Below are 72,089 nucleotides of genomic sequence, written 5' to 3' on the forward strand. Positions count from 1 at the left end.
TCAGGAAAAACAAATAGAAAGACTCCAATTTTTTTGTGTTTTTTTATCTTTTTTTTATAAGTTTTTTTTGGATCAGCGTTTTTTTTCTCTTTTGAGATGATGACTAGAAGTAATGTTGCGGAATAACGACGATCTCTTGCGATCGATCCTGTTTTGCTTAGATATTGGTTTAAGAGGAAAATAACGCGGAAGAAATTACCGAATAAACGGGTTTAACCCCAAAACTAGGGTTTCCCCCTCTTTGTCTTGGCTCAGTATGTTCCGAGATGAACCTTTCATAAAAAAAAAGTGTTTTTTCGAATTATTTGGGGGCGGAAAACGCTGATTATTTAAGTAATGATTTTTTTTATTGGAACTTCGGTCTGTTTCGCACAGTAGAACTTAAGTTCATGGTGGAAATCTGGTCAAACAAATTAAAAATCCACCTTTATAATCTGCAAATCTTTTTCTTAAAGATAAAATTCTAGATATTGATGAACAGTAAATTGTTGATTAAGTTTCGCTATTGCAACCAAGGATGGGGGATAGATTTCTACATATTCATGAACAGTAAGTTATTGTTTAAGTTTTGTTGTTATTTGTTTAATGGATGATGACTCAAGGTTTATAAAAGTACCTCTCGAAGGTTTTTTTTGCTTGTGGAATAATAGACAGTATTGCATTTCTTTAAAACAATCCATCAAAAAATGAGACAACTTTGCATCTAGACGTTTCGATTTCCAAATCTGATGGACTGTACCTACTACCTTTCTCTTGCTCAAACAGTGAGCTCTGTTTAAGCAGTAGCCATAGCGGCGGTTGCAATAAAAAAAGGAGACAGAAGTACTCTGATTAGCGTGACAAATCAACCTTGATTCTTAAAAGATGGGGGATCGACGGTCTGGATCGCATGTGCAATCCCGATGGCGTCGATCTCATTCCACATTAATGATCAGTTAGCTAATTCATTTCTTGGAATGGGGTTTTTGTTTTGTCACCTCATAAAATAATGGTCTTTCTGAATTGGTAGTACAAGACTGGCCCTGCCATTCCTTTTATATAGTACGCCCATTAATTAATTATTATTAGTTTCTTTTTACTGGGACTTTTTTCCTTTTCTTTATTTGGAAAATCAGGTCCACATATTTGCCATTTTTTTCCTTTTAGCTCTGTGGATACATTGGTGCCACGTAGCCCTCTGAACCAAACCGGAATAAAAAAAGTAAACAAAGAAGAGGGCAGGGTTTAGTAGAGTGAAATAGTATACGTTGGTCCTGTTTATTCACATATTTTATTATTACCTATTATGATGGGCGGGCTTGATATCTAAGCTGGTGCTTCTGTGAAAATAGAGCATGCCACTGTATTTTTATGGTCGAGAAATTTTGTGACAAAGAAAAAAGAAAGAAATAAAAGCCAATAAACAGGAGAAGAGGGAGTTTGAAGTTGGGTTGAACAGCTTCGCAGATCATCAATGATCTCACTGAACTAGCGTTGGAACTTGGAAGGACTTATGGAGTTGATTTTTGCATACAATGGCTCCTTGAGGCGTTGAGGAACCGGGATCCAACCTATGTGGCTTGAGGTGGTGTTGATGTCTCATTTTGACACTACTTTTCCTCTTCGCATGTTTCGTTTGCTTGACAGTATTTAGTTATCCTTCCGTGTTTCTTGTTTTTCTTTTCTAAATTCCTGCATCATCTTCTGTTTCGGCGTGGTGGAGATCTAACATGATCGTTTTTGCCTTTTTATAGTAATAATTCTATTGTTAGCTCTACAGTCTGGTACACTGTTTTGCTGTTTTGATGTTAGAGAAGATAACGCAGTTGGTTTTGAATTTTTGATAATTACTTGTCCTTGCTGCTGTTGATATTTCAAAGTCCGGAAGCATATATATGCATGTAAGTTTGATTTTAGGAGTTTTTATTTTGTTCGTTTCAGTGGTTCTTTGCCTGTAGTCTTAATTGCTCACACTTATGTTATACTACTTATTTTATGAATTTCTTCGTCACTTATAAAAATGGCAGTTTTCGGCCTTAGTGGGTTTGTGGAAGTCTCCGTCTCGCAGTTCATTTCGCCATTTTAATAGTGGAGGAGAAATGGAGTTGGGTGTAGCAAGTGACTGCTCTTTGTGGTAGGGAATGCAAATTTTGAAAAACAAGCATCCTCGCATTTTAGATGGTGGTATTTTTCTTCTCGTGTTTTCTTCCTTTTTTTTTCTTTTCAGCTATAGTGGCGAGTGGGTTGTTCTCATATATCTATGATAGGATTGTCTTCAAGTTGTTTTGGATCGTTTGTTGTTTACATATTGTAATTTGCATACGTTGCGTGCAGAAACGGATGATGGAGAAGTAGGTTATCATTGGATTGGTGACTATAGTCGAATGGAGATGGATTTCGATGGATATTGGAGATTATGGCCTTTTCTTTTTGGGTTTTCACAGCCTTGGTGTAGTGAAGAAGAATATGTTGGCATAGATATCTGAATGAAGAGTTCTTGGGAGAAATCTGGCTCTAGAGAATTAGAATTGCACCCTTCTGCTGTTTCAAGCAGTAGCCATGGTGTTCGTGGTGGCATCCCAAGAGATGCTTCACAATCGGGCCGAAGGCTGCATATGCAGTTTAAGGGAAAAGGTTTGGGGTCTTCTCAGACAGGCAATCTAGATAACCAGCTTGGGTCATCGTGTATCTCTGGAAATGAGGACATGGGTGTTTTGGAACCCGGTAATATCAGCTTGCGCCAATGGTTAGACAACCCGAATCGATCAGTTGATCTTTTGGAGTGTCTGCACATATTCAGGCAGATTGTAGAGATTGTGAATGCTTCTCATTCACAAGGAGTTGTTGTTCATAACATTAGGCCTTCCTGCTTTGTCGTGTCTTCATTTAATCGTGTTTCTTTCATCAAGTCTGCATCTTGTTCGAGTTTGGGGTCTGATTCGAACGAGGAGGCACTGAAGTTGGTGGATCATTGTAGGGTTGGTGAACATAGCGCCTCATCTCCTGTTTCTTGTGGATTGTCTCGGCAGAGAAGCTTGTCTGCCTGTGAAGATTCAAAATTGGCGATCTCTCCAACGGTCACATCGCCTGAAGTTTCAGAAAGAAATGACCACAGTGGCGTCTGTCGGTCTGATGCAGAAACTGCAAGTTGCTTGAGGTCAACATCTGCGCAAGTCACACCCTTGTCTTCAATAGAAGAGACCAAAGAAACACATCCTCTTGGAAGCAGCAAAGGTGATGGGCAGGAGCGATGGAAGAAAATGCCATTGAAGCAGATTTTCTTTATGGAGATTAGTTGGTACACCAGTCCGGAAGAGGATTCTGGTGGTCCAAGCACATTTTCTTCAGATATTTACCGCCTTGGTATTCTTTTATTTGAGGTATGATTCTTTTTTCCTCTTTCCATCTCGAAAAGGGTTAACTTTCATTTTTCAGAATGTTATCAAAATTGAAGTGCAATACCTGGTGGATGTGTTCAATGGTTTCCAGTTAACAGTTGTAAATTCTTCATATATGTTGGATATTTTGAGTTTAAAGTTAATTACATAAAGTAACAATTTGAAATTCTTCAAATCTGTTTGATATTTCTTGTTTAAAGTTAATTACACACTTCTTTTTTTCTGTGTATACTAGCTATTCTCCACATTTAGTTCGGAGGAGGAAAAACTCAGAACGATGTCCAACCTTCGCCACCGTGTTTTGCCTCCTCAGCTGTTGCTCAAATGGCCTAAAGAAGCCTCATTTTGTTTGTGGCTATTGCACCCCCAACCTAATATGCGACCCAAAATGAGGTGAGCCTATTTGAGTTGAATATGACATGTTATCTTGAAGAAAGTGAATGTGCTAGTTCTTTTTTTCTAGACAAATTAAGGATGTATATCCGCAGATACATGATGGAATTTGATAATCTTATGCAATATTAACACATTTCAAAGCCTACAAGGGTACTAGCATGTATCTTCCTTTGAATGAGAGTCTGATCAATGTTTTCCATGTATAAGACATGTCCCTTTGGCCTTAGTTTCAAAAAGGTAAAAGATGAAAAAGTTTGTCTTCTTGTGGACCACCTGATGACCATGTCATTGCATGAGGATCTTGCTATTTTATTTTCCCACTAGACTTATCTTAATATTGGTAAATAAAGTGTTTTTCTAGCTTATGTCACAAGATGGAATGAGGAAGATCATATTAATATCCCACACTCATAATGATTGTATCCTAAAAGTGGACATTTTCAACATTGTCATGAATCAGAATATTATGTTGTGGCGAATGACTTTACCTGCACACAGTAGTGGTCTTGGCCTGTATTACCTGATCAGTGCAAATAAATCTTTAGAGTTGTTTCTAGGATTTCAAAAATAGAACAGTGGGCCAGGAAAAACTTGGTGGTGTTGTGGACGGGTGGTTTCTTCTCAACCAATATCTGCCCTTTTGGATGCTGCCCACAATACAGGTGGTTTCTTTGATTTCTGCTCAGTTCCGACTTATGTCACACGGATGCTCCATTTTGTTCCCTGTACCATGTCTCCTATTATACTAATCATTATTGAAGACTTCATAATAATGCCTGTATGCCTGTATCAGCAGCCATATCCATGTGACATAGGTTTTGGCCACTCAATATCTCTTGTTCGATGGCACCATTCTGATTCTGGCAACAGTTTTCTCCCAAAAGAGTGTTGGATGATGCTCTCTCTCTCTATATATATATACTCTCTCTCTCTCTCTTCCATTATGCAGTATTCTAATTTTTTAAGCTTTGTAGGTGTTTTTGTAGATAGGAAGAATGTAAAGGATGGAGGCAGCTTACCTTGTTACTTGGAAAATTTTGACAACTATGCCATTAAATTCCAAGATGCTAGAAGCAGTGGAAAAAAGAGTGGCTTTCCTTTTTCTTCTGTTTTTTTAATTTTTTGGAGAATAAAAAAAACTTTATTTGGCATTATTAGTTTATGTGAGACCTAATCCATCCTAACCATTTTATAGGATCTTTTGGATTGTCAGAGTTTTGGCCTTTGATGAATAAGGACCTTTGAGTGCCTTAAAATGTTCTAGATTACGATTATGTATTATGTGCATTACAATGATTTCACCATTGAATTTCTTGTCCACTGATCATCCTTGTTCTTGGTTTGCCAGTCAGATGACAGCCTTATATTTTAGGAAATGTTTAAACCCTCATGTTTTTAAGCATGTTTGCACCAAGAGGGATGTTCAAAGTTGGTTAGTGGCCTTATGCTGTATAAATTAGAAAGTTTAGGTGGACTGTTAATTAGAAGATACCAAAATTGTTGCTCTGATTTTCATTTTTAACAAGATATAGTATGTCTGCAACTTTGATATTTTGAAAGCAAAAAACTTGTTTAATTTCCATTCCTGTGGTGTTCTATGCTGTAATGAAACAAGAACAAGAAGAAGAAAGTGCCTCTTATGGGCTTACAAGAACACAATATTCAAAAGCACAAAGGACCACTTATGGGTCAATCACATAAACACATACACATAGGGCACTTATGGGTCAATCACATAAACACATACACATAGGCCACTTATGGGCTAAGAGCTTAATAAAAAATATAAGAATTGTATTGCTAAAATGCTTGAGAAAACATTAGGTTTACATGAGGGGGAATCCCCTATTTATACACAACAAAGAGCCTTGAGGGCCATTGGGACACTCCCCAACAGCTAGAAATAGAGCCGTTGGGGAGGTCCCCAACGACTCTATGGGTTTGTTACATAAATGCCCTCAACATTTAATCAAAAACCTATTCTATAAAAATAAAATAAAAAGGACTCTTGTGGGCACAACCTATTACATGACTGTGAAAGATGAAAATACCCTTGATATGTCTATTTGCCTATTCCAATGAATAAAACACATATAATATATATGTGTTATACATATAAGTGGATGGTGTATTTTCCTATTATAATAGTTGTCAGGGAAATTCGGATTCCTGATAACTTGTTTTTACAAAATCTGTCAGAAATAATAGATCGTATACAAAATCACCATATTTTTACTGTGGCTGCGTGTACCTGTCAAGAATACAACCCAACAAACCGATCATTAAAAATAATGAGTAGAAAAATAATTAAAAATCTTTTATTTCAATCCAAAATATGTAAATTGTAAGATTTTTATCAAATTAATGTTTTTCTTGGAATTTATATAAAACGTTTTTGACAAAACCCTTTTTACATAGTCTCTTTTCTACGTAAACGGATGGTGTTAAGTTGAACATGTATATATATATATATATCTAGTTTCATACATGTATATATTTTTGGTTCATATATATATATTATTTATAATGATGTAATTGCTAAATACCCATTAGGGGTATTTTTGTCATTTTAGTCCTTATAATAGGTTGTGCCCTTGATTCTTTTCTTTTGTCCTTTTCTGTTTGTATAGGGACTATTTGGTCAAATACAAATAAAGTTGTTGGATTTTTTTTTACTAGTCACTTAGAGTTGACTAGTCAATAGAGCTATTGAACAATACAACAACTATATTTATAGCTGTTGGAATAATCCAACATCTCTATTGAGATCTCTCTCTCTCTCTTATATGTGTATAAATAGGGGCTTTTATTCCCTTTCATTTCCTAATGCTTCTCTTGAGTATTCATGCTCAATAAAATGTATATTTTTTATATTCTTGTGTTCTTTTAATTTCTTTATGTCTTGTAATCCCTTATTGCTTGTGTAGTGCCTTAGTGCTCTTGGATTGTCCCTTAGTTGGATTTTTGTATGTGCATGTTCACTTTGTGTATATTGTAAGCCCTTGGAGGCCTTTGTTTTGTATTTTCGCATATTTCATTACATTGTATCAGAGCCAAGAAATCTTTTTGGTATTTTTGCTTTTTTTTTGGGTCTTGGGATTCTTTGGTTCGAGTTCGTGTTTTGTGAAGGATTTGTGATCATTGTGTGGTTTGGATTCAAGTAAAATCTTGACCTGGTATGTATATTAAACCTTTAATATTATTTGAGTTATCTATCTCATGCATTATGCATGAAAAAACACTCATTTTTTCTTCTCTTTGAAAAGTTATTTGTTAATTTTGTTAAAAACTAAAATGTCTAAATGCTTTTCAAATTATTGTTGTTTTTATTTTTATTAAATGTTTTATAAGGTTTATAATATTTGTTTGATCTTGTGAAATGTTGTATGTGTATGTTTCTATGAGATCTAGTTTGAATCTTGGATTTTTTTAAACTCGCTTTATTTAAAATGTATGTATATTAAACCTTTAGTGTTATTTGAGTTATCTATCTCATGCATTATGCAGGAGAAAACACTCATTTTTTCTTCTCTTTGAAAAGTTATTTGTTAATTTTGTTAAAAACTAAAATCTCTAAATGCTTTTCAAATCATTGATGGTTTTATTTTTATTAAATGTTTTATAAGGTTTATAATATTTGTTTGATCTTGTGAAATGATGTATGTGTATGTTTCTATGATATCTAGTTTGAATCTTGGATTTTTTTTTGAACTCGCTTTATTTAAAATGTATGTATATGATCTAGTATTGTTGAAATTTAGATACTTTATTCGAACATTTCATGGAGACAAATGTCAAATCATATTCGTACTTTGTTTTGGTTTGTTTTGAAAAATTGCCAAATATTTTGAAAATAATTTGAAATATTTATTTTAAAATGGTTTTGTGTGTCATTCACAAGTATGATTTTATGAGATTTTTCTTTACTTATGTTTGAAATTTTCTTTTTTCTTTTCTCTTTGATATATTTTTATGTGAAACATAAAATATTTTATAAAGTATTAAAAATTATATGTGGTTAGGATCTTAGCGATCATGGATACCTTGCTATTTTTGAATTTTGAATAAATAATTTTTATATGATCCTTATTCACTTGTGATTGTCTTACATGATGAATGAGATTATCTATTCGTGCATAAGGTATTGAGCATGATTTCTTACGAGAACCATTCACGTTTATAAATGCCTTTTAAATATGTTCGTTTTAAAAAAATTATATTATGTTATTGGGTGTTTTTCTTGTTGGCCCTTTTGTGTTCCTTGTGATTGTGTTATTTTATTATTCTCATGGCTCTTTAATGAATATTATCTTACATGTTTTGCATGCGATTTAAATATTATGCTTTTTTGCATACTTAGTTTTAATAAAATATTAATTTGAGAATTATGAGAACCTTCTTTGTGTTTGCCCTTTGTGGGTGTTATAAGTGTTTCCCTCATGGTTCACTTTAGTAATTGTCCATTATTGATGAACATGCTTCTTTGTAATTGAAGACTCTCATTGGTGGACATTTTATCTTGTCGTATGATTTCATGTTTTTATTAAAAACTTATTTGCATCATGATACTTTACATGAGTTTTAAGTGTTATGTTTCTATAAAATATCATTTTTTATATTGTGAGGCTTCGTGTGTAGCCCTTTGTGGCTTTTATGAGAATGTTCCTTAGAGAACATTTTTTTTGTTTATCCACTTAACATTGGTGAACATTTCAGTTCGTGACTGAAGGCTTTATAATTACATTATTTGAGGATTTCCTTGACTTGAAAATTTTTGTCTTATCAGTTCTTGTTCTTTGGAATGTGTCTTTCAAGGTTTTTATTATTTGGCTTTGGAAGTTCATTACTCTTCTTTCGATATATCCATTATTATTTGTATGTGTGCACTTTTGTCTTCTTGTTAGTATAGATTGTCAAATGATTTGGTTCTGATTGACCGTTTATTGACCTCTGGTTCTGTGAGTGTTTTGTATCACTTATTTGTTTCTTGTGCACCTCGATGTTGTGGAGTTAGGGTTAGCCGTTGAGGTGAGTTATGTGTGCACCTCATGTCATTTTATCAGTCTAGATTTCCAAGGGTTATGAGTGACATGTTATTTGCCTTGGGTTTGATTGATGGTTGATCGATCTTTGAACTCATTGTTGTTGAAAATCTGAGTTAGTTTTTGGGGTGAGTTGTATGTGCATCTCATGTCATCTTGTCAATATATGTATGTATCTAACTGTCTGGTGATTGACCTCGATTTCTATGAGTGTTTTTTACTACTTATTTGTTTGTGTGTAATATCGCGTATTTTGGTACTTAGTCATTTTATCAGATTTTCGAAAAAATTGGCTAAGTCTGGAAGAAAAATTGTTTGAGGCTCAATTTTTAGACTGATGTCTTTGAGTTCGGGCTTGGCCCAGGTCTCTCATCGATAAGGTCGAGGAGAGCCAATCATAACGTGAGAAAGAGTTTTAATTAGAATCTTAGATATTCGATTTTGGGGGACCACGATAATACAAAAACTCTGTGTGCACTAATGTTTACCCCTGAACCCGATATTGAGGTTTTTTCTCCTAGTCACGGTTTTAGGGTGAGTCCGCCACTTTACCTGGGGGTGGTGTGTTCGACATAGCTGTTTTGGTATACCAAGAAAGACACTATTGGATGTTGAGGTCCTTAGTGTCTCGACATTATATGTGGAGGTCTAATGTTTTGAAGGTGATTCGGTCGAGGGCTAAGTTTAGAACACAGTAATAAAATACAACTTGTCTGCTAAATTATCCTGGGAATCCTACTTAACCTCAAATTTTTTACCCGTTTGGTGTATCCGCGGGCAACAGTAATTAAAAAGATGAAACTTAAATTATGTGCATTTAATAGGGTCATGCATATGAAAAGAGAAATCTAGTGAAAGATAGTAAAGTGTTCATGCATTTCACATAAATCATGCATTTTCCTGTTATGCATTACATCGTGCATATTTACCTGTTCTGTTAACTGCTAAATGTTGATGGATGCATAAATATTGTTCCCTAAAGCATGTTAAATGGGTATATTGCTAAATTTGTGATTCTTCTTATTTAACAGTTGTTTTCTATTGCATGAATGCTTAATTGAATTATGAATTTGTGATAAATGCATACCTCCAAGTTAGTGCATGAACTCTTATATGTATTCTTTATGCTCATTTATTTTATTAGAGGGATTCATATGCAGAATTCCTCAGATTTCTGATACCCTTGTTTTTGTGGTTTTCGCAGCCGCTGAGGATCAGTGAAGCGACTAGCTTCTGGGAGAGCTACGAGTGTCACACTTTTGCTAGACAGTTCACAGAAGGACATCATGACTCAGTTTTTTCTTATTTACTTTTATGTCATTTAAATAACTCTAATATATTTTTTTGCAAGTATTGTTTAAACACTCTTTCAAATAAATAAATAATGAGTTGTTTTGGTTTGAGGTGATAAATGTAAGATTTCCTTGTGGTGTGTATGATTATCCAATTGGGAGTGAAACTGTAAAGGCCCTGGGTCTCTGAGAAGATTTTCGCAATGGTTCTTTGAAAAAAAAAATTCTGCATTTTTATGGAGTATGAGTTGGGGTCGTTACAGTGTGGCCATTGTTATAGTATTGGATGCTTGATATATTGGTTTTCCTACGATGGTAGTTATGTTTTTGAAACCATATAGTTTTGAATGATTGTTAAAATCGTTATTTTTATTCTTCTAGATGGCATTAGTTTGTTTTCATTATAAGATCTCTTACCTCTTGTGTTTTCAAATGTGTATGTACACCAATTGGTTATTCATACTTTTGTGTGTTTGTTTTGCCTATATGTGGCATTGTGATTATGCTCTTGTTCTAGTAGCTGCTACACTTGTTTAAGTGTCATTTTATGTAGACAAGAGATATTGTTGGTTATTTACTTTTTGTGTGTTTTTTAGCCCCTTAGTGACATTGTGATTATGCTCTTGTACTAGTAGCTGATACACTTGTGTAAGTGTCATTTTATGTATGCAAAAGTTGTTGGTTATTCACACTTTTTGTATGTTTTTTAGCCCATTAGTGGCATTGTGATTATGCTCTTGTTCTAGTAGCTGATAAACTTGATTTTTGAGGTTTGGAGGTCTAGCGAGATGATTGCTTGTGGTGGTCGAACTATTGTTGAGATTTGCAAATGTCATTCCTTTTGTTGTGTAGGATTTTTAAAATCTCTCACATAAAATTTCTAAACTTTTTCTACTTGTATGAAAAAATTGTTTATTGATAAAATTTTATGCATTTTACGTGCATTTCATTATATATATATTAAGATTGATGTTTGGTCCTTTGTGCTTAAGCCCATTCTAGGTTGTGTGAATGAATCCTAATGAGTTGTGATTTGTGAGATTGCTCTCGTTCATTGTTATGTGCATTAAATATGCTTTAATTGCATGTTGGATAATACGTGTTTCATATTAATTATCTTGTTCACGTTGTTGTACACATGAATTTAATTATCTCCTATTTTCTTGAGGGCTCTTTTGAATTGTTATATTTTATGTGCATGTTGTCAGTGATGATTTGTTATTTCATTTGAAATGCTTTTCTAAAAATCCTCGGGATATTACTTATGCATAATTGTTTATCTCTTCTTTATGATTTATGTCCTTTAGTGATCAAATTCTCTTACAATCAATATTTATGTTTTTCTTAAAAAAATGTTGATTTTGTGTTTATGAATTGAATTTATAAAAATTTATCCTTGAGGTATGCTCCTCTTATCTTTCTTAATGATTATTTAATGTTTCTCTTGCTCAAAAATATATTTGTTTTAAAAACTTTTTAACTATTGGGTTAGGATATTTTCCTTTATGTAGTTGGAACCTTTTTTTTTTTTTTCTTTGCAGGTTTTTAAAGATGCGATAGATTGAGAAATGAATATCTTTGATGCATCATATCATGAAGATGAATATAACTGATGAAGGCATTTAGGGACGATCACCAATAAAGACATTCAAAGACTTCTATTTACAAAATTCTCTAAGGCAACATAAAGATGGAGACTTCCAATGAAGACACTTGAAGACTTTGATTCTTCCTATTGATTCTTTTTGTATTTTCAAATTTTTGGTATATCACACCGTAAGTTTGAGGATGAGTGTTAAGTTGTACATTAATATTCTTATATATATGTATTTTCATGCATATATATATATATTATTTATAATGATGTAATAGGTAAATAAACTCCGCCTTTGTATAACTGTTTAGTTATACACTGCCGGTCCCAAGCCCGGATAAAGGAGGAGGGTTGCGGTAGGCCTGTGACAGCCAACATAAAAACTTAGTCATACCCTATGAATATGAACCAATATGAGAATTTCGTTGGGGCGTTCCCTACTGAGCGACGCGTTGTACTCTATAGGCCCGGAGGCAGTGATAAATGGGCAAGGGTTGCTAGGTCGTCGCTCGGAAGCGACGCGTCACACCGGCGCCCGGGTGTGGTGTCAAATAGGCAAAGAGTTCCCTCACTTTGTTGGACGGGTGGGGGTAAAGAAGTTAGTCCAAGACCATAAAATTAGGTTAGCCACTTGGAACATAGGATCTTTAACTGGTAAGTTGGTAGAGTTAGTAGATGTTATGTGTAGGAGAAAAATTGATATTTTATGTCTACAAGAGACCAAATGGGTAGGTGAGAAAGCAAAAGTGACAGAACCTTGGGGATATAAGATTTGGTATACAAGAATAAATAGGAATAGGAATAGGAATGGAGTAGGGATTGTTATGAGTCGTGAGTTTATAGATAATGTAGTTGAGGTCCGTAGGAAGGGTGATAGGATTTTACTTATTAAATTAGTATTAGGTACGAATATTATTAATATTATTAGTGTTTATGCACCTCAAGTAGGTTTAGATGATTCCATTAAGCATCAATTTTGGGAAGATTTAGATGGAGTAGTACAAGGGATATCTTATGGAGAAAGGCTTTTCATCGGCGGTGACCTTAATGGGCATGTAGGCATTAGTAGGGATGGATTTGAGAGTATCCATGGGGGCTATGGTATAGGAGAAAGGATTTTAGATTTTGGTTTGTCTTATGATATGATCTTAGCAAACACTTGGTTTAGGAAGAGGGAGTCTCACCTAGTAACATTTAAAAGTGGGGTTAATACGATAGATTTTTTCCTACTTAGAAAGAGAGATAGGGGTTGTTGCATCGATTGTAAGGTTATACCGGGAGATAGTGTAGCTACACAACATAGAGTCTTAATTTTAGATCTTAAAATTAGACAATACCGCAAAAGAGATAGACATATGATAGATCCTAGAATTAAGTGGTGGGTACTGAAAGAAGCTAAACAAGGAATGTTTGTAGAGTGGGTAGTTAAGGAAGTTGATTGGTGTCTTGAGGAGGATTCAGAATCTATGTGGAATAAGATAGCGGGTGGCATGAGAAAGGTGGCTAAGGAGGTATTGGGTGAGTCTAAAGGCGGTGCACCGCTAGGTAAGGATGCATCGTGGTGGAACGAGGATGTCAAATTAGCTATTAAGGTTAAAAGAGAGTGTTATAGAAATCTAAGTAAAAATCGTGATAATGAAAATTTGGAGAAGTATATGATAGCAAAGAAGGAAGCTAAAAAAATAGTTCGGAACGCGAGGGATAAGGTATATAAGGAGGTTTATGACAAGTTGGATACCAAAGAGCCAAAGAGGGTGGGAAGGATATTTATAGGCTTGCAAAGATGAGAGATAGGAAATCGAGGGATCTGGGTATGGTTAGATGTATCAAAGATGAAACCCATAGGGTTTTAGTCAAAGATGAGGAGATTAAAGAGAGATGGAAAAATTATTTTGATAAGCTATTTAATGAAAGTCATGCTCAGGATCTTGGAGATTTTTCAATTCCTTTTCATGAGATGAATTGTGACTTCATGCGCAAGATTCAAAAGAAAGAATTTGAAGAGGCTTTGAAGAAAATGAAATCAAGAAGGGCAGTTGGCCCAGATGGTATACCTATCGAAGCTTGGAAATGCTTGGGAGAGAAAGGTTTAGAATGGTTGACAAATCTTTTTAACAAGATTTGGCGGACAAATAAGATGCCTAATGAGTGGAGGAAGAGTACTTTGGTGCCTCTATATAAGAATAAGGGTGATATACAAGATTGTACAAACTATCGTGGTATAAAACTCATGAGTCATACTATGAAACTTTGGGAGAGGGTGATTGAGTCTAGGTTGAGGAAGATTGTCATGATATCGGAGAATCAGTTTGGTTTTATGCCTTGAAGATCAACTATGAAAGCTATACATCTTCTTAGACAACTTATCGAGAGAAATAGAGAGAGGAACAAAGATTTGCATATGGTTTTTATTGATTTGGAGAAGGCTTACGATAGAGTACCTAGGGACGTTCTCTGGTGGACAATGATGAAGAAAGGTGTTTCTCTCAAGTACATTTGTATAATTAAAGATATGTATGAAGTAGTAACCAATGTCCGCACTTGTGGAGGGGTGACAACCAATTTTCCTATAACGGTTGGGTTACATCAATGATCTGTTTTAAGCCCTTTCCTATTTGCTATAGTGATGGATGAGCTTACGAGATCAATTCAAGAAAATGTGCCGTGGTGTATGTTGTTTGCTGATGATATTGTTTTGATTGATGAGTCTAGAGCTGGGGTTAATGCTAAGTTAGAATTATGGAGACAAACATTGGAAGCAAGAGGTTTTAAGTTGAGTAAGAGTAAGACAGAATACATGGAATGTCGATTTAGTAAGCAACGAAGTAGTGATGGGAGTGTAGTGAAGCTTGGTGAGCACGAAATACCGGTGGATGATTCTTTCAAATATTTGGGATCTATCATTCAAAAGTATGGAGAAATTGATGGAGATGTAAATTATAGGATAAAGGTTGGGTGGATGAAATGGAAGAGTGCAACTGGAGTGTTGTTCGATCGTAGAATGCCATTGCGGTTGAAGGGAAAGTTTTATAGGACGACTATTAGGCCCGCTTTACTATATAGTACGGAATGTTGGGCTGCCAAGAGACATCATATTCAAAAAATGAGTGTAGCTGAGATGCGTATGCTGAGATGGATGTGTGGAAATACAATAAAAGATAAGATTCAGAACGAGGAGATACGTAAGAAGGTAGGTGTTGCACCCATTGAAAATAAGATGAGAGAGAATCATTTACGGTGGTTTGGACATATTCGACGAAGGATGGAGAAATGGGAAAATATATTAGTTAAAAGAGGTCGGGGTAGGCCTAGGAAGACATGGATGGAGGTGATAAGAAAGGATATGAATGCTTTGAACCTCACCGAGGACATGGCATTGGATAGAAATGAATGGAGGAGAAGGATTCATGTGGAAGACCCATAATGATTTTCTTTGTTGGTTCATATCGCCGACTCCAATTGTTTTGGGATGAAGGCGTAGTTGTTGTTATTGTAATAGGTAAATACCATTAAGGGTATTTTGGTCATTTCAGTCCTCACAATAGGATGTGCCCGTTAGGAGCACATTAGTACTTTTGTTATATTATTTTTTTGGTCCTTTTTTGTTTTTATAGGGATTATTTGGTCAAATACCAAATAGAGTTGTTGGGTTCTTTTTTGACTAGTAACGTAGAGTTGACTAGTCAATCAATAGAGCTGTTGGAACAACAACTATATTTATAGTTGTTGGAACAATCTCACAACTCTATTGAGGTCTCCCTCTGTCTTGTATGTGTATAAATAGGGGTTTTTATCTTCTTTCGTTTCCTCGTACTTTTCTTTAGCATTCATGATCAATAAAATGTATATTTTTTATATTCTTGTGTTCTTTTAATTCCTTTATGTCTTGTACGCATTTAGTGCTTGTGTAGTGCCTTGTGATTTTGGATTATCCTTCTCTTGGACTTGTATATGTGCATGTGCACTTTGTGTTTTTTCATCATGTAAGTCCTTAGAGACTTTTATTTTGTATTTTCACATATTTCATTACAGATGGCCATTAGTCTTGCTCTATATTTGGGTTCAAAGTAATCATATGATACAAATCTATTAGGAACTTTGAAAATCTTTATGGATTTTCTAATACTGGAGGAATATATATCTTGATTTTGAGAATATCTTTTTAGAGCACATGAAGGATCTTCGGTATGTCGATTATAAGTTTGAACTTTATTATGAGATTGGTCTATATCATCGAGACATTTATTCCCATTCTTATATGCATCATGAGTGTCCTCATTGTGACTGCTATGCACATCATGAATGCCATTATTATCATAATTAACAACTTTATCATGCTCATTAGCAAGATAAAAAAGAAAAGAATAATCATAATTCTTTTGGATTTTATCTTTATCAAATCCATTTTCGTTTTCAAGAAAAGTGACATTTCTTAAAACATATAGCTTGTCCTTTTTAATTTCATAACATCTATATCCTTTTTTATTTTCTGCATATCCTAAGAAAATTCAAGGAAAAGCTTTAGTAGGAAGTTTGTCATTTTTGTTGGTAAGTACAAAACATATAAAAAAAACTCAATCTTTTATAATCGGGAGAAGTTTTAAATAATTTTTCAACAGGAGAAAGGTTTTCAATAGTTTTTGAAGGTATTCTATTTGTCAAATAAACCTCTCTAAGAGTAGTTTTTGCCCAAAAAATTTTAGGAACATTTATTGATATAAGAAGTGTTTTAGTTGTTTTAACAATATGTCTAGGCTTTCTTTAACTAGTCCATTTCGTTGAGAGTATAAGGACAAGATTTTTGATGAATAATTTATGTAAATCAAGATAATTTTTGAAGTCTTGATAAATTTTTTTTCCTGAATCGGATATAAAATTTTTAATGTTGACTTTAAATTGAGTTTTTGTATAATGATGAAAATTTTGAAAACAATCAAATATTTTGGATTTGTGCTTAAGAAAATATATCGAAGAGTGTCTACTAAAATCATTCGCAAAAATAACATAACATGATACTCCTCCTTTAGATACAACTGAAGCCGGTCCTAATACATCTGAATGCATTAACTCAAATGATTTTTTAGATATGAAATGACTAGGTCTAAAAGGTAAAGATTTTATTTTACCAAGAATGCAATATTTACAAACTAAATCTTTTTCTTTATAATTTGCGAGAAATAGAAACAAATGCAATTTTGACACATTAGGATATTCTAGTCTTTTGTGGCAATTTCTCATATTTTTTTTTTCAAAAAATTACAAAAAATATATATTGATAATTCAAGATTGTCCATAACATAGAGATCTCTTCTTCTATGGTTCTCGGATTGGATTGGATTAAACAATCATTAGACAAGAAAAAGATTTACACCCATGATCTGAAATTTGAAAAACAGACAGTAGATTTAAATTTAATTTTGGTACTATTATAACATTAGGTACATGAAAGGTTTGATGTTTTTGCAAAGTTTCAAAACTTTTGATTTTTAAATAAGTTCCATCGATGGTGAAACATAAGAATCGTTTGGGTTGATAGACATTCAGAAAGTGCAAACTCATTTGGAGTCATGCGAAAGCGTCAGAATCAAGAATCCAATAAGTCTTACTGGGATCAATAAATGTGGATACGGCTGCGCTGGAGAAAGAAGAAGCTTGATTCTTAAACATTGGTTGTAGTGCCTCCGTGAGTTGTGAGAAAGACAATGAGCCCACGCTTTTGGAGTTTTCATCTACACCATTTCTTTTAAAAGATGGTCTCACGGAAGCCACCTTGTTTTCATCTCTTCGATATTCTATCCTTTTTAGGCAAAAAGGCTTGATGTGACCCGACTTATAACAAAAATGACATTAATTTGTGAGTCTTCTTGTATTCATAGTCACTCCTTCCATGATCATTTGAGCTCCTTCCAGAACTGCAAGGTTTGTATGTACCGACTCTCAACCCCTCCTTAACAACCAACTCAAGCATCAATTAATAAAAAAGAACGAGGTATTTCTTGATGTGGATAAGTCATAATCATTTACAGATCCATGGAGTTCAGACTATGCTAACACCCACAATTCTTACATAGCACTCATTCTTCACCAAATATGGATGCACACATCACATAGTTTGTATCGTTAAGTCTCACGGTAATGAAGATAACTTCTCTTTCATCTTCCATTTTTACAAATAAAGAGTATAGAGAAACAGAAATAAAAAGAGGAAAGAAGGGAGGTAGAATGAAAGTAGAGCACTCTTTGGACACCACGAGCTTACGATCATACGATCCACGCTCTCACGTCGACACGAACAGGATCTTCAATCGATGGATCTGATACCATGTAACGAAACAAGAACAAGAAATTGCCTCTTATGGGGCTTACAGGAACACAATATTCAAAATCCCAAAGGACCACTTATGGGTAAATCACATAATCACATACATATAGGCCACTTATGTGGCAAGAGTACTATAAAAAATATAAGAATTGTATTTGCTAAAATGCTTGAGAAAGAATTAGGTTTACATGAGGGAGAATCCCCTATTTATACACAACAAAGAGACTTGAGGGCCATTGGGACACTCCCCAACGACTAGAAATAGAGCCGATGGGGAGATCCCAACGACTCTATGGGCTTGTCACGTAAATAACCTCAACATTTAATCAAAAACCTATTCTATAAAAATAAAATAAAAAGGCTATTACATGACTGAAAAGACAAAAATTACCCCTAATGGGTATTTGCTTATTACAATGAATAAGGCATATATATATATATATATATATATATATATATATATATATATATATATATATATATGTGTGTGTGTGTGTGTGTGTGTGTGTGTGTGTGTGTGTACAACTATATTTATGCATATCTTAACATATACTTCCATGACATGAGAAATTGGGAGATTTGACTTGCAATTGCTTTTTGGGCACGTGATATTTGTAGTGAGGTGCTGCAGAATGAGTTCCTTGATGAAACCACAGATAATATGGAGCGAGAAGCCGCAATAAAGATTAAAGAAGAAACAGAGGAACAGGAAATACTACTGGAGTTTCTTTTGCAGATGCACCAGAGAAAGCAAGAAGCTGCAGATAGATTGCATGAGATCGTCCATTGCTTATCCTCTGATATTGAGGAAGTTCTAAGTCAGCAATCTGACCTGAAGAAAAATGGAACTTCCTTCATGGAATCGGACAATAACCAAAATTTGGTGTTGGAAAAGCTAGACCATGTGCAATTTTCCAGTGACAATCAAGATTCAATGAGATTGTGCTCTCATAAGCGTTCTAAACCTAGTGAAGATGAGTTTAAATCCGATGTAGGTCCAAGCAATATTGTGATTAAGAGTTCCAGAGTTATGAAGAACTTCCAAAAATTAGAAACAGCTTATTTTTCTACAAGGTGCAAGCAGATCAAGCCACCACTGAAAGTACAGAACAGAAGTTCACCTCCCAGCAGCATTGGTCGAGAATCAAATATGAGAACAGAGGGAAGTAGTTTCAGTTCCATTGACAACTTGGCAATCAAAGAATCCCCCAATGATGCAAGAAGAAATGGATGGATAGGTCCATTTCTTGAGGGCTTGTGCAAATACCTGTCATTTAGTAGGTTAAAACTGCGGGCAGACTTAAAGCAAAGGGACTTATTAAATTCTTCCAATTTGGTTTGCTCTCTGAGTTTTGATCGGGACAAAGATTTTTTTGCCACAGCTGGTGTAAATAGGAAAATTAAAGTCTTTGACTGTAATATGATACTTGATGGGAATCTTGACATGCAGTACCCTGTGATTGAAATGGCTACTAGATCCAATCTTAGCAGCATTTGCTGGAATAGTTACATAAAAAATCAAATAGCTTCAAGTGACTTTGAAGGAGTTGTGCAGGTGTGCTTTGTTTTTCTTCACTTTAATTAAATGGTTTCCTTGTGTATCAAGTAATTTCTTTTTTATCCTGATTTAGGTATGGGATGTTACGAGGGGCCAGGCTTTTATGGACTTAAGGGAGCATGAGAGACTTGTTTGGTCCGTTGACTTTTCACAAGCAGATCCAACACGGTTGGCTAGTGGAAGTGATGATGGTGCTGTTAAGCTATGGAATATCAATCAGGCAATTCTATTCTTACCCTTGGTGGATATCAGCTTTGAAACTAAACATACTGCAATCATGTAATTTACTATTACAGTATCATTGTCATCATAGATGTATAATTAGTTATTTCTCTTACATGGGGGGGTTGCTGCAGGGTGGAAGCATTTGTACTATTAGAACTAAGGCTAATGTATGCTGTGTTCAATTTCCTCCTGATTCTGCTCGTACAATTGCGATTGGATCAGCAGACCACAAGATCTACTTCTACGATCTTCGAAATACGAAAGTACCATGGTGCACATTGATGAGCCACACCAAGACCGTGAGCCACATCAAGTTCATAGACTCAACGACCCTTGTTTCTGCATCAACAGATAACACAATGAAGCTTTGGGATTTATCTGTGAGCTCGTCAAAGTTGCTAGATAGTCCCACACAGACATTTACGGGCCACAAAAATATGAAGGTTAGATATCCAATTTAGAGCAAAATTCTTGTATGTATCATTCATTTTTAATAGGTATGCTCTAAACTTGGCATTCTATAGGGACAGAGACTAGAAAGCTTAGGTTTTGAAGTTCCCTATTTAATTCTTCTCCATGAAAAGGTCATATCCGTGGTGTACTTTTGAAAACAGAATTGGGATTGAATGATTGACCAAGTTATAAAGGTCCAAAAAAATTCTTTAAAAGTCATTTTCTAGTTTTACCTTGAGAAAAATATTTATTTGCCATGCTATCAAAACACCACTTTAAGAAATTTCACTACATTGATGAAATATATTGGTTGATTCCACTTGGTCTACTGTTGGTTCAGGGTTGGAATCTTGAGTCAATTTTCTGTCTTGTGCACTAGCAGTAACCTGTTGGCTTTTAAATTTTAGTTATTTCCTTGTCAGGAAATATAGATAAATACAGAAAATGGAGATTGCAGCATAGCCCAAGACTTTTCTTAGTGTGGAGCTGCATTAAACATATCTAAAGCCTTCAAATAATTATTATTTTGTGAATTTTGATCTAAAAAGCATATCTTACGAGAAAACTTTGAAGTAAAATGTTTTTATACTCAATGTTTAGAGCTACATTTATATTTTGAAAGGTTGGAACTTGGGTGTGACAAAGAATTAGGTCTCTTCTCAAGGTTTTGATAAGATGGTGAGATGCATGAATACATATGATTCAAGACAATTTTTTGTAAGAAGCTTCATATAATTTCATTATTTGGATGATATATCTTATTACATTGTTCATCCTTTGTAAGAAGTAACACCTAATGCAGTTCCATTTTTTGCCGTATTTTCATTTGGGTTTTAGCTAAATCACTTTTTATCTGTTCTCCAGAATTTTGTTGGATTATCTGTTTCTGATGGATACATTGCCACTGGATCAGAGACAAATGAGGTATAGACCTTCTTTGAGCGTCCACTAGCTGTCTTTCTGATAATGTGTCTGTTTCATGCATTTTATGTGCTTCCGTAAGTTATGATATTGTATGGGAACAATGATTCTCTTTTTGTCCATTTAGGTTTTTATTAACTTTGAGCAGAGCACATTGAATGCTAAAATTATGACATCTTAGCTTAAGAGGTTCTAATTCTCGGATACTACCAGGGAGATGAATAAACCTTCTTTTGTTCATGTTCTTTCCCCAAATTGTTGTGTTTCACTTGCTACATTTGATTTGTTTGCTGGAAATATCACTGTTACCCTCTGTGTGTTGGGTGGGGAGGTGGGTGGACAATGGATCAGGTGATCTGCCAAATCACCGGTCATCTGTACTTTGGCATCTTCACCATCTACCAGTTCCGTCATGCAAGATGCGGGCCCCAGCATAAAGGTATGTCTTATGTCAGCTTCACAGCCCAGCTCCCGGTGGTAGCTGTTGATCACCGTGATGGATTGTGATGATGCCAAATTATCCATGGGCGGTAATTTGGCAGATCATCTTATCTTTTCTGATCAATGTGATTGCACACTTCTAGCGTTCTGCTGCAGTTGATCGCCCTCCATCATTTCTTGGGCCCCCACAATTGACAGACCCTATCCCCAAGATGGAGGGTGATCAGGTGCAGCAGCTTGCACCTGAACTTTTATAGTGCGGTTGGGAGTTTTGGCGGGAAGGGGTTGTGGAAGGTATTTTCCCCTCGTTTTCTAATCATAAACTACAAACAGGGACCCAACATATCATTTATTTAAAACAAGCTGCAAACATTCCTTTTATTACGTTTAACTTTCTGGTTTCATCTTTGTTTCACGGACATGCTTGGTCTTCAATTCACCTGGTTGACCGTTGTTTTGCCAAAAGAAGGAAAAGATTAAAGTGTCCCAGCAAAAGAGCATAGGGAGTTATTTTTTCTGGAAGCAAATGGGTTGTTTTTACGCTTTAGTTGGGTGTTTGAAATACATTAAGAAAATGCAAGTGGTTAAACATAATAAATGAAAAGTTGTGCAGATTTTTTTAAATATAGGACAAATTGGGCCTTCTTGTGATCTACTTTTTTATTTAAATTTATCTCTTTGGCTGGTGAGCTCACAACGTGAATTGGAGCATAAAAGGTTTTTGTTCTATGCGCATATTTACCTGTTAACGACTTCATAGTAAATAAGGGATTAATGGTGGCATACTCTGCTGAATGGCTCTCTCTCTCTCTCATATGATAGTGTACGAGTATGCATGCATGTGTTCATTTACACATGCCTTGGCTTTCTGCCTTTTAGTCTGGCATCTTTATAGTTACGATTACCTGTCAATTTTATCATCCGTGCAGGTTTTCATCTACTACAAGGCCTTCCCAATGCCAGTATTATCTTACAAATTCAGCACGAGAGACCCGCTAACGGGTTCGGAAGTTGATGATGCTTCTCAGTTCGTATCTTGTGTATGTTGGAGAGGGCAGTCTTCAACGTTGGTAGCTGCAAATTCCGCGGGCAACATTAAAATTCTTGAGATGGTTTGATTCTTTACATAAAGAGCCCTGAGGGTATGCTGCTTATACATTGTTGTGAAAACCTTCTTTTGTGTGATTTCTTGCATTGGGCAGTTGCCAGCAGATTTTAGAGTATTGATCAAATGGAGCAGCTGCAGGTGGATGATCATACCCTGCCTTGCCGGCAAATAGGTGCAAATGTAGGTCTAAGAAGTTCCTGCGAATTTCAGCGGTCGGAATCTGGTGTATTAAGATAGGCATTTGAAGTTGTTTAGGTGCTTAAGAGGTTAATCCTCAAGCAAAAATACAGAGAAATTGTCCATAGTTGCATTAACATATGTAAAGAGTGAGCAATTTGATAGTGAGCGTGATTAATAGAATAGTGATATTTCAATTAAGGTGATTCTCTTCTTTGGGCCTGCATGATAAAAAAATCTGCTTTGGATTTAGACGTGGAGGGTCGAGCCAGTTCTTCGCATGGATTTAATAGGGTAGATGTTGTAGATATGCTGTCAACTGGTCAATCAGGGTGTACCTGAACCTGCCCAAATAACAAATTGTTCCGTCCAAATAACAAATTGTTGAGTGGGGGAATGGGTTTTGCCGAGTCACAAAAATCAAATCTCATGCCGATACGGTTCGATATGACTTAGATCCAAAATTCATTCGATCCATAGTAGCTGGCTGGTGGGGCCTACACATGGAGGAGCGTAGTCCTCTATTTCTGGACTTGCTAAATGTGGAGAACCTTATTTGTGGATTAGGTTATTTTTGGAGAACCGATTTTTGACCTGAAGAACTTAAAAGAAAGAACCTTATTTAGTTTCGGTTTATTTTTTGTGATCCTAAAAGTAGAGCATCCTATTTCTAGAGGCTCTAAAAATAGGTGTGCTAAGAATAGGAAAGGAGCTTGGTGAGACCCACCCTAGGGGGCGTTCTTTTTATTTTTGGAGCTTACTTCAAGTTGGGTTTACGAAGGTTCTAAAAATGAAGAATGAAGACCTATGGTTGGTCTGTTTTTAGGTTGTCTAAAAATAGACTAGTCAAATGAGGCTTAACTAGAATTAACTTTAGTCTATTTAGGTTTAAATTTAAAGTTTGTTTTGTGAATTGTGTAAGGCTTTATGAAGTCCTTAGCTTATATATAGGCTTTGCATTTTCCTTTAGCAAGATATAAAAGAAATTGATTCTAAATTTGTCTTTCTCTCTCTAAATAACGTGTTCCTATCTCTCTTTCTTCTGTCTCATGTTCTTCTCTCTTTCTAAGGACGTCTCTTTCTCAAAGGCTTGATCCTCTCGTGATATGGCCTCTAGTAGGCTGACTCCATTAAACTGGAGCTTAGGCTGCTACCCAAGGTCCAAGCAATCTAAACACGTGCCAACTCGAGTTTCAGCTATTCACTTTCAAGCTGAATCCTGATGGATCCGACCTCAATGAGCCAATCCCAACCTCTGTAGACGACCCCCACTGAGTAAGCCTAAACCAATTTAGTCAGCCAAGCCATTCTCTTGACCTAAACAAGCTTTTCAAACCTAAGTCAGTTCACCTAATTTTTGTAAAACCCAAAAAAGTTGTCAGACTTTTAAAATTCACCTAGCCCAAACCGTGAATAATCTGAGTCAGAATTTTGGATCCAATATTCTATAGGATGTCCTTAACCAACCCTCTGAGTTTCATGATTTATTGAGCTCTCTATATGGACAACTCAATTTTACTATCTGCTTTTTTTCATGTCGCCTTATTTTGAAATTTTAACCAAACCTAGTTTAAGGTGTTTAGAAATATCCTTCAAAACTTAGAATTTTTCTGTGGCACCGTTTGAAAGTTCTGAATTTTCTCCCTGAACCTATCGAAAACTCAAACTCTATCTACCCCAGTTAGCATACTTGACCTTGTCTTAACCTAACCGATTCTACCCCTACCCAAATTTTTGACCCTAGGCCCAACCATACATCACAAGCTCAAATCTGATTAATCTCAAAACTTATTTTTACTAAAGTGCATATAAAACACTTGGGCTGGGTCAGATAGGTTGCAAAAAGGTCAGGCTAAGTCTGGTACATAGCAAAAATCATAACCCAAACCTGGTTTTCATATTGCTCGAGTCGGATTCAGGTCGACCTGAATATTATTTAGATCGGCACTTTTTACGTCCATACTCGAAAAGTTGGGTTCAGGTTGGGTCGAATACCCGATACAAACCCAACCTATTAACAGCCCTAGGTAGATGATGGTTCAGTAGGGTCTCATTCTCTCAGTGAAGTAATTTATATCCAAAGAAAAAGCAAGCAGTAGTCTTCATTATTGAGGATTCTGAGCGGATATTTGAGAACTTAGATGGCATTTGTGGAGGGCCCTCTGGTTTTATGTCGGCCAGAATCTTCGTTACTACTAGAAACCTGTCGACTTGGTAGAAGGGGTTCCCTTTGGAAAGGCCAAGAGTGAAAGGATTTAAGTAATGAGATTGATTATGGCAGCAGGAATTCCGATTGAAAAGGTTAGAAAAATGGTTGTCGACTGTATGTTTGAACCTTGACTGCTACTACTTGCACTGTAATAACTTTTTGGAAATTCTCAAAACTGCACCTAATAAATTGACAATAATAAAAAAAACACCTAACATTTCCATTTTGTTAAAAACCTACTAAACTTTGAATCTTTAATTAAAAATGCAGTTCCTGTTCAATTAACTGGGGTTTTCATTAACCCAACTTGATGTTTGCATTTTAATCTCCTTTTTTAGTTCATTACACAGAGAAAAGTCGTTGTCTCAATGACAGTAAGATCATAGATCGACTCTCTAAGGGTAAAAATTCCGGGCTAGGACCCTTGCTCCCCAGTGCCCGTGATAAGCATTAGCTTACACAAGGGAACATGGAGCCCACAAGATTCGAACCTCAGTTGCCAGTTTGATGGTCTCGGTTCAACCCCACTACACCAACCCCCTTGGGGCTTGCAATTTTAACCCTTAACATATTAGCAATCTCTCTCTCTCTCTCTCTCTCTCTTATAGTTGTGCAGTGTAGTTAAACGGCACCTCTAAAGACACGTGAAAGCGAGAAAATGGTAAGAAAAATACTAGGAAAAAAAATGATGACTTTTCCAACCATTACAAACAAGAGAATTTTTTAAAGGTAATTTTAAAAAAAAGTGTGTTTTTTTTGATAAAAAAAATATTCTGCCTTGAGGGTGATGGTTTTCTTCCTATAAAAATTCTTTTTAATTAGGGCAACCATTCACCTACAACACATCTAGGGATGGTAGTGGACCAGGAGGAAATGGGACCCTACCCTGCCTTGCCCCGTTTGGACCGGGGATGGAGGACATGAAACGGGGATGAAGGTTAAAATCAAAACCTATGCGGGGATGAAGGTAGGGCTGGACTTACGCTTTCTCCCACCCCGCTCCGTCCACGTCCTCGATCCCTGCCTTGTCCCACCCAGCCTGGTCCCTGATCTTTCTTTAGAGATGGCAGTGGACCGAAGAGAAACAGGGCCCTAGCCCGCCTCACCCCATTTAAACCGGAGATGGAGGACATGAAACAAGGATGAAGGTTAAAATCAAAACCCATGCGAAGATGGAGGATAGGATTTTGAGACAGGGCGGGAGTGGAGACCTTGTCCTCCGCCCCGGTCCACTGCCGTCCCTAAACACATCTCATCCCATGAGCTGCCACAAGGCGAGCTTCCTCCATCTCTTTTTTTTTTCTTGTAGCTACCACCCACTCATGACTAGAAAACCATGGAAAAGCAATTTAATGAGCGAGTGGAAGCCATGTTTCCCATTCCATGCTAACCATGCTTCTTACTAATGAAATGCATGTTTACTCATGCTTTGCATGGTGCTTCTTGCTTAGGGATTGCTCTTATTAGTCTAAGGAAGTGCTTCTGGTATCCATTGTGCAAACTCAAGGCTCTTCTATAGACAAGGTTCCAACATTTATTATCCAAAGTAGTCTGGCTCCAATCCTCCATAAAATGTCATTTCTCCAAAATACCCTCTCAAAAAGTGCCTTATTCAGCCAAACCGATAACATACAAAAAGGTATATGACTTCATTGCAGAGTCAACCCAGTTCTTTTGATAAATCAAAACTAGAAAAATATGCCACTGCTTGGTACTAAATTGTATGATGCAATATGACTTTGAGTTTCATATAATTGGAAAATGCTAATTCCATGTTAAAGATGTAATAGGCTTCCCCAAAAATATCCTTATTCCTTCTTTTAAGTCCAAACTAGTCTTGATGTAGCATTAAACAGTGGACTTCGTCTTAGGCTTTACTCTTGCTCACCCTATGTATCTGCCTACCCCTTATTTGGCCTATCCACCGTATGACGGTCTTAGTGCATTATACACTTAAAAAATGGCCCTTGGCCACCAAAGGGAGCTCATCTTGTCTGGTAGGAACAGCTAGTGCACGTCAACTTGTGTTGAGAAGTTGCAGGTTCAAAACCCAATGATATAGTTGTATTAATTGTCAGCTTGTGCTTGTGCTTGGCTTTTAAAAAATAATGGCCCAAAGCAGTCGTTGGGACCGGCTGTGTATCATTGACCAACGATTCAAGTGAATCAGCCAATACCGATGCTAAAGTGAATCGTTTCGAATTGGCCAAAAAAATATTATGTCAATAACGTGACACAAGTTAAAGCTATTAAAAAACTATTTTTTAAGTATTTTTTTATATTTATTAAAAATTAGCCGATTTAGGGGTGAAGCATATCGATTTTATGCCATACTATACGTATCGACTGATACCCACTGATAAGATGCACACGAGCTGAGGTTGACATGTATAAGCTCGGCTTGCCCTAACAAGTACGTGTATGGACTAGGCTCGAGCTTGGCCTGAGCCTAAACCACTGGTGTTCAGGCGGCTCAGCTTGTTAAGCTCATCGTCGTGAGCGCAACATACCGAGCTGGCCCTGAAGAATCAGGGTTCAATTTATCAATTCCTCCAAAATAAGAGTCTAAAAATCAGTCGAGTGGGTCGAACTTATAGAGCAAGTTCAACTTATCAATTATGCCCAAATCGGCCGTTTAGATCACAAAAATTTCATCTGATTCCTCTGAAGATGCACGCCTAAACTTGCAAACAAGCAAGTGTCATCGCTTCTAAGATCTATAACTACCACACCAAGTCCCACCAACATTGCCACTTTCGCTGCCAGATACACGCAAATCAACACCCACATCAAAATCTTCAAAAGAATCAGCTTCAAAGACTAATGAGATTCACCATACCGCAATACCCACAAACAAAAAAAGCCCTTTACTTCGCCAAAATTGGCAAAGGTTTTCACCAAATTTTATGGTACATTCTCAAGACATATACCTCATTGTCGTGGCCGCAAGCCTTAAAGACGTGGGGGAAATGGTGGAGAATGTAACCGAGACCGTCGTCGGAACAAAGGAGCTAAGGCGTTAGCTTTCGCCTCTCCCTAGGGAGCTTCTTCGGTGGCTGGCCGGCCGGAAATCAGATTTCTGGGCAGGGTTAGGAAGGGGCTGTGGGGCGACGGTGTCAGAACTTAGAAGAACGAAGTCGGCGAGGGGCGTCGGTTGTCAGAGCGAGCCAAGGGAGATCCAGCGAGGGGTGTCGGCCATCGCTGCAAGGCGAGGAGGAGCAAGAGGGGTGAGAAGAGGGCGCATAACAGAAGATAGCAAACCCTAGCCAAGTTTGTGTTTTCAATAAAAAAAAATTGATATTTAGAACCTCAAAAATTTAACCCATGTGTCAGAAACCTTACACTTCAAGAGTTGATCCCTTTGAAAAAACCATGAAACACTTATCACAAGTACCTATTGTTCAAGCACCCATGCTCTTCTCTCTTTATATATACATAGCAATAGTATTATCACGGGCCTATTTCCTTCGATGGACAAGCACGGGGTGACAATCTCTTCTCACCAGCTCACTTGCCGGTCACGAAAGCTTGTAATCAAAGTGCAAGAGAGCAAAAAAGAATATAGGAAGAGAAATTGCAATCACAACGAAGGTGAACAAAATAAAGCTCAATGCATTTACTTCATTTATAATTTTGCCTGCAGGCTATTACAGTTCAAGTATACGGGCTGCCCTTTTTGAGGTATTGATTCAACCGAGCAGACTAAAAAAAAACAAAATAAACTCTAAGCACAACTGTACAATGTAAGTCACAAGGGAACAGGAATAACCCATAGATTATATAGTTTACAAAAAAAGATTTCTTTTGTTCATTGACCATATATGTATGATTCATAATCCAAATGAAATTGTTTTAGATATGCTGTTGATCAACAATGAAAAGGTATCAATTGCAATATCTGTGGTTATTCTCCATTTCATCAATAAACAATCAAAGTTAATTACAATATAATGTCGTTTTTAGATAATGTCTGATACCACTGTGGTTACTTGGATCTCTAATACATATTATATCAAAATTTCTGAATGATTACACCCAGTTGATAAGGTTAACATCTCTATCAGCAAGCAGTAAAAAAAATAATAATAATTTTTGCTTAAGATACAATAGTTTCTTCATCGTTCATGATACTTCTCCCTTCTTTTGTAAACAACTTGTATCATTCCATGTGAAAGGATAAGGCAACCCAGATTGGGGGGCCTCAGGTAGAGATTCCAAGCAAGAAAAAGTGCAATTATTTTATTGTTCCAATAATGTAGAAAATGTAAAAAATTATTATTTTAAACTTGACACAAAGAACAATTGAAGAAGACTTGATATTAATCTTTCTTATAATTGAAACCTTTTGCTTTTGTAGTAGTAGGTGTGGGAGGGATCCACAAGGAACATTTTGTGGGTGTTGTGGATAAGTTTGCACCATTATGATGATGTGTGATGGTTGTCCTCATGGGCTCTCGTGGTTGGATAGTGTGGCCTGTTTTGCTTTTCCTATTGACTCCAAGTGGGGGTAGGGTCCACTTATATTTAACTTCTCAAAATCCCTCGTGGAAAACAATATGATCATTGTTATGTCTGTGTTAGGCGATCATTTTTTTTTAATGAAAGGGAAGCTGGGGGTTAGGCAGATACAATTATACCATTGGGTTTTGAACCTGCAACGCACCAACGCAAGGTGACGTGCACTAGCTGCTCTTACCAGACAAGTGGAGCACCCCCTCCCCCCATTGGTATGTGAACACAGCAGCAATCATGTAATCGTTAAACCAACATAAAAGTATGGGTGCAAACGTTTGGGATATCGAGCTGGATTCTGCCAGATCTGAATTTGAATCCAAAATGCAAACAGTAAATCCAAATTCAGATCTGGATCAGAATAAGATCTAAAGATGTGAAATTGAAACCGAATCCAAAATGCATGCGGTAATACTGGATCTGAAAAAAAAAAATAGCCAAAGATGCTATTTACATGTAAAACATGCATTCAGGTTGGATTTTGGTTCGGACCAACTCTAGATCTGACTTAAAATGCTGATCCGAATCTGACCCAAATCCAAAAGTGATCTGATTGAACATTTCCAAATCTGGATCTGGCCCATTTTCTCAATGTGTTTGATCAACTGAGTTGGACATTGTTGAATCACACCGGGACTAAACCTAGTTGGATCTGATTAAGATCTGGTCCCATTTGTATCTTCAGCTTAACTCTATGTAGAACCACTTATACATTACAATTTCTTTAACGCGTAGAAGATGTAAAATGTTGATGGAAATCTGGTCCTGTGGATCAGATCCGAACCCAATGAATTCTATTATAAATTGAACCGCTTCTTGATCCGAAAACAAAAGAAGAGGGCTTGGCTTAGGGATGGCAGTGGACCAGGGTGGGGGCGGGGGACAAGGTCTCCACTCCTGCTCCGTCTCAAAATTCTGCCCTCGATACCCATATGAGTTTTGATTTTAACCTCCATCCGCGCTTCCATCCTTGTTTCATGTCCTCTACCGCCGGTCCAAATGGAGCGAGGCAGGGCGAGAACTCGTTTCTCCTCGGTCCACTGCCATCCCCGTACGGGTTTTGATTTTAACCTCCATTCCCGCCTTCATCTCTGTTTTATGTCTTCCATCCCTGGCCCAAATGGGGCGAGGCAGGGCGGGACCCGTTTCCCCCTTATCCACTGTCATCCCCTGCTATACTAAGATCAACCATGCTAAGGCACCAGATCAGTGATCTGTCAAATAACTTTAAGAAAGTGCATCCATTGCTTCAAACACAAGGACCCAATGGCCGTCTACACTGTGGATCATGAGGATGCTAAATCACTCTTCTAAAAGTAATTTTGCCGATCTTGAGGGTTCATGAAAAGTTTTTTTAGAGAATTTAAAATTTCACGATATTTTTAAAAAATTTATAACAACAGTCTGTTATTTTTCTTTTTAATTTCTCGTGACATTATTCTTAAAATGCACAATGCATTATTTGGGACAAGCAAAAGCGACGTAGCAAAATGGCCAACTATGGATTAGTTCAAATTCATGGTTCACATGACAATATTCTTGGTATTGTTTATAACGTTTCTTTGAAAATTAAGCTTTTGTATTTTTTAAAGGAGAAAATTAGCCACAGGCACCTAGTAAAAAAAAGTGGTCCGATCTAGTCGATGGGCCTCACGTGGTGGGCCATGCTATCTGCCTCCTGAATGACCCCTCAAATAATACATACCATTCACTCAAATCATTGTTGTTGTGGACCCCCCACCCGATTATATGGATCAGGATAGCAACAAACTCTTCATCTCTATCCATTTGACATAAAATATAAAAAAGTGCAATATTAATATATGAAAATAGAAAGGTTGACATCCTTACCCCCTGATATTTGTTAGTCAATTAATTGCAAAATCATTCTCTATATTTTTTTTGATATTTATATGAAAAAACCCGATGCAGCATTAGAGACCATGAGTCTGGATTGTTCTACATCAAATTAGAGACTAGCTTTAGTGCCTCGTCATGGACATGGTGTGACTTGGTCAGCTCTAGACCAACTTTCTCAATGACATTGAGATCCAACCCTAGTTTGTGTAACTTGACTTGATTTAGAACAACACCCAAACCAAGCCAAGTTGGTTCTATTTAGTTCAAGCCTAGAATAGTTATTGAGACAAAACACATTGCAAAATTGATCGTTAACTTATGTCACCAAGTAAGCAATTGGTAACTTGACCCAGTTGGCCGTGGACCAAAAGGTCAAGTGCATCAAAACTTTAGCCTAGTTTCTAATTAGGATCAACATGGAAATTTGGTTTATAGTTACAGGGAAAACTAATGCCAACTCGAACAGTAAAAAAAGAAGGCTCGTACAACTAGCACCGTTTTTTGCCTAAGCTCACGAAAGGGAGCCGAGTCCAATGTTAAAGCAAAATTGGGTTTTTCAATCTTCTAAGTTTGGGTCGTCAACTGGTCAGGTTTGGTTCAGAAACAGGTGAAACCAGACCCAAACCTGATTTGGCATGCTAGTATCGGGTCTGGACTCGGGGTTCAATCAGACCCAACCATAAGAGAAACCATACCCATATCTTATAAGGATTACATGAACCCGACGCGAACCATACCCCAAAAAATAATATGTTTTATCCTTTTTACATTGAAAATTTACTAATCTTATTCAAAACTCGGGTCAGTCTTGGGTCTGGTATGAAATTTTACAAACCATACCCGGCTTCATGTATTAATTGGATCATTGTTTGACCCGGATTCTAATCGAACCTTCTTATTTATCACCAAACCCTGACCCTATAGGGTTTGATACGAGTCGGACCTGAGTCAAACCTGAACCATTGATGCCGAAGACACGCTAAACATTGACTCAAGTCAAGTCAAACTCAAGTGCATCAAGACTCAAGCCCAATAAACCATCAAGTCAACCATAGGAAAGAGGCTGACTCATACCTATTCTAGTGGATAAGTAAAGCTAAACATGAAACTCAATCAAATTTGCCAACTCATGAAACCCTTGGTCAAAGTGAAGCCTATGGCTAAGTTCCAAAACCCAGTGGACCAAGTCCCACTCTGTACTGATGTGCTAGCCAACCTAAAAAACCAACTCACAAGGCCATTTTTAGGTTTGAGAGGGGTGTAATTGATAATTTACCACAGCCTCCAAAACACCTAAAAAAAATAATGAGTTAATTAAAAAAAGTGGAAAATTTTCGGATAAATTTCAAAAGAGGCAGCTCGAAATCGCGCGTTGGCTGACGTGGATCCAAGCTGTGGCCTCATCGTCCGCTGCCCCTCAAAATCCCCATCGCGCTTTGTTACCCGATCCACCCAATGATGATTTGCCACGTGGAATACGCCATGTACCCTCATGTTTCGTCCACGTCGTCCCCACCGGGTCCTACGTTTCCCTTATGCTTTCCCTTCATTTGAGAGGGGGCCTATAAAACGTGCTCGGATCTCCGTTAGCCATACCGCCGGAAAATCTCTCTCTCTCTCTCTCTGAAACGTTGCAGAGAAGAAGTAGAAGAAGAAGAAGGTGGTGGTGATGGGTAAATTTCTGGTAGGAAATTATGGTGGTGGCCGGAATCCGGCGAGCTTCGGCCTGAGCAAGTTCATGCGCATCGAGTCGAAGGCTTGCCGTGGTGCTGCCGGCGTCGGCGATGCAGAATTCCCTGGCGTGGTCCTAGCTAGCCTTTCAGACATGGTCACGGGTTTTCTGGAGGATGGCGAGGCGTTGCCGGATCGCTTGATCTTGGACGACAACAATGATGATGATGATGATGGAGAAGACGTCGGGGTTTCCGGCGAGGAGAAAGCTGCGTTTTGGAAGAAGCAGCACCTGCTTCTAGTGGTAAGAATTCTGTGGGAAATGGTTGTAATTGTAGAAATAAAGGATGCTTTTGCGTTCTGAATTTGTAATTGTTTTTTAAGACGTAGAAAGTAGAAAAATATTAATCAATGGGATTATTGGGCGAGTGCCAATTATGCCATTGATTAGAAATTCGATGGAATTATTTGCAATTTTGGGGAGGAATTAAGAGTATTTGGTTGATTCAGGCATCGCCGGAAAACTAAAAGGTATCGGATTTTGTTGTTTTCAGGCTGCGTTACGTCGAAGCAGCTCCTTTGAGAAGACTGTGAAGAGAGACACAGCCGAGGCACTGGAGAATGCGCGACAATCTTCAACGTGCACATGCAAAAAGCCCGCAGCCGGTGGTTGCCGGAGTTGCCTTCGGACGGATGTCATCGATCGCCTCCGGAAGGCCGGGCACAATGCCGCCATGTGCAAATCAAAATGGAGGAGCTCACCAGATATCCCAGCAGGTAATGGAAGGTTTATCCTGCACCAATGCTAGCATAGATGCATCATCTTTTCACTAGGGATACATTCATCATTCATAGATTTTTCAAGGGAAAAATTGTCTTTTGAATGCCATAAAACAACTAATCTGATGCTGGGATCTTCTGTAGGTGAGCATAGTTACATCGATATCATCAACAACGTGGACAGGATTGATGATCAGGCATCTGCTCGTGTGGTGGTTGAATTGGACTTTAGGGCTGAGTTTGAGATGGCTAGGGGCAGCAGTGAGTATAATCAGCTAGTAGCCCGTCTGCCGGAAGTCTTCGTCGGAAAACCTGACCGTCTAAAAGAGGTCATCAAGCTGGTCTGCTCGGCCGGCAAGAGGTGCATGAAGGAGAACAAGATGCACTTGGGCCCTTGGAGAAAGCACAATTATATGAATGCCAAGTGGCTCGGCGCATATGAAAGGATAGAACGGGCACAATTTTTTTCAACGTTTCTTTTACAGAAGCAACCCCAAAAGAAGACATCTATGTTAACATTTGATTTGACTGAGAAGTTGTCAAATTTTGTTGTGGTAGAGGTTGTATAAGATATTAAGATGATGATACATATAAAACAAGCTCACCAAGAGCTTAGTTTTGTAATATGAATATAATAAGAAAAAACAAAGTTTTGCTCATAGAACAAAGTATGGTGGGCATCGTAGTTGTTGATCTTGTGTAACCAATTTAGGTCATTAAATCCAATTGTGAAGATTGACAAGATAATATTTTTATTAATTTCATTTTCAAAATGAAAAAATAAACATTCCATGGTGACTACCAGAAGCAGGTGCTTTAACTCTAAAAAACATACCAACTGAGAAATAATTGAACTCTTTCATTGAAATCCCTCAAGTGTTAGATAAAAATGCCAATGGGTCAGGTTGGTCTCATGTGTTGGACTTGAACGTGGATGTCTAGATATGGAGATAGAAAAACGCCAACCCAAATGTTATTCGGCTAGACTAGAGTCGGACCTATGTAACATGTTGGTCTGGATTGGGCTATGACTTTTGCTGATCTGAGTGTTTTCTTACATATGTTTATGTCAAGAGAAATTCTATATACCCTCTAAATTATATGGGTCAAGTTTAGGATTCTATTTTCTCGAATCCAATGTAACCCTATCGCCAACCTGGGAGCTTTTTATTTGCGCAGGTTTGAGTGCACTCTGATGGGTTGGATAATATAGGCAAAGCCTGACAAACATTCCAACCTTGCAAATCCAAGCGCATTAGACACTAAGCAAGTTTTGTTCGGTACCGAACCTTGACCATTCATGAGTAAGACTTGGGCCGAAATAGTGTACACAATGTTGGACATTTGGGTTTGAGTCTAACCCATAGTGTGACCCGATTTGACACTAATGAGGGGTTAGTGAACAATTAGTAGGATTTAGTAGAGTAGAGGTTACGAGAATGTGAAGGGGTTCATATTCTGTAACCCCCTCCCTTATCCTCCATTATAAATATTGGGTTTGGCTGCATGATGAGATCAGCAAAAAGCCTATAGCCCCCGTGTATTCGTAATTTCCATTTGGGTTCAGGGTCCTACTCACCATCGACTTGAATGCATGAGCTCATCGTGGGCGTTGATAGGTTGAGGAAAATGCCGAACACTCGTATGTTGCATCGACCGTGGCGTCTACCAATATGTGTTGAATTAACATTCTGGTTTTAATTTTGAAGTATACACCAACATTGGGTTATGGACCCACTATGCTTTCGCTGCGCAACTCTTCAGTTTATCGTTTGCATGACCCGAATCAGATGGCATGCCCGATCCTGACCTATTTTGGATGGATCAGGTCTGCCCGAATCCAATCGGGTCAGTCCTGACCCAGACTGAGACCCAGACCTATTTAGGTTTTGAGTCTCGGTCTGATCCAGAGAATCTGGATTGGCATCGGGACTTGATCCACTATACGGATTAAACCCATTTTGGGGGTTTGGACTAGACCCAAACCCATTCTGGAGGGTTTGGGTCTGATCCGAACAGTCAGGTCGATGATCAGATCTGACCCGTTTGGATTAGAACCAAAACCATTTGGTTTTTGGGTCTGGTCTGATCCAAAGGAACCAGGTCGTGATCCTATCTAACTGGATCGGGTTTGGTCTGGGTCTGATCTGATTCGGGTATGGATCGGGTATGATCTAATCCGGTTAGAATGAGTCAAGATCCATACCAAACCAGATCGGGGTCTGGACTGGGTACGATTTTTGGACCTGACTCGAGTCCTGTCATGGACCAGATCTAGTTCTGGATCGATTTTTGGATCATTATATCCATACCGGGACTCGATCATTATGGGTTTGGATCCAAGTTAGGTCCAGACCGAGGGTATTTGACCTGGGATCCATTCTAACTGAATCTGAATTGGATTAGATAAGATCTGAAATAGTGCATGTTTACTATTTACAACTAAATTGGTTCTGTGATTGATGTGATACTTTTCAGGACTGGTTTAGAGCCATTTTGACCGATTCTTATCAGTCTTTCACTGATTCTGAGATGTAGAGACCCTATTTTCCTAGATTCACGAAAGAATAAAGATTTTCTCATTCGGTTATAGGGCTTTATGGGCTTTTATTTATGTTTTAGACTGGTTCATTAGTTTCAAAACTGGTTCAACCCCTTAGATGATCGGTTTGGGGTTGTTTCAGACCGGTTCTAGCTTGAGGACCTTGAGTTTTACCCACAAGAGTATATTTTTATTACTTTTCATGCTTTATAAGTATTCATTGTTAAGAAAGCATGACTTATGCATGTTTAATACATGTGTTTTGTGTTGTTTAAGTTATGCATAATATTTTTAAGCATGAATTATGATCAAATTCATGACATTTTTAATATGTTTTTATCAAAATTAGTTTATACATATAAGTTGAAGCATGAACCCATATTTTGATGATATAATACATGTTTCATCATGAATATACATGCATTATCATGTGTGCATGGGTATGTTGCATAATACAAATATATTTTTGATAAAAGATCTTAATTAACTGACTCATGTAATCACCAAAGTGATTTGAGTTATGTTGATTGAGAATTCTTTGAACCATGTTAAGATTCAATATTATGATTGTGTGTGACTTTATGAAATAATAATTCTACTCAAAGGTAGGTCAGTGTGTTCCAAATTCACACAGAGTGTAATAGTAGATGTGTATACCAGTCTATGAAGTATCTTTGTACCCAAAAGTAAAGTGTTGAATTGTCTCTAGTTACATGATCTGTTAGTTTTACCAACTGAAGTCAACTCCTTGTGAATTAATAAGATGAAGCAACTATGAGTATTATCGTTTCCACCAAAGTGGAATGATAATACCTCAATTATGCTTGTCTAAAAAAAAAGTGAATAATAAAAGTTGTCACATTTACCTTTTTATATAAATCTCGTATAGAGCTATTAATTTTTCACTCATACGTTGAATAAAACAACCACTCTGAAGGCTGTCTATTAGAAGTGGGAGCGCTTAAAAAGATGTCTAGGAGAATTGAGAGTGCTTGAATATTCTTAACCTATTGCTTTTGTAATCGCGAGTGACTCAGAATATTTGAGGTGTTATTTCTCACTGCAAGACTGAAGAAATTTCTGAAATCTATTGAAAAAGAAATTATTGATTTTATATAAGATTTTATCTCAAGCTATATAAATTATGAGCTTCATTATAGGTTTTGGAATTGTGGACTATATTTAGAGACCACTAAAGATCTTTTGTGATAATGAAGCAGCCGTATTCTTTTCAAATAACAACAAAGGCTCAACCACATGTCGATACATAGATTTAAAGTACTTTGTTGTTAAATAAAGGACTAAGAACTATCTGCTATGTATTGATACAATCAATACAAAGAAAATGACTGCGGATTTTCTTACTAAAGGAATAACACCGGAATTGTATTTCCAACATCTAAAGGAAATGAGTATGTTTGATTCCTCTTGATGTATGACAATAGATTATGGTTATATGTGATCACATTTATGAAAATGAATTAATTCTCTATAGCTTTGCATATTATTGATTTTGTATAAAGGATCTCTCATTTGGCTAGAGAGAATAACAGAATAACAATATTAAAAAGATAAATAGAATGGGTTAGAGACCAACCTATTAATAAAGGTAATCTTATCATGCTAAAGTAGTAAAAATGAATTGTATTGTAATACATGAAAATATGACATTTCATAAAAAAATGATCATCTTCATAACTCATATGATTCATTCTTGTGATACAGGATAGCATGTGAACCCACATAAAGAATCAAGTCAAGATAATGATATAAACCTCGATTTAGTACCCTTTTAGTGTCAATGGGTCAACTGGGAGAATGTCATACATTTAGGTTTGGGTCCAACCCATAATATAACTTGGTTTGACACTAATGAGGGGTTAGTGGGCAATTAGTGGGTGATTCGTGGGATTTAGCAAGGTAAAGGTTACGAGAATATGAAGGGGTTCACATTCTATACACCCCCCTCCCCCTTATTCTTCACTATAAATATCGGGCTTAGCTACATGATGAGAGCAGCAAAAAGCCTATAGCCAGTGTCTTCATAATTCCCATTTGGGTTCAAGGTCCTGCTCACCATCGACTTGAAAGCCTGGGCTCATCGTGGGTGTCGATAGGCTGATGAGAACACCGAGCACCCGCACATCATATCGACCATGGTGTCTACCGATATGTGTTGAATTAGCATTCCAGTTATAATTTTGAAGCATACACTAACACACAATTGTTCAAACAGTTGGTAAAAATGGGTCATCTGGGATTACCAACTACAAAAGCAGTAGACTACTCTTTAAGAGATGCCTTTTGAGTTTATTAAGTCAATTGTTGTCACCTACTCTGAGTTAGAAAACTTGCCTAAGCCTGCCAAGTCTTTTTTTTTTTTATGAAAGGCAAGCTGGTGTTGGAAGACCCCTATGAGTTATACAACTATACCATTTGGTTTTGAACTTGCAGTCCCAACACAAGGTGATGTGCACTATCCGCTTCTACGAGACAAGTGGAGCTAAGTCTTGTTGGCCGGCTTCATTCATATGGTGGTGATAAATCAAGATAGGCTTGCATCATTGTCTAAGATCCAAAAGTTTCACCTATGGTTAGCTCGAAAAGAGTTCCAATCAATGGGTCAACTTATTTCAAGCTATCACTCAATCTAATAGATTAAGGGCAAGTTTGGTTTAATCATATGAGATTCACTTAATAATACACTAAGTGAATTTCATTCAAACAATACTCAAAAAACAACCACCCAGCTTCAAAAGAAAAATCATAAAAAGTGAGTTGGTACATAACCCTAAAAGTGAGATTTGAAAAGTGAATCTCATGAGGTCCCGTGAGATTTTGAAAATGAATCTCTTTTGAACAATGTTTTCACTTTCCAAAAACACAACCAACTGTATGTCATTTTTTTTTTGGTTTTTACGTAACTAGGAAGCAATTGCTTGAATACTAGTCCATTGACTTAAAACTTCAGGTGCCCTTGATCGCTAGGGAGCACACCCAGCTTCAGTCTCACAGCAAAGGGGACACATACCTATGGGTTTTGAGCTCATGATATCCTCATCATATTGATGATGTTCAGGAGTCCCCTCAATTAGAAGCCTAAAAACTTTTAGCAGTACACTAAACACTAAAAGTGGTGCCATCCTGTTCGCTCGCAATTTATGGTGTGGCCCGTGATCAAGCTGGCACTGTTGTTGATTCTGACAGGTCATCATGTCGGCTTGAGCTTCTAATTGCCAATCAGCAAATACAAGGAATTATGCAAATCTATTATCTATGATGGCCCGTTTCTACCAGATGGCCGTCATATATAAATTACCCAGAAACATGATATTTTCAAAGCTATATAAATTCCCCATAAACATGATATTTCCAAAATATCACTTATTTTACAAATATTGTGTTTTCATCCTGATATTATTAGGATAGAGATACTCTTATACAGCTTGTATATGTTCTTATACTTTCTATAGAGCTCCACGTATTTTTAATATTTATATATACGAAAATTTTCCCAAGATTTTGTTGGAAAACAAAAAATTAATTCAGCACAAGATTTACTTGCTGAGATTTTCTCGACTACACTACATGTTACACTGGTTCATGTCATTCTGTATCTAGGCTCTGATTGAGAGCTGCCAGTCGGAGGTAGCTGAGGAGGGAAGCTTGAAATCCACAAATCTTGTGGATTTAATATTTTCCACCTGCACGTTTGGGAGCACTATCAAAATTCTGTCGAGCACTTACCAAATTCATTTGAAGTTGTTTGGGAGGATGTGTGGATTTCATAGTTGTCTCTTCAACATATACCAGAGAATATAATATTTTCTTTTTTTTGAAAGGTTAAGGCTCAACATGGTTTTGACTAGGTTGACCTGTGACCCATTGGTATGGACTGACTTACTCAAAATGCTTGAACTAGGTCCATGCAAATCAGCATGAACAAATTGTTTTTTTCAGCATAGCTAAACTACCCATGTCATTCACAGGAAAAGATAAATTATTTTTCTTTCAGCATAGTATCTACCCATGATCATTTCATGAACAGATATCTTTTTTTCCCCACCACATAGCGTCTACCCATCATCCTGAACTACCCGTGTCCATCACATAAAATATTTTTTGGTTCAGCGTAGCGTCATACCCATCATCCTAAATTATGTCTTCTTCACATGAAAAAATATCGCGATATTTACGGATTGCTTCTGTTTTTAATGATAGATAAATGAAACATTCTCTTGATGATCCTTATTTATCTACTCGTACCCGATATTTCCAATAAAGATTGGGTTGGTTGAACTTGAAAATTCATTATTGAATCAAATCAGTAATGATTTGCGCAATGGATAACATAATGGATCAATATATAAATATTTAAGACTAAAAAGCCTTACCCAAGGAATATCATCACTGCTTAGAATCATCCATGCCAATTTTGCTTAACATGCTCTGTTGACATTTTCAAGTCAGCGCACACCAAGGCCGCCTTCATTTTCTGGTATGCAAATAGAATCCCAATTCATCAACTCATTGAAAGCCTTGGAATTGCTGTTCCTCCAAAGAAAATTATGCATATGAGATTCCAAACTAGAAATTACCTGAGTTGGCAAGCGAAAGCTCAACATCCAGTAGATGAGAAAAGAGGCCAACATGGAATTTATAAGAGTTATCCGAGCTGCCATAGACAATAGCCGACCATTCTAGCATTCCACTTTCTGCTTGAACTTGACAACCAAAGGATCACATAAATGCTTTCTTAAAGCCCCAACAAATAGTGGAAGGCCTAAGTATTTAAGAGGCAGAGAAGCTTGGGGCCAACCCAAATACCAAAAGATAGCCTGGATCCGATCACTGGAAAGATGAAAGTAGACTTCTGTTTACTGATAAGCAATCCAGACTTAGCTTCAAACTCATGTAAAATATCAAGAAAGTGAAATAGCAAGCTTTGCTTATCATAGATAAAATAAAATAAAACATCATCTGCAAAAAAGAGTGACTGCAATGAAACTGCTCTACTGCACTCGAAATTATGACTCCATTTCTTTCTTCTAACAATAACTTCCTAGTAGATCGTTCCATGACAAGCAAGTATAAACAAGGAGAAATATGATCACCTTGTTGAAGTCCTTTGCTACTATGGAAGTGATCCCTAGGTATTCCATTAATGACAACAACAAAAGAAGAACGAACACAAAGCATAACTCTATGAATCCATCAACTGTTAAAACAAAAAATGAAGGGTCTTATTAAAAAAAGCTCTGTCAACCCTATCATATGCTTTTGCAAAATCAGACTTGAAAATGACATGTTTCTTCTTACTATGAAACAATGAAATAACTAGCTCATGAGCCAAAATGATATTATACTAATTCTTAGGCTACACAAAAGGCTTTCTTCTTATGAGGAATGATCTTTTGGAGAATTTTCCTAATACGATTAAGATTAATCGTGATTTTAGATATAACTTTATACACAAAATTGCAAAAACTTTTAGGTCTGAAAGCCGCAAGTCTAGAGGCACCTTGAAAATTTGAAATTAAAATAATATTTATAGTATTCACCCACTTGAGAATTTTACCTAAAGCAAAGAAATTTTTTATGGCTTCACAAACATCCTGAGAAACAAGTTCCCAGCAAGATTGGAAAAAGAAACCTCAACAACCATCAGGATCGGGTGCACTATCACTATCCATTTCAAAAACTGTTTGCTTAACTTCTATATCAGATAGCGGGGATTGGAGAAAATCATTCTCCAAATTAGAAACCTGCGGCTCATAAACTCCCTGTAATTCTTGAAAGCAAATTAATCTCTTGGCAATGAAAAAAATTAGAAAAATAGAATGAAGCTTCTGCCAAAATAGCCGGGATACCTTTTACTGTGCTCCCATCATCTTTTGTGATAGAGTGAATATTATTGATAAACATATTCCTTTTAAATTGGAAATGGAAGAAAGCAGAATTACGATCACTCTCATGAATCCATTTACACCAAGATTTCTGACACCAAAATGCCTCTGCAATGACCAAAATCCGATGCAACTCACCACGTAAAGCTCATTCCTTCTCATTAATTGCATCCAAATTACCTACATCCACAGCTACCTGATTAAGGTTTAGAGAGGAGCAAATATCTTATAATCGAGTGACAATGTTGCCCACAATAGTATGGTTCCATTGAGAAAGCTTCATTTTTTACTTCATCAAGCTTTTTAATTAGTACATAGGGCACCCAAAAATTTTTGTTTGCCAAGCTTCTTTTATAATATCCTAACTGAGGAATATCCAGCCATATCTTGAAAATTTTAAAAGAAGACCCATGTCTTACCTTTGATTCATCGGTCCAATGAGAATTAATAAAAACCCTATCTATTTTACTGGCTCTAAAATTATCACCTTTTTTATTATTATGCCAAGTAAACCTTACATTGTTGTCCATAACTTCAATGAGCTCACATGCATCGATCATATCATTAAACTCATGCGATCCTACCAAATTAGAAACACAAGTGCGATCTTCAACATACCTGATGGAATTCCAATCTTCGATCAACATCCATGGCAAGTCCAAGTTATGAGCTTTAATGTTGTTACAGACCACCAATTAATAGAAGGCATACTTGGATGACCAAGTTTAACCTCTAACAGAAAGGCACAGTCAATGTTAAATTGCTTCAATACCAAAGAGATTTCACGTTTGGCTCAAGACCTTCATAGAGCACGGACATTCCATTACAAAAGCTTCATCAATTCGATAGCAATGAAGAACCAATTGCTACGGAGAGTGTAGCCTCTCCTTCCTTTTCCTAGGAGTTTTTTTGTACCTGAGGAAGCATGAGACGTGAACCATCTGTAGAGATCGATCGCAAGCTTTAATATGATGATCATGTTCTGATTGTTCAGATACCTTCATAGCATTGCAACCTCCTTAAAGTGTGTTATGTTCATTTGACTATTCTGATGCAAAAACTAAATCAAAAGTCACCATATTTATTATTTCATCTGCTTTCATGCATGCAATATTATTGCATTTTTAAATACATCTCAAGTATAAATTATAAAATCCAACAACTTGTACCTAATTATATTATCTGTCATGAAAGGCTGAATATTATCCAAATTACTAGGATTACGATCAATAGCACTTGCTTGGTTTCTACCCTCTAGAAGGTGACTTAAGGAAGTGTGTGTTCTACTTGCCGAGCTCCTGTGTTTTTTGCTATCATGCAGAGGAATCTTCCTTTCATCTCTTCTGGCAGTGCCCTTCCTTCTAAGCCTTATTCATTGCCTCTTGGTCCATGTGCCCCACTATCAGTGAAGAATCATGGGCTCATGATCTGCTTTTTGTTCCACATGAAATTCGGGCTTAGTAAGTAGGGGTGGCAATCGGGTCGGGTTGGTGGGTCGGGTTGGCGGGTTGACGTGTCAGCATACCTCAACCGAACCCGACCCGTTTATTAAACGGGTCGGCTGTGGCAAACAAGAACCCGACCTGTTTAATAAACGGGTAACCCGACACGACCCGCCAACCCATTTAATAAATGGGTTGGGTCGGGTAAACGGGTTTTCAGGTTTGCGGGTCAGGTTGGCGGGTCGGGTTGGCGGGTTGACGGATCGGGTTGGCAGGTAGTCAGGTTGGCGGGTCGGGTTGACGGGTCGGGTTGGCGGGTCGGGTTGGCGGGTTGACAGACGGGTTGGCGGGTTGACCCACCCGCCTAACCCGTTTATTAAACGGGTCAGCCGGGTTGGCGGGTTGGCATACCCCCAACCCGAACCCGACCTGTTTAATAAACGGGTTACGCGGGTCGACCCGTTTATTAAACGGGTTGGCTTAAGGGTCGTGTCAGAAATTGCCACCCCTAGTAGTAAGCAATGGTGTTTTGTTTGGTGTTGTTTGACCATTACATCATGGTGTAAAGAAAGAAATTCAGGAACCTTTAAGTAGACCCAAACTGACGTTAAACTGGTGCTTAAGCACATCCTCAAAGATGTTTTTTGCATGGTTGGTAAAGTGGGGTTTCAAGTCTTTGGAGCGGCTTGGCCCCCTATTTAAATGTAACATGATGATGCTCAAAGGCATGATGGTCGAACTTTCTTCGGCCACTATGGTTGTATGAGTTCCATTTTGATGATGCAATGAAATGTTTTCGCTTTTCCCTAAAAAAAGAAAAATTAAGTGCTTTCTTTTATGGATCTTGGCCGTCGTCATCATCCAAGTAATCAACTATGTCCAGTAACTTTTTTCCTACATGATATATATATATATATATATATATATATATATATATACATTTGGTCATGACCTACAAATGTCCCATTCTTTTAAATTTTTTTGTTTTGTTTTTCATAAAACCAGCCATACAGATGATGTGATCTACATGTTTAACTCAGTGGGGATAGTCTTTCGAATCATCCCAAACACATAGGTAGGATTTTATAAGGCTTCAAAAATTGATGGCCTACATTACTTTCCCAGGTCATGTGAAAAAACATGTTCCAAACGCCAGTTTCCACTATTTTGAACATGTTGAATCCATCCATCAGGTCGGTTAATTTGGATCAAAACAACTTGCACATGGAAGATCCAAACTCATTCGTACGTAATTGCACCATTACCAATGCATTGCCCTATATATATCATCTATTCATATAATTCCCTTGCCTTTTAGACCTCCAAAATAATCAACATATACCAAATTCTTGAGATCAAAGGTGCAGTGAGCTTTTTACAGGCATGTGGTGTGAAACTCTATTTTCAATAGGCTCTGTTTGGGAACCTTGAATCGGAGGTGTGTCGTGGTTTTCCAGTACCCTCATGCTCTTTGCTGTTTGGCAGCGCAGTGGTAGTGCCAAAACACTGCATTTTTTGAAATAGAGTTGGCAGCCCTAACACCACATTTGAACACTCTTCTTTCATAAGAGGATGTTTTTGGCAACTCCAACCTAAGTGCCCCATTTTGGGCAAAAGGCTCCCAAACAGAGCATAAAGCCTTTCCTCTTCTCCTGGCTAGGCAAACTCGACCTTCTTTTTAGCTTGATGAATTGTTCTTGTGAATCATTTTCTTCATACTAATATTCTAGCTTGTAACCTGATGGTAAGGCTGTCAATGGGTCAGACCATCATGGGACTGGGGATGGTCCAGACTCGGATCCAACTATGGGGTGTTGGTACTGTCAGGTCCAATGGGACCTGCCCTAGGAAAAGCCATACCGGGTCCTATGGGGATAACATGAACCAGACCTGGACCAGACCAGTAAACAGTAATATTTTCTATGTTTGTTAATTAAAAAATTGTGGATCGAATTTGGAACTTGGGTTAGACCCTAATTTAGTATGAAATTTCATAAACCATATATACCCGGCTCCATATGCTAACCAAAATCTATGGTCTGACGTGAATAGTTAACTAATCCTCTTTCTTTATTACCAAACCTGGATCCCATTGTATCTAAGACAGGTGGGAATTCTTTTTTTTTTTTTGAAAGAGAAAAGATAATTCAATCATATTTTGATTTGGATAAACTCTAGATCCAACTTAAAATGCTGATCCAAATCCGACCCGAATCTGAAAATGATCCGATTGAATAGATCCGAATCTGATTCAAATCCACATTAGGATTTTACTTAAAAGATCTATATATACCCTAAAAAAATGTTGCATTCAGATCAGATATCCGTCCATATCCACTCCTTTTGAAGCCCTACAACCAGGTCATCACAAGGTCGGCACCGAATCCTTTGCTTAGTTAGACCAAGCCAAGCAAAGGCCTTCCACTACTGATCCAGACTCTTGGAACCAAACCAAGCCATTGCTCAGTCAATGCAAACCAAAGTCTAGGATGGTCCAGGGCTGGGAATTCGATCCTTATCCCAACATGTTAACATCTCTACCTGATGGTCCTCCTCCAATGGGTCAGGTACTTGACCCAAATCCAGTTGAATGGCATGACTCGCAACGTGAGATCGTCCATGGTGCTGTGTCTGTGTGAATCTTCTTTCAATATCACATTTCATGTTTGGTTGAGTCTCGTGAGATTTGGATATTCTCATGCAAATGAGAGAATGGATCTCATTGGTGGCATTGGCTAAACAAAGAGAAATGGACTGTCATTAATTTGTCTTTATAAATGAGAGTTGCTTTTTGATCATTTAAATTTAAATGAGAAACAAAAAGATAATATAGAGGAACACTTCTATGCAAATGAATTCATGTCTTTTAACAGGGAAAGCAACTGGAATTAAAAAAGATAACAATTAGTTTCAAGCTGAATCTTAGGGGTGTAATTAACTGGGTCAATGCGCGCGGTTTGGGTTTTGACACATTTTTTAAATGGGTCTAAAATTGGACCAGACTCATTTGGTTCAATATCAACTCATGGGTCTGGGCATGACTAATAAAGTTGAAGACCCGTATGGGTTAATGGGTTCGGAAAACAAACTCATGTTTTTAGTTGACCTAGACTTAACTCAATTAGATTTGGTTCAGTCAAGGCCTATATGTTGACTGAAATTGGACCTGCATAGGTTAATTGGTTTGGCTGTGTACATAAATGGGTCGGTTTTAATAGACCCATTTTTTTAATCAGGATATATAGATATTATCCTTAGCAGGATTATACATTAACAAAACTCTACTATAAATACTTGTAAATTGAAATGCATATAAAAATTACTATTCTAAAGCATACCAAAATTTAGAGATGAAAATAGCATCAATAAAAATAGATTTGGGTATAAATCAAGTTCAGGTTTGTGCTGGTTCAGCTATGAAATAGGTTCAAGTACGAACCAAATTCGGGTTTAGTTAGATTCAGCTCCAATTTGTATAGAACTGTTTGGGTCAAATACAAAAATAAGTTCGGTTTCAAATTGAATAGAACCATTCAGTACAAGTATAAAAATGAGTTTGGTCCAAATGGGGAGTCTATATCTTTCTTACTCAAGAATGGACCTTTTTCTGAGACACAATGAGATTCATACCCAACCTGAACCTAGGGATATATTAAGATCGGGTCGAGTCTTATTGGTTTGAGACATTGGTCCAGGTCAGGTATATCCAGCCTAGATGCACCCCTACTTAATAAGAGAGAGAACTGAAAAAAACTGGGTTCAAGCTAGTCTGGATCTGTAAAGCGTAGATTCATGTCCCATTCCTCCTGTCTTGCCATGATAAAAATGAAGAAATAAAATGAAAGGCTTTTCGGCCAATCTCAGCTAAAGCAATACTTCTTCCTGGGACTCGTCAGAGGAGCCAGGATCAGGTGCCATCACATGAGTGTGCCTATGCACCTGGCTGTCCTCCATCTGCTTTTAGGCCCCGCAACTGACAGACTGTCAGCCAGGTGAAGAGGCACACTCAAAGTGTGCCATGTGATGGCACCTGATCCTGGCTCTGTCAGAGAGAGTAAATGAGCCGAGCCTTGGCATCAAACCCAGTCTCGTATTCTTAAAACGGGCTGAGCTTGATCAGGTGACCAAACCTGGTTAAGCCCGATCAAGCTTGGTTACTCTCACATTTCATGTATATAAAGAACCTTTGTATGAAAATTAAAAATAAATAGGACCGTACTTTATTCAAGGGCTGGCAGGTTTTAATAACTGCAAACAGCTCTACCTGAGCCAAGCCTTAGTCAAGCTCGGCTTGAGCTCGAGCCAAGCTCAAGTACTCTTATTTATCATTTGAGCTGAGCTTGAAAGGACCAGGCATGCAAACTGTTCAGATTCGGATTCGGATTCAGATTTGGATGTTGGCTAATAGGTTAATCGAATGTTAAATACCATATTCGACTAATCGGATGTTGGCTAAATTTGAATTCGGATTCAGATTTGGATGGTGTAAAACTCATATCAGATCCGCTTTTTTATATGTAAACAGATTCCGGTATCTATCAAATTCATATATTTGTTGGATTCAGTGGCAAAGAATCAAAACCATATCTACATCTGTTTATAATATGATATGGTTTGGGCTTTACCAAATGCAACTAAGACTCTGTATGGGAGCTGTTGTGGACCTTGTGAAGATGTATAAATGGGCTCATTTATTACACCCCAACACCACTTACATATCCCTCTCCCCTCTCAAAAACGTGATCTCAATCCACTGAAATTCCGTGAATCCCCCGTTGACCCTCCCAACTATAGCTCCCCAACAGAGCCTAAATGGAGCGGAATTGGGTCAGATAAAATCCAATTCATTGACATCTCTAGTGTTGCAGCCTACATCTATCACAGTGACTCTCCCATCTAAATGGCATGTCATGGGTGACACGAGTTTACACGCTAGGACATGTTGGCACAACCCTGGCTTGTATATTCAATTTTAATATTGCTTATATTTTGTGTGATATTTTGATCAAAGCACATCTGTACACATTAAAATATCAACAAAAAAAATTGATAAATTAAAAAAATATGTGTACCTGTATTTTTTTTACTTTCATGTTCAGTAGTACCCATGTCTTTATAACATGCGGAGCTTGAACGACTTGCGTTTCGGCTTTGCATGTCTTCTTCTTCTTTATTGATTGGGATACACAATCCAGAGGAGAATGTCTTCTTGAATAGGAGCCTATACATGAATTTTAAATAGAGACTACTAGTTTTACTCAATAAAGAGTCTAGAGTAAGATTAGATAACTACCTTTCAAAAATTTAGATCCCCATAAACTATGAATTTATATCTAGGTAGAAAATAAGCTCCACACTCCAACAATGTTGTAGGTGTATAGAATTTTAGACTCGCTTTGATCCATGACCTGAAAATATTTTGTTGACAATACAATGGAAATTTTCAAGGGGGTTTGTGGTGGTAGCATATATAGGGATTGGGCTGTTGGGACGGTATGGACCTGTCTAGTTTTATCATTTTTTCTTTTTGTACCGACTAGGGTCTTATGCCCTTTTATCACATATATATATATATAAATATAGCCTTCTTTTGACAGTTTCAGGTGTATTGGGGATTAGGTTTTTTGAGAGCTCTACATTTGCCTCTATATTTCCTCATATCTTTCTAGTGGATTTTTGCACTTTCTTTACTCAAAGATGTAGGCCTCTGAACCATGTAAATCTTGTGACTTCTGTTTTTTTTTTCTCTCTTTATTTTGAGGTTTGTTTCGTTCTCAATGTGGTTTGCATAACAGGATGCATTTGGGTTTAGGAGATTCAGTGGAATGTTAATCAAATTCTACTGTATCCTTTGGCTGGCTTCAAGCTACAAAGAGAAATTAAGTGGATTGAGATTCTAGTTACACTGTGTTCCTTGAATCCAAACACACTTTGAAGAATATTGATTGTGGTAGCAGGGGAGCATCCTTGGGTATGGATCACCCTATCATGAGCCTTTTGCTTTATAGGGTTAGAGGCCTAATGTCTCTACTAAGGGTTTCTTTTTTGCTTTTTACTTTTATATTTTAGGCCTAGGTAAAACCCTCCCATTACTGAGTGTGCATTGACAGCTTTTGGTAGTAAAAAAATGACTACTCAAAGTTGATCCTATCTAAAAAACAAGATTTTTACTAAACAAGTTGTTTTGTTTTGACTATAACTTCTTAATTTTTGTCAAATCGAAAAGCTAAGATCCTTTAGTTTAATTGATTATTTGAACAAAAATCTTAAAGATATCATTTTGGTGGCTAAAAATGAAGTTGAAGTTAGCATTACATTTGGTCAAAATTGGAGTGTCTACCCTTAGTTTCCCTAGAAAAAGTGAAGTTTCGTATAAATGGTGAGTTTCAGTAGAATGGTGTTTTAGCATAAGGTAAAATCGTCAAAAATACCCCAAAATTCTGGAAAAACTGGGTGGTGGGTAAGCGATAACTATTGCGACATTCTATTGCTATTATGTGGAATAGCATTATTCTAAGGGTAGTATTATCAGTTTTGATAAAAATAAAGAGAGCACTGTGATTTCTTGCTAGTGCATGCACATTCACGCATGTGCTTGACTTGCACACAAGTTTACAAGAAAGAGAAAATTGACTGACTTGATACAAGTTGTTTCCAAAAAATGTTCGTGTGTTTTAAGAGTTTGAATTCATTAGGCATGCTATGTTTCAATGTCGGGATCATCAAGTGCAATCACATTGCACAAATTCAATATGCCCTTATCATCATCCATCTTCCACTACAAGAAAAATGCTAATTAGCGACGAAAATTTGCGATAGATTTTTTCCGTCACAAATTTGCGATGAATTAGCGAACAAATACTATTTGTCGCTAACATTTGAAATATTTACAAAATTAGCGATGAAAATATTTTCGTCGCTAATTAACGATGGATTAACGACAACGTTTTTTCGTCACCCAAACACTACAAAAAATGATAATTAGCGATGGAATTAGCGAGAGAATTTTTCCGTCGCTAATTAGCGATAGATTAACGACAATGTTTTTTCATCGCCCAAACACTATAAAAAATGATAATTAGCGACGGAATTAGCGAGAGAATTTTTTCGTCCCTAATCCGTCGCTAATTAGCGACGGATTAGGGACGAAAAAATTCTCTCGCTAATTCCGTCGCTAATTTTCGATTTAAAACCGTCTCGCCTGAGGCACAAAATTTTCCCTCCCCCCGTTCGAAAATTTTCTTCCCTCTGTTTTTCCACCACAGAATATTAAACCAATTCAGAGAGATTTTCAATAAATGGGTGAAGTGCCATCAATTCAGGCCGACCAACGTCTTCTCGTCTTCTCGCCTGGAAGGCCGTCTTGGTTTTAGATTATCAGAAAAAACGGTGGGAGGAAGAAAAAGAGAAGGGACTCACCGGAGAACCTATTCCGGCCGGGATCCGGTCAACGGCCTCCGTCCCTCGCAATGACGGCCTCTCCATATCCGACGTGAACTCCACCGTTCTTGAGAATGCGAGCTTCTCCGCGATCGTCCGATTTGAGCTTCTCCGGCAAGAAGACCGCTTCGAGATTGACGGTGCACCTCAGGGATTCCTTCAGAGACAGCCAGATTGCGTGCATCGTTTCCTTCTCCCTCTCCTCCCGGCCAACCCTAGTTCTCATCCAAACAGGAACTTGTCCCTCTTGTTCTTCCTTCGCGTGCTTCCTCGACGGGAAATCGAGAACTCGTACGCCCTGCCCGCAGACTGGGAAACGTAAAGAAGAGCAGAGAACTCACCCCAGTTCGATTTAAACCATCCTCACCTTCTCCCGCCGTGAATGACTCACTGCGGAAGAGCGTCCCGACGTCGGAATTCGTCGGTGAAAAAAAAAATTGCTCTCTGCCGGAGAACGCGCCGGCAGCGAGCAAATTTTTTTAAATTTTTTTTTCAAATTTAACGACGGATTAGCGACAGATATTATCCATCGCTAATTTAAAATAGTGAAGGACTCGCGATGGATAATATCTGTCACAAATTAGCGAAAGATAAGTTCTGACACTACTTAGTGTCGAAAAATTCATGATGAAAGTTATCCGTCGCTAATCCGTCGCTAAACAGTTTAGCGACGGATTAACGCCGAATTTAGGTCGTCGCTAATTCACAGGTTTCTTGTAGTGTTCTTTTGACCCCCACTTTGACAGGTTGTACAACAGAAGATGGAGGGTGATCAGGCACATTGCACCTGATCTTACCCGAGAGGAGGTCCAGCTATCGGACCGATCATGCGTCCAGTCATTGTGACGGGAGGAAGGAAAGGGTGGGATGCGTGCCATCCATTCATTGGGGCAGAATACTTTTTCGGATGATCGGATTGGCTCTCTTTCCAACAAGGTTTTTTTGATATATCAAAGCCCACAACTGTCAAAAACAGGTAGCCTAGGTTCTCAAATTTGAACGGGCAAACAAAAAATGAAAAGTTGATATTCATTGACACCAATTACCAAGTTTGGACGAAAATCATTATTTTTGGCAGAACCTGATCCTGTTTGTGTTTGGCAAGTCAACTTAATCTATGGTTGAATAGGCCAAGCCTATCTTTCCAAAGGCTCTTTGATTCTACATGGAGCATTCAAGCACCCAACTGTGGATGAAATCATCTTGTTATAATGCAAAGTGAAGAATTGACTTCCCCAAATCCCTCCAACTTTTTTAAAGTCAAATCTTCTACCTCAATGTGCACTATGTTTGCATCTGTTTGGGCTTCCTGAATCGACTGTAGTTGAACATGAGAGCAATCCACTGATGCTTCAATGTTAAGTCACCATGACTTCCAAATGGAGCCTTCAAACACGCAAAGAATCTGAACCACGCCTCAGATTTAAAGTCTTGCCATTACGAAAGATTAAGCTAAAAGTCTGCTGAAGAAACTGTCTAATTGACGTGGGACTCTAGAGCCAAGTGGTCACTTTGACAGCGCCCTTACACGAAAGGATTCTAAAATCTTTTAAGGTTAGGGAAAAAAAAAAAGAAGGAAATTGTACACACGTAGTTTTTCTTACTAGAATAAAAGCAAATATGTTACAAAGGGAGGGTTTCCATAGAAAATGTAATAGGTTGGGATACTAAAAATAATCTATAAACTTTATAAAATTTAAATATTATAAAAAATATTATCAATTTAAGTATGACATGATTACAATTAAGTATAAAATTTTATTATTTTATTTTATAAAAAAACACTCACATTTTTATTTATTTAGTTCACATGACATGTCAATTTAAATATACAAATAAAATCTTCATGACTCGATCAATATTCAAAATTAATACATGAGATCATAAATACTTAATTAAAATATTTAATCAATTATAAATAATCTATACTTATAATCAACAATCATGAACATGATTTTAGTATAAGATTAAAAATAAGATCAAACTTATTTATATAAGTAACTCTATCTGTCAAAATAAAAACTGTTTGATCGTCATGCAATTTCAGACATTGAAAAAGGAGGAATTTACTTATACCTAAAAAGATACAATTTAGAGAACTGAATAAGTTTTTCAATGCATCAAAAATGGCAAACAAACTGACCATGTGAAGTGATACCCTGGTTATGATCAGGCCTAAATATAAAAAGAAAACGTTGACCAGTAACCCTAGCTAGGGACCCAATTAAGCTTTTGACCAAGCCTTAACCCATGTGAACAATGGTTAATTCTGCAACGTTGTTCCGACTCACAGTAAGTCATTGATGGATCTAAAATGAACAGCAACCTGAAAAGATCGGGTGCAATTTGATTGCACATTAAGCATGCACCTCCCTTTGACACGGGGGACAGGGCCTGTCAGCTGTGGGCCCAAGGCGTGACAGAGGGCAATCAGGTGCTTGATTACCAAATTTTGTGCCATGTGATTTGCACTCGATCTAGACTCAGCTGAACACAACCATCATCAATAGATTCGCCAAATGTCAAAGAGATGCTATCATGACTACAACTTTTACTGACCACTAACAATAATAACATGCCACGCACCTTGATTGGTAATGCCAATTTTACCATTTGCAACCTTTTTTTTTATTAAAAAACACTAAAAAAACGGATCACCCTTTTCTTGAGTCTCATTTTTTTGTCATTTTCATTTTAATGTTTCTTTCTTTCTTATTTATTTAAGAGAATTTTATACTGTTTTCTAGGGAGTCTTTGGAAAATGACATGAGTAGCGTAGAGTTCTGTTGAATCCAAACCAGGATTACCGGAAGCGTGCTTCGAAAGCACAAAACGAAAGTGCGGGAAACATTCATTTTTTTGGAAAGCATGCTTTTTTTTTAATGAGGAACGCGTCTCCTTTTAATGGGAGACGCACTTTCCTTTAATGGGAAGCGCGCTTCCCATCACGCTTCCCCACTCTTTTTTTGTTTTTTCAATTTTTTTATATTTTTTATTTTTATTTTTTTCGCTTCCCTCTCGCTTTCGAGACGCTTCCTAGGTCGCTTCCGATACACTTCTCGAATCGGTCCTAAGTGGTTCAAACGCTTCTTAAAATTTTGAAAGTGCCTCGCTTCCCGCTCCCGCTTCCTCAATTGACAACCATGATCCAAACTGTATTGAATGTAAAAAAGTGCCGTACATGTTGGGTTGATCAACATTGACCCGTAAAAGTGTGACGACGCAGAAGATAATTATTGTTTGGTTGAGCAGTATGCCAACTAAATCTTGTATAAGTTAAAAGGCTAATTATTTCAGAAATAACATTAAATGGTTTCAACTGAATACAGTGACTTGGGGCTAAACTAGTAAATGTTTAATCATCAGTCTTGAAAATAATTTTTTTTTCTTTTTTTTGTCCGCTAAAGACCTGTTAAGCTTTCTTGAGTGCACTCTCAAGAAAGCATATTGCAACCTTATAAGTGCAGCGTGTTGGGTGTGAACGTCACTCCTTTTTTTAAAACTTGGACTACAACTCCTTTGGTTATTCATCAAAGTACGATAGCGATTTGCTAAATAAAGGTGCACAAAACTGAATGGTTTGGGCCAAGAAGACACGTATTGCATGAGATCATCTTTATCTTATAGAGCCAATGAAATGATTCAACACATAAAAAAAATGAATTTGTACAAGCCATTTGTCCATTAATTAGGCTGGCCAAACTCTGAGCACGTTGCACGGGTTTGCAGCAGAAAATTTTATGCTCGTGATATATAGTTTTCATTATCAAATTGGTGTGGCTTGGGCCACTTTCACTAACTTTTCTCATATTTTTAATTGCCTTAGGCCCGATGCCTCATCTAGTTCTGTGACGTAGCAACCTCTGTAAGTCGATAAGAACCTAATAAATTATTTATCTCTTTCAAAAAAAAAAAAAACTCCCTTTCTCTCTCTCATATTTTTAACCTGGTTACTAAAATGAATCCTACTTCTAGATTTATTCATTCAGGATACCAAAATGAAACTTACTTTTAAACATGATATATATCTCTATGCAGCTTAGAGATCATACAGCCATCTAGAAAAAAAATTGACTTTTTTTGCAATATGAACTTGGATCATAAAACCAATGAAGAAGGCTTGAATCCAGTTGGATTGGCTTAGATTATTCTCTTAGTTAAATCTGATTCGGATCAATATTTTATATTAAATCTATGGATTCAGACTAAATTTGATCCAGTTTTATTGATTCCATGCAAAAGCATCGTCACAAAATCAGCCATATATAACCTACATAACACGATATATCACCACTCAATCCAAATCCTGTTTTTTTTGCCAAAAAAGGTCAAAATAGAGGTATTGAGATATATCATGATGCTTGTTGAGTAAAAATCAAACTTTTTACCCGTATTTTTCTTTATTTTAAAATTTTAACCTTTCAAATAATGTAGATAAGCTAAACTAGTGATCTTTACTGGGTTCAATTTAGAAAGATAAAAAAAAGTATATGTTCCACCAATCCACGCGATTGATCCTCTTCATACCTTAGTTTTGAAATATGCAAACATACAAGGTGTGTTAACGAGTAATTCCATTGAATCGTATGTCATGCTTATTTATTTTCAAGAATAATTGAAGATTGTAGATTTAGTGCTTGAATTTGATATTTCTTCAATAAAACCTTGTTTGCCGATATATATATATATATATATGCCGATATGTGATATGAATGGCAAAACGATAAGTTGCCAATAAATTAATTTGTGACCATGTGCAAAAGCTTGTTTTAAGTTTTCTTTCACTGGATCCACCGTTATTAGCATAATTCTTTAGGATTCAAGCTCAGATTGAAACCTAATGCACAAAATACTAATTTGCTTTTTGATCAAGCTAGCATGATCCAGTTGAAGACCCCTAGGCTCCATGGATATTTTTCTTTTTTACGATGAGAAACCTGTGTCGAGAATCGTAGGCTGCACAAAGATTAGCATGCATGTATAAAAGTAACACTACAACAAAGCAGTGGATTAGCGACGACCTTATTCCATCGCTAACCGGCTTAGCGACGGAATACCGACAGATAACTTACATTGCGAATTTTTTGACGCTAATTGACGATGGAATAAATCCGTCACCAGTTCCGTCGCTAATTGCGAGAGAATAACGAACGACAGATTTCGTCGCAAATCCACCGGTACTAAACGGCGACCTCGGCTTGGCGACGGATTTACAGTCGTCGCTAATATATATGTATAGCGACAGATATATCCGTCGCAAGCAAGAAAAAAAATATAAAAAATTATTTGAAAATTAAATATCGAGAACGCTACAATTTATATTTTCTGTACAATTTATATTTTCTGTAAATAAAAAACAAAGTACACATAAAATTTTATATAAAAGAAAACTAAAATAATTAATCGTTCCACTTTAAAATTAAAAAGTTTAATTATTTACAATTCAACAATTACATTTTCGAAACAAAAAAAATAAAACAAATTCAACACATTAATCTAATCATCGCCAAGATTTTTTGTGTCTTTTTGTTCATTTCCTTGATCTGTCCCTTCAGCTCCGCTATACTGATTATCGCTAGCAACCTACGCAAGAAAAGAACATTCAGTATTGATAAACAAAATATATTGAAATAAATTATACACTATATATGATTCTATCATGTGCTCATATGTGTTCTAAGGCAGTAAAAAAACTCTACATGTGATTCTATCATGCTCATATATGCTCTAAGGCAGACAAAAAATACTATATGTGATTCTATCATGAATGATATGTGTTCTAAGGCAGTAAAAAAGATCTATATGTGATTATATCATGCTCATATGTGTTCTAAGGCAGCCAGAAAAACTTTATATGTGATTCTACCATGCTCATATGCACTCTAAGGCAGACAAAAAGTTATATATGTGATTTGATCATGCTCATATATATTCTAAGGCAGTAAAAAAATTGAATATGTGATTATAGCATGCTCATATGTGTTCTAAGGCAGTCAAAAAAACTCTATATGTAATTCTATCATGCTCATATGTGCTCTACGGCAGGCAAAGCAAAAAACTTTATATGCGATTCTATCATGAATGATATGTGTTCTAAGACAGTAAAAAAACTCTATATGTGATTCTAGCATGCTCATATGTGTTTTAAGGCAGTCAAAAAACTGGATATGTGATTATAGCATGCTCATATGTATTCTAAGGCAGTCAAAAAACTGAATATGTGATTATAGCATGCTCATATGTGTTCTAAGGCAGTCAAAAAAACTTTATATGTGATTCTATCATGCTCATATGTGCTCTAAGGCAGGCAAAAAACTTTATATGTGATTATAGCATGCTCATATGTGCTCTAAGGCAGGCAAAAAACTCTATATGTGATTCTACTATGCTCATATGCGCTCTAAGGCACGCAAAAAACTATATATGTGATTCGATCATGCTCATATGTATTCTAAGGCAGTCAAAAAACTGAATATGTGATTATAGCATGCTCATATGTGTTCTAAGGCAGTCAGAAAAACTCTATATGTGATTCTACCATGCTCATATGTGCTCTAAGGCAGGCAAAAAGTTGTATATGTGATTCTAGCATGCTCATATGTGTTCTAAGAAAGTCAGAAAAACTCTATATGTGATTCTACCATGCTCATATGTGCTCTAAGGCAGTCAAAAAAATTGAATATGTTAAGGCAATCAAAGTTATATAAAATCTAACGACATGTAATATATTGCATGAAACTTTCATACCTGAGAGGGACCTGCAATCGAAGTTTCCTTGTTCAGCAAAAAATTGTTGAACTCAGCTCGGAGAACATCGACGACGGTTTCATGAAAGTAGTTACGCATTGTGTTCTTAACAATCTGGCGTACATCATCATCGAAAAGAATATGATGCTGCTTGGAGCTTATGTCGACGGAAGAAGTCTGTAAGTCGTAACTGGAAGAAGCAATAATAGGTGAAGTGTTCATATTACTCCCAAACCCGAACACACGACTATTTTTGGGTTCACCTGCTGCAGTCACCCATGTTGTCGGATCAAATGATGGATGTTGAGTAGCGTTATCGTCATATCGCTCTACCATCTATTGCTCATATGCCTTCTACAAAATAATGTTTAAAGTATGCATTAATAATTAATTATAGCATTATGATAACTTGCATATTGTAATGATTATTAATAGAATAAATACATACCATTGTCGTTCTCGCCTTCTCTGATACGAAGTCTCCCGTGGTCTTCCATTTATGTGTTTCAACAAATACATCCTTATATGGTACAATGTCTCCTTTTTCTGCTTCCTACGAAGTTAAATGATAAAAGATTTAGTAAACAAGTTTGCAATAATAATTATAAAATTAATATTATATATTAATGAGTTACCATTTTCTTCAGGTGGCTCCCAAAAGTCTTAGATCCTCTTGTGTGTAGATGGGCTTCGGGTATTTTCGCTTGATTTTTTGCAGCCTTCGTAGAGCGATTTCGAAATACATCCTCCGCCCACTTGTCGCACATTTCATCCCAATAATCTCTCCTAATAGTAATAGGGCCATAGCCCTTCCACTGTAGTGGATCATCTATTCCGCCAGATGCTTTTTTTGCTGCAGTCTTCATATTGTGCAGCATGTCTGCAAATCGATTGGCAGCCACCCTCTGCCACACCTTCCTTGCATCATGTTCCTCCACCGTAGTCGCGAAGCGATTCGAAGCCTATATATATTTTCAAAAAGTTATTAGACATGATTATAAAAAAAAATTAAATATGAAACACATTAACTATGACAAACAACTGTATACCGTGAATGATGACCACAATCTGTTTATCACCTCTTTTGGATACTCTTTTCATTGAACGACTGGTCCTTGTAGATGTTGAAGAAGTGAATTCCTAACCTCGCGTACTACTTCTTGAGGCTCAAACCTCGTACTGTATATGAATTGGTACACAATAAATATCAATATAAAATATTTATAAGATATGCAATAATTGAAAATGAAATACTTATGGTCGATTATCGATATAGACTATTCGAATTAGTCTTCTTGTGCCAGACTGAGAAGACCCTGCATCCTGTGTTGGCTCCTTACTTGTGTGATCAACTGGTGTAGGTGGGTCGTGTATAGGCGAAACATCATCTGTAAAAAAATACGTTAGAAATTCTCAGAATGCGCATTTCAACTAATCAAGCATCCAATTAGTTAAATGATATATCTATCACACGAGCCCGTGAAGATGAAGGTTGAGTCTGACTATTACTGGATGAACGACCACTGTAACCTCCACGAACCATATTCTAACAAATAACAAATGTCATACAATATATTCAAATAATTCGCATCAAGTATTACAATACATTTAAATCATTCACATCAAGTACAATACAACACATTCATTTGCATCAAGTATTACAATACATTCAGGTCATTCACATCAAGTATTACAATACATTCAAGTCATTCACATCAAGTATTGCAATGCATTCAAATCATTCACATCAAGTATTATAATACATTCAAATAATTCAAATCATTCACATCAAGTATTACAATACATTCAAGTCATTCACATCAAGTATTACAATACATTCAAGTTATTCACATCAAGTATTGCAATGCATTCAAATAATTCACATCAAGCATTGCAATACATTCAAATCATTCGCATCAAGTATTACAATACATTCATATAATTCAAATCATTCACATCAAGTATTGCAATACAACTCATTCATTTGCATCAAGTATTACAATACATTCAAATCATTCACATCAAGTATTACAATGCATTCAAATCATTCATATCAAGTATTACAATACATTCAAATAATTCAAATTATTCACAGCAAGTATTGCAATACAACTCATTCATTCGCATCTAGTATTACAATACATTCAAATAATTCAAATAATTCACATCAAGTATTGCAATGCATTCAGATAGAGGTTTGTATTATAAGATTTTGCTCACTAGCTTGAGAATTCTTCCTCGTCACTTGTTTGACTTTCATATTCTTCTTCTTCTTTTTCTTCTTCATTGTTTACCCATCCACTTTGTATATCATTTGAATCACATTCTTCCATGCATGTGTCATTGAACAATTGAGATATGACATGCATGTCATGCACAACATTGTGAACCATCAAAATGCTATGATGAAGAAAATATCAAATTTATTATGCAATATATGATGTCATACAATAACAAGAATTACGATGCATGCATTGATAACTTAATATTTTTATGTGCAAACTATTAATGACATGATACATTCATTTGAAGCATGCTTTCATTATACAATTTCACATGGAAGCCATAATCAAATTGAAATTAACTACATTCAAGCATGGATACAATTACATCAAACATTGCAATACATCATAATCATTCATATCAAAAAAATGTCAAACATGTACCTGCAACAAACACACTTCAATATTTCACTAACTACTACCATGCCTAGCATGAAATCCGTACTCCAAAAATAAGAATACTTCTATATTCATACAGTAAAATCATGCTCAGCATGATCTCCGAACTCCAACAAAGCAACCCTATATATCAACAACTAAGTGAGTGTGTGAACAATAAAGTGTTACATCTAATAAATTAAATAACATGTGATGCGCTTGCATCACTTACTCACCACGAGTATTTACCCGATTTGCATTGTTTTTGTCACTTACTTACCACAGGTGGTTGAGCACAAACAGGTTTCGTTGAGAAATCTGCAAAAAACACTATTTTAAAATAAAATCACAAAAAAAAATGAGGCAAGTGAAAACATCTTGCATAGGCCTTGAGAAGCCCAGTACCCAATGACCTACCGAAACGCAGGGGGTCGACCCCCTGCCGGAAAACGCAAAAATTACCTGTCTCCGGGCGGCGGCGGAAGGCTGACAGGGATCGGCAGCCGGTGGACGGTGGGGGGCGGAGAGAGGCTGACGGGACGGATAGGGCGGCGGGAGGGAGAGGGCGGCGGGCGGGAGCAGCGAAAGAAGAAAAGAAAAAAAGGGCTGGATTAGGGTTATTCGACAATTAGCGTCGTATTAATTCTGTCGCTAAGCCGTCGTAAATCAAAACATGTAAATGACGACAAAATATATTTCGGCGCTAATTAGCGACGAAAGATTTTCCATCGCAAACGGAGTCGCTAAATGATGCATCCGTGACGACGAAATATTTTCTCGCAAAATACGCCGCTAATTAGCGACGGATTTTGCGACGGGATATATTCCGTCGCTATTTTCGTAAATTTCATTGATTATAGCGATGGATGTGTTTCGCTCGTTAATCCGTCGCTAACTAGCGACAGAATAATTCCGTCGCGAAATTCCGTCGCGAAATTCCGTCGCTAATAACCTATTTTCTTGTAGTGTAAGTTAATTTTAATATCTGGATTAAATGGATCTATAAGTAGGGTCCATTTTCATAACCAGGTTGAAATACGAGAGAGAGAGAGAGAGAGTGTGTGTGTGTGTGTATTGCACACGAAGTCTGTGAGGCCTAGTGCCCCACGAGCGTTCCAAAATTTGTCCTTATAATTTAACCCCGGACAGTGTGTGTTTTAATATAAAGTTGAAAACTCATAACTCTTATTAAATAATTAAGAAAAGGAGCTTGAAATGTACCAGTAATGGTCAGCGAAAGTGAGACGCTCTTGGGTCCACATAACCTTTCTGAATGTGAAAACAAAAGAGAGTTAATTAGGAGACGTTTGATTTGTCCAATGAGAATCATTCTCTCACGTCAAAGCAAACGCGAGAGAACGATAGTTTGATTTGGAATCAAAAGGGAAAATCATATGATTTGGAATTACAAGGGGTCCTTTCTCATGCAACTTGAAATCGTGTCTCCGGCCGCGCAAAGCAAACGTCCCCTTTGGCTGTATATTCATATACTTGTATAAGAGACAAGGTTTCTTGGCTTAAATTGCATGGTTTTTTATATATATATTTACCCAGAGAAACTGGCCCCCACTATCAAAGACCTAGTCATGCTGGCTCTGCTTGCTGTACTCACAGTCACTGTCTCCATGAGCTTAAATTGCATGGTTAGAAACATAAAATTAGTGGGTCATATCATACGGTTAAGGGTGTGGCTGCCTTGCCTAAAATTTTATAAACGTACAAAACATTTGGTCCACACCTACCAAACATTTGGTTCACACCTAACTTTAGTAAAAGTTGTTGAAGAATACCAAAAATTTTCTACTATATGAAAAGTAATGCATGGAATGTGATGTTGATTTCTACACTGCCACCAAAGAACTGGGTATGTCTCCAGTTGGTCAAATGCACTTTATGAAATTTTGGTTACAAAAAGAGCGGTTCACTTAACTATCCAGGTTGGACCCATGAGGTCCGATTATATTAAAATGAGTCGGGTAATGGTTTATGAAATTTTATACTAAACCCGTGTATGACTCCAGTTCCGATTAAGATCCACAATTTTTCAATGTTAAAAACCTAAAAACATATTGTTTTATAAGGTATGAACGTCTGGTTTTGTTTATTTCCTATCGAATCTGGGAATGGTTTTTCTCATAAAAAAAATATGGTCAGACCCGAATCTAGATCCAATATCCGTATCACTTAATTGGATCTGGTTTAATTTGGACCCACACATTTTAGCAGGGTCCGACCCGCTGACACCCTTAATAGCCACTTGTGGTTTTTTACATAATCAGATATTCTCTAGATGCATTCATTATACTTATATACTAAAAAAATCATGCTTTGGATTGAATTGTTTGGACGAAAAAACTTCACTTTTTCATTCTAAATTTCTGATGCAACATGAGCTATATTTGATCTTTAAAATATTTTAAAAACCTACCATCTATAAATATAAGAAATCCACAATCTATTGGATGTTTCCCACTAAATAAACTGTAGGTATCATATTTGTAGGGTTTGGTTTTCAAAACTTGCAATGAAATATCAAAAACCTAATTATCTGGTCCATACCCAAATTGGATCTTATTTTAAGATACAAACCTAGAATGATGTGTCTCATATGGGTCGGACATTCACTTAGATCTAATCGCTCACAAACAATTAGATCGGATATCCAATTAAAAGAATATTTCGTTATTCTGTACTTGTATTATCAAAGGATAATGGATGCTCAGAAAATACAATATCTTCACAATGTTTGCATATTTTTTAAAGTATCACGTTTTTATCCCGACTTTAACACTATAAAAACATTTTTTTTAAAAGTCTTGTCTTTTTTATATTCTCCTTACAATTTTACATTTTTATATTTTTGTGCATAACAATATTATCACGAAGGCAAACGCTTTTAATTTAGTGCAAGATTTTTCCAAGAACAAGATTTTCGTGTGGAAATTTGCAGTTTTCTACCATTGGTCCAAAATGACTGTCCGACGACAGGTATTGGCATAAAACATGCTGACCCGAGTATTATTCAAGTTGAGAAACATTCAGGTCGGGTTTGGGTTATATTTTTGTTGGATATCTAACCTGACTTGGCTTATCCCAAGTATTTTATATATATTCTTAGTGAAAATAAGCTCCTCAAACTATATATGCATCGAAATTTGATGTTTCGATTTCTTGATTCCGACAAAATTCCAATCCAAACCCAAATCCAACAACTAGTTATTGGGGAAGGTCCGGTGGGTCAGATACCCGACCCGTTGACAGCTTTGAAGAGTTCAAAGTCTACGGACGTTTCCGTCTTTGACCAGAGATTGAACCGTGGAACTATGAAAGACTAAAAGTCATTGTTGTCATTATCGAGAAAGCCGTCGAGCTTCGTGGAAAGTAGCCCTACCCATACCCGTCTTTTTTCATCAAATCCATGGGCAAGATCGTCACTTTTGAAAAATTTAATCTCCCTTCAACGAGAGAGAGAGAGAGAAGTTGTGGGGATGGAAACGGGTTCTAGTGATTGGAGCGATCAGCCGATCACCAATATTCTGAGAGATTTTACATGTGGGCCCCAACAGTCTTCGAATGCGGTTTGGGTTGATTAGGTGATCGGGAATGATCGCCCGATCACGTGATCCCGGTTTCGTGGTTGGTTAACTTGAAGACGTTTTCGGGCGATGGCGTTCCACCGTGAAAAGATCTGTACATTAAGCACCTGATCACCCTCCATCTTGGAGACAGGCCTGTCAAGACCTGATGGAAGGCAATGACGTAATTAATGCACAAATTTTGTGCTATGTGATTGCATCTGAGCCGGACTCCGTCCCCTTTCCCTCTGTCACTATTTATTGTCTTTAAGTCCTCTCTCTCTCTCTCTCTCTCTCTCTCTCTCTCAAAACCGCCACTCTTCCTGTTTCTTCCTCTGCTTCTTCCCTCCTCTTTCTTCTTCATTGCTCGCTGGTGGAGTTCTTTTTAGCGTTTTGGGGAAGGGAAGGAGACGTTCTCTTGGGGTTTTCCTGTGCTCGCGTCGTCGGCGTCGGAGTGGAGAGGTTCGTAAGTTCAACGAGTAACTTATTCTTCTTCTTCGTCGTCGTCTTCTATTGGCTTCTCTCTCTCGAGAGTCGAGACAATGCCCAGAAGTCAGAGAACGCGCTTGTCGGTGCTAGTTTTGGATCTTCTGCGTGTTTCTTGAAGGGAATTTGCCGAGATTTTCCGGGAAGATGTTGCGTCTAGTGAGTTTTCTAGTGTTCTAGATTTTTCTCCCGGTGCTAGTTTTTGCATCTTGTGCGTGTTTCTTGAGGCGAATTTGCTGAGATTCTCCGGAGAAACGGTGCGTCTAGTGAGTTTTCGAGTGTTCCGGTATTTTTTCCTGGGTCTAGTTTTTGGATCTTCTGCGTGTTTCTTGAGGCGAATTTGCTGAGATTTTCGAGAGAATTTCTAGGGGATGCTGCGTCCAGTAAGTCTTCGAGTGTTCGTGAGTTTTTTTTCCCATAAGTTGTTTGATAGAAAATGTTGTCGAACGCCGTTGCTTTGAAGGATTTAGGTTCTCCCTTTTCTGTTACTTTTCAACGTGGAGAGCTCTGGAAGTGAGCTTCTGTATAGTGGTACGTTTATCTGTGGATTAAAAATTTTATAGCGCCTCCTCGGGAGCATTCTGGGCGGCGTTTTTTTGTTTAATTTTGAGAATTTAGTGAAAACAAAAAAACTTCTTAAATGAGCTTTTAACGAAATTTAAGTTCTCATGGAAAAAACACGCCCTGCATCGGTCTGGCAAGTTTCTAGAGAATTTTGGACTAATTCCTTAAAATTTTAGATTTTTTTTCTTGGTTTTGGAAAAAACATCAATTTCGTCCGAGCCTTATGAAAATCACAATCTCTGTCCTGGTATCATTAATAGATTGAACTTGTACTCAGAATCATGTGCTTGAAAAGTTTGCTTTTCTGATTGATTTGAAGATGTCATCGGGCCTTGTCTTTTGGGAATATCTAAACTGAAGATGGACTTCTTTTTTTATTCTTCTCAACGCGTATCATGTATATGGAACAACTTAACCTTGGTTTTGTGTTTTTCTTTTTCTCGTTTGGTATTATGCACAGATGTTTCCATATATTGAGGATCTCGTTCTTTCTTTCTTTTCTCATAAAAAGAAATTGTGTTTTTAGATCTCTTGTACAACATTTTTGAGTTTGGTCCCATTAATTACTTTTCTAAATTACATTTATAATAATTTTCATTCAATTTTAAATCCTATATTGTAAGCATCCTCAATTGGCTTTAGTGAATGGTCAAGGACTCTAGATTATAATATGAACTTGAGCTGTTTATATTGAATTGGTAATTTGAAAACCTTTTGGAACTTTTTCTCTGTTATGTATATGCTTGCTCGATTAGTCCATCCATCTGCTGTTGTGACTTACATGAATTGAATGGGCAACGAGTGCATCTTATAGAAACTATCTCTAGTAGTTTTGAAAAATTATGATGTGGCTCTTCGTAAGTCTGATATTCATTGACGTTTTTAATTTTTGAATTTATCATGAATTTCTTGTTGTTTCTGTATCTATATGTGTTACTTTGTTTCTTCATTTGAATCTTGTTTTTCCTTGTTTGATTTGATCTTTTTTTGCAGATTTTCAATCATCCCTTCTTTATCTTCTTTGGAGAGTTGCTGCCTCTGCAAGCGTGTCCCTTATTCCTTTCTGAAGTTGTTGATTTCAACAACGATTTGTGTGCGCTTGCATCAGTTGGGAAATTTTAAAATTCTGCTAGTATGAGAAGATACAGTATGTCTTTTGGCGGTCCTGTTTTTGTGTTGCATGTTTTCATTGGCATGTGTATGCTTTGGAGTTGAGGTACCAGAACCATTTTGGGTCACAGGGATCTGTAATGCATATGGACTATCTATACAGGATCTGAGTCTACTAACATGGAAAAGAAATGGGTGTATCCTCTTGTCATGAGTTTGTTTATCCTATTTTTCCTACTTATTGTTGTTTCAAACTTAGAGTTTGTTTCCTCTTTACAAACGATCAATGCAATCTTCTCAATTTTTCCTGTTAAGTTAGCTTCGAATCAGACAAATCCCACTTTTGTAGAATCAAAGGTCGCATTCCCTCCCCCACCTGCCGCCGCTCCAATTCCTAGACTAGCTTACTTAGTATCTGGTTCTAAAGGTGACTTGGATAAACTGTGGAGAACGTTGTGTGCGTTATACCATCCCCTAAATCAGTATGTGGTTCATTTGGACTTGGAATCTCCAGTTGCCGAAAGATTGGAACTCGCAACTCGTGTGGAGAAGGACCCAATCTTTTCAGAAGTGGGTAATGTCCACATCATTACCAAGGCAAATATGGTCACATACAGAGGTCCATCAATGGTTTCTAATACCCTTCATGCCTGCGCCATTCTCATGAAGAAGAGCAAAGAATGGGACTGGTTCATAAATCTAAGTGCGTCAGATTATCCACTTGTTACACAAGATGGTAAGTTTTCCTATTTTTGTCTGACTCTCTTTGCTAGAGTTTTGTCATATTTCCCTGCTACAAGGCAATGCTTAGTTTGTCTAATATTAGAAACTTTTGGCCTGTGGAGTTTCTATTTTTTCCTCCCTTTTTAAAGTTATACATGTTATATGACTGTAACACTATGTTGTGCAGATATTCTGTATATATTCTCATCTTTACCAAGAAACCTGAGCTTCATCGATCATACTAGTCAACTCGGATGGAAGACGTGAGTCTTTTTCCTAAAGTGATTTATTTTCTTTGCTTTTGGTGTTCCATCTTCAGCCTGAGAAGGTCTACATTGTTGCTACAGGGCCAAAAGGGCAAAGCCACTAATCATTGATCCTGGGCTATACATGTCAGAGAAATCTGATGTTTTCTGGGCAACACAGACGAGAGAACTTCCTACAGCATTTAGGTTATTTACAGGTAGGCTTATGTGAATTGTGATTGTTGAAATTATACTATTCTACGTACCTATTAACTCATTTGGTTTAACAAGATGAATGCCAACTTTTACAACACATATGTTTGGCATTTGTTTTAATATAGTGTAGATTCCCTTTTTGCACTCCCTCTTGCTGTTTATCAGGACTCAAGAATGGTTCAGTTTGTGTGGATTGTGTCATGGTTCTGTAGATTTGCAACCTTGTAGGTAAAACATAAGAACAAAAAACCGAAGCTTGTCTGCTCAGTTCCTGATTCAGATGTAAAACATAAGAACATAAATTTGCTCAGTTCCGGAAAATGCATTTCTAATTGCTGCTGATGATAGAGCAGCTACAATAGCACGATTATTTATTGGTGACAATATTCTTGCTAAGGCTTTCAGCATTTCGGATCCAAGTGTCTTTTTTCTGTCACCAAGATGTTATGGATACCAATAACTTAGACTACTACATAGTCCAATTTTTCAGCTTATGAAATTGCTTGCTTGTGTGCATGCGTCTGTGCATGTATGCCTGTTTGTATCATGTGTCTAAACCCATGCTTATGGTTCAGTCTACTTGAAAATGCATGAACAGGTGTGCTTGTACTTGTTGCTATGGTATGCACATCCGCACTGGATACTTTATCAGAATTTCATCTGATGGTAATCTTACCATGTATTGGCCTAGATTTATGCAGATAGACCTGTGTGCAGTTCAAAGCAAGTAATTGATAATCAAGAAAAGAATTTGCAGAACCATATGACTGTTAATAGAATGCTACATATAGCAGAACTATGTGATTGTTAATAGGATGCTACAGATAGCAAAAGCTGAGTGAGTGTTACTTTCTATGTTGGCTCTCATTATATGTTGGATCTCTTGCACAGGGGACAGTAGGGATCAATCCCTAGAGACCTTAGTGTTGCAAAATTCATATCCGACCTTTGGTTTTGATAGCAGTGTTATAAAATTCATACTTGTATGCTTCTGACATAGCTCATTGAAATGGACAGGTGCCTGAGTTACTTGAGTTTAGGAGATGAAGAAAATGATATTCAGGATCCCTTGTTTGTTTGATTAGGTTAAATTATTCACAGAACAGTCAGAGTTGAATGCAAAGAATGAAATTCTATTAATCTTGCATATTTCTCAAGAAATTAAGTGGTGTAGTTTATTAGTATACTTGATGAAATGAAGACCTCATTTGTTAAGAAAGTAGTGATATCTTAGTATTTGGATATATTGCCTTAACTGTATGAGATATCCCTACTATCAATGCTTCTGCAGGCTTGAAAGACAGATTTATAGAACTAAGAGGGTTAATTGATCAGAGTATCTTGCAATTGTTTGTTCAGAAGGGTGCATCCCTGTTTGACAGAGAGAATGCAAAAAAAAAAAATTGGTCAAGTGTAAACTGAAAAATGGGTCGAATGTGATAGCTGGACCAGTAGAGTCACACAAACACAGCAGTTCACTATGGGGCTGGACAAGGCCTACCAATGCTTGGCCCATCCTGTTAAAATTATACCTGATTATCTCTCGGTTTGGGCCTATAAACAGGACTCAGACATAATGATGGCGCAAACCTTGCCTGATTATTCATCAGGCTGAGCCCAGCGAGTTTTATTTATCTCTTTTTTCTTCATTTATTTTTCCTTTATCTTTTCTTTTTTTATCAAGGCAGTGTAAGGATAAATTTAGAAGGGTTAGCTCTCAGACATGCATGTGTTCAATTTCAATATCATGTGCTTTGTGATTATTTGTGTTTCTTCTAGAAAAACCATCCATTGTCCAATTTACCGTTTATCATATTGTTGGGTTATGGTTGATCTCATCATCTTTATTGTTAATTGCTTCACGATAATATATTTCATAGTTTGTTCCATTTTTTCAATTTTAGGTGAAACATTTTCTTTGTGCATCTTAATTAAGAAAAAGGAACATGTTTCTGTGGAATTGTTTAGAGTTCTTGTTTGAGATTTTTCCAGATGTAACTGTTTTATGCTAGTTTTTGTTTGCTTCATACAAGATAATAGGAAATTGGCCTCTACCCATATTAATTTGCTGATTCCACATGTAGTTGCTTTGGCTATCATATCGAATATGGTGCATGCAGGTGGCTATTTCCACAACACAGAAAAACATTAGGACAAAGTTCTTTTATTGTCATCTCCTTCATAGAGGCCTATTTTATTGCCATAGTAAGAGAACTGGTGAAAGAGTTTTTGTTATGGAGATGCTTATTTCAAAAGATTCCCAGTTAAAAGAGAACAAAGGAGTATGATACCATTCTTTTGAGCCTCTTAAAGTTGAAAAGTATCAATTGTGGAATACCTTTCCTCATGTTCATCTGAAAGCTGTTACAACTTAGATTCTCACTTTAAAATTTTCCTGTTTCTAGCTCTGAATTGTCCTTGTTTATAACTTTTTGCAGGATCTGCATGGGTTGTTCTATCACGCTCGTTTGTTGAATTCTGCATATGGGGATGGGACAACCTCCCCAGGATCCTCCTCATGTACTATACCAACTTCATTTCCTCCCCTGAAGGCTACTTCCAGACTGTGATCTGCAACTCGCTGGAGTTCCAAACCACAGTCGTCAACCATGATCTTCACTACATTGCTTGGGACGTGCCACCCAAGCAACACCCGCATGTGCTTACTCTCAAAAATACTGAAGAAATGATCCACAGCAGTGCCCCTTTTGCTAGAAAATTCAATCAAGATGATCCTGTTTTGGACAAGATCGACACTGAATTTCTCAACAGGAAAAATGGTAGTTTCACATCTGGTGGTTGGTGTGCTGGTGACCCACCTTGCAGTAGAGTGGGAGATAAAACTAACCTGAAGCCCGGCCCTGGTGCTCGCCGGCTTGCTATGTTGATGGATAGGATTATTAGTTCCCATTGGTTCAGTGAAAATCAATGTAAATGATGTAATGAAGTATGCGGAAAAATAAAGAATGCTAAAAACACGCACAATGACCAACAATGGACCAATACACAAGAGAGACAATAGCAAGTCCACTATGGGACAACATAAACAACCTTGAGAAAGGCACAAACTAAAATAAATACTCTTTGTTGAAAGAGAGTGCTCTAGAGCTTATTGAATACAAAGGGGGTTCACCCCTGTTTATACAGCAATGGGTTTCAAAAGAAGAGCCAAAAGGGGGCTCCCATAGAGTCGTTTGGGAGCCCCCTTTGGGGTTGGGTTTTGAGACAAAATAAAAAGAATAAAAAAATGAAAAAATTAGTTGTTTACTAAAACAATGATGTGAAAAGTCGATAATACCCTTATTATTATTATTATTATTATTATTATTATATATATATATATATATATATAAACACCCCCTTCAAACTTTACTGGAAGATCACCGAAAGTTTGCTCATATGAAATGTGAAGCGGGGAGCAAGAAGAGCTTTAGTGAAAAAAATCGCTAACTGATATTTTGATGTGACATATAGTAGAGTAATTGTTTCTCGTAGGTACTCATCACAAACATAATGACAGTCTATCTCTATATGTTTGTTGCACTCATGGAAGGTTTGATTACTAACAATGTAGATTATACTTTTGTTGTCACAACATAGTTTTGAAGCATCTGTAATGTCAACCCCCATATTTTTGAGAAGGCTTCAAAACCAAATAAGTTTCATTGTAGTAGTCATAGCCCGGTATTCGGGTTCAGTAGAGGATAGTGAGACTTTCTGTTGCTTCTTGCATCTGTAAGCAATTAAGAAATCTCCTAAAAAGACATAGAAGCTTGCATCAGTATAATCAAGTAAATCCAAAAAAGAAGATGAGGGTAGAAATAGCCCTTTAGTTATGGTGTTTTTTATGTATCGAACGACCTGAAGAACGACATTCATGTGTACAGTTGTAGGAGCATGCTGAAATTGGCTAGCAAAGTGAACAATATGAGCAATGCCTGGTCTGGTGATAGTCAGATATGTAAGAGAACCAATGAGTTGTCTGTAGGGTGTGGGATCTTCTAGAAGAACTCCATCCTTCAATCTTAGTTTTGCATTAATTACTTCTGGAGTCTTCACCTTTTTATCATCTAAAAGTCCAGATCTAATACATATATCTCCAGCAAGCTTCATCTGTGATAATATATATATTCGGAGAGAATATGCAACTTCAATGTCGAGAAAATATATAAGGAAACCTAAATCAAACATGTCAAAACTATCTTTTAACATATTTTTAACATTAATAATACTAATTTGATCATTTCTTGTGATAATCATGTCATCAACATAAAGTAATAAGATAACAATATTATTACTTGCACTTTTGACAAACATAGCAGTGTCAGTGTAACATGAACGAAATCTTAATTTAATCGTGATATCAATAAATCGATCATACCAAACCTTGGGAGCTTGTTTAAGACCATATAAGACTTTTAAAAGTTTAAGAGTTTAACCTTGTCCAATATTAACTCCGGGCTTTCTTCCAAGGATTCAGTAAGTTGAGAAAAAT

The 72,089-nt window shown here is 37.0% G+C and overlaps 3 protein-coding genes across 14 annotated transcripts; all 3 read left to right on the plus strand.

Moving 5' to 3' along the window:
- Positions 1-1,189: 1,189 nt before the first annotated feature.
- LOC149814675 (protein SPA1-RELATED 4-like) lies at positions 1,190-23,060 on the plus strand. Of its 10 annotated transcripts, none has more exons than XM_089989689.1 (11): positions 1,238-1,564; positions 1,734-1,880; positions 2,007-2,163; positions 2,314-3,359; positions 3,613-3,770; positions 18,642-19,578; positions 19,655-19,801; positions 19,938-20,249; positions 21,124-21,183; positions 22,551-22,733; positions 22,824-23,060. In XM_089989689.1, the coding sequence occupies exons 4-11, from the start codon at positions 2,466-2,468 to the stop codon at positions 22,899-22,901; spliced, it is 2,769 nt and encodes a 922-aa protein (XP_089845815.1). In that variant the 5' UTR covers positions 1,238-1,564; positions 1,734-1,880; positions 2,007-2,163; positions 2,314-2,465; the 3' UTR covers positions 22,902-23,060. The 10 variants fall into 10 exon arrangements, with proteins under 10 accessions (XP_089845814.1, XP_089845824.1, XP_089845822.1 ...); XM_089989691.1 differs by having other exon boundaries at positions 1,860-1,880; XM_089989688.1 differs by lacking the exon at positions 1,734-1,880 and having other exon boundaries at positions 1,190-1,564; positions 2,007-2,160.
- Positions 23,061-33,105: 10,045 nt separating this feature from the next.
- Positions 33,106-34,594, plus strand: LOC149814676 (uncharacterized). The gene is made up of 3 exons (XM_089989974.1): positions 33,106-33,462; positions 33,713-33,935; positions 34,083-34,594. Exons 1-3 carry the CDS (start codon positions 33,157-33,159, stop codon positions 34,505-34,507), a joined length of 954 nt encoding a protein of 317 aa, XP_089846100.1. The 5' UTR covers positions 33,106-33,156; the 3' UTR covers positions 34,508-34,594.
- A 29,969-nt stretch (positions 34,595-64,563) lies between these two features.
- LOC149814677 (beta-glucuronosyltransferase GlcAT14A-like) lies at positions 64,564-70,572 on the plus strand. Of its 3 annotated transcripts, XM_089989701.1 has the most exons (6): positions 64,564-64,712; positions 66,294-66,607; positions 66,726-67,146; positions 67,321-67,396; positions 67,481-67,596; positions 70,033-70,572. In XM_089989701.1, exons 2-6 carry the CDS (start codon positions 66,602-66,604, stop codon positions 70,530-70,532), a joined length of 1,119 nt encoding a protein of 372 aa, XP_089845827.1. In that variant the 5' UTR covers positions 64,564-64,712; positions 66,294-66,601; the 3' UTR covers positions 70,533-70,572. The 3 variants fall into 3 exon arrangements, with proteins under 3 accessions (XP_089845827.1, XP_089845825.1, XP_089845826.1); XM_089989699.1 differs by having other exon boundaries at positions 66,294-67,146; XM_089989700.1 differs by lacking the exon at positions 64,564-64,712 and adding an exon at positions 64,780-64,895 and having other exon boundaries at positions 66,294-67,146.
- The last annotated feature ends 1,517 nt before the right edge of the window (positions 70,573-72,089 follow it).

This window comes from Nuphar pumila, chromosome 15 (assembly GCF_984573655.1).
Source record: "Nuphar pumila chromosome 15, dmNupPumi1.hap1.1, whole genome shotgun sequence".
In the NCBI taxonomy this organism is placed as follows: domain Eukaryota; kingdom Viridiplantae; phylum Streptophyta; class Magnoliopsida; order Nymphaeales; family Nymphaeaceae; genus Nuphar; species Nuphar pumila.

Bases quoted from the DNA above. Each gene is read 5' to 3' on its own strand.
- LOC149814675 (XM_089989688.1), top strand. From the start codon at position 2,466: ATGAAGAGTTCTTGGGAGAAATCTGGCTCTAGAGAATTAGAATTGCAC. The intron at 3,771-18,641 runs GTGAGCCTATTT...TGATATTTGTAG, and splicing joins AATATGCGACCCAAAATGAG to TGAGGTGCTGCAGAATGAGT. The intron at 20,250-21,123 runs GTTAGATATCCA...TCTGTTCTCCAG, and splicing joins CGGGCCACAAAAATATGAAG to AATTTTGTTGGATTATCTGT.
- LOC149814676 (XM_089989974.1), top strand. From the start codon at position 33,157: ATGGGTAAATTTCTGGTAGGAAATTATGGTGGTGGCCGGAATCCGGCG. The intron at 33,463-33,712 runs GTAAGAATTCTG...TGTTGTTTTCAG, and splicing joins AGCAGCACCTGCTTCTAGTG to GCTGCGTTACGTCGAAGCAG. The intron at 33,936-34,082 runs GTAATGGAAGGT...GATCTTCTGTAG, and splicing joins CTCACCAGATATCCCAGCAG to GTGAGCATAGTTACATCGAT.
- LOC149814677 (XM_089989699.1), top strand. From the start codon at position 66,591: ATGGAAAAGAAATGGGTGTATCCTCTTGTCATGAGTTTGTTTATCCTA. The intron at 67,147-67,320 runs GTAAGTTTTCCT...TATGTTGTGCAG, and splicing joins TCCACTTGTTACACAAGATG to ATATTCTGTATATATTCTCA. The intron at 67,397-67,480 runs GTGAGTCTTTTT...TTGTTGCTACAG, and splicing joins AGTCAACTCGGATGGAAGAC to GGCCAAAAGGGCAAAGCCAC.